Source organism: Symphalangus syndactylus, chromosome 12 (genome assembly GCF_028878055.3).
Source record: "Symphalangus syndactylus isolate Jambi chromosome 12, NHGRI_mSymSyn1-v2.1_pri, whole genome shotgun sequence".
In the NCBI taxonomy this organism is placed as follows: domain Eukaryota; kingdom Metazoa; phylum Chordata; class Mammalia; order Primates; family Hylobatidae; genus Symphalangus; species Symphalangus syndactylus.
In genome coordinates this window covers 145,893,096-145,964,411 of record NC_072441.2, presented here as the reverse complement: position 1 = coordinate 145,964,411, position 71,316 = coordinate 145,893,096, and the positions used below count along the sequence as shown (strand labels likewise).

At 46.4% G+C, this 71,316-nt stretch overlaps 1 protein-coding gene across 5 annotated transcripts; it reads left to right on the top strand.

Moving 5' to 3' along the window:
• Window positions 1–22,616: 22,616 nt before the first annotated feature.
• Window positions 22,617–70,855, top strand: TINAGL1 (tubulointerstitial nephritis antigen like 1). 5 transcript variants are annotated; one of them, XM_055255492.2, is made up of 12 exons: window positions 60,363–60,442; window positions 60,980–61,304; window positions 62,482–62,545; window positions 66,337–66,429; window positions 66,649–66,763; window positions 67,836–67,959; window positions 68,044–68,194; window positions 68,309–68,498; window positions 68,598–68,643; window positions 68,911–69,034; window positions 69,876–69,921; window positions 70,005–70,855. In XM_055255492.2, the coding sequence occupies exons 2-12, from the start codon at window positions 60,995–60,997 to the stop codon at window positions 70,143–70,145; spliced, it is 1,404 nt and encodes a 467-aa protein (XP_055111467.1). In that variant the 5' UTR covers window positions 60,363–60,442; window positions 60,980–60,994; the 3' UTR covers window positions 70,146–70,855. The 5 variants fall into 5 exon arrangements, 4 of the variants coding, with proteins under 4 accessions (XP_055111470.1, XP_055111467.1, XP_055111468.1 ...); XR_010117735.1 differs by having other exon boundaries at window positions 60,379–60,442; window positions 69,708–69,921; window positions 70,005–70,112; XM_055255495.2 differs by lacking the exons at window positions 60,363–60,442; window positions 60,980–61,304 and adding an exon at window positions 22,617–22,640.
• The last annotated feature ends 461 nt before the right edge of the window (window positions 70,856–71,316 follow it).

Below are 71,316 nucleotides of genomic sequence, written 5' to 3'. Positions count from 1 at the left end.
ATTGTTTCACTTTTTAACTGTTATGAAAAATGCTGCTGTACACATGCATGCACAGGTTTTTATTTGAACATCTGTTTTCATATCTCTTGGGTACACACCTAGGAGTGGTATCTAAAATTGTGTTTGTGAATGTGTGGATGTCTCACATGGAAATCAGGCCACACCATGCCACTGGCTGCTCAGAGAGGTGCAAGGGGGGACACTGTGACCTCCTTCACCCTGACTGTCCCCTGAGCAGAAAACCAGAATGTCCACTAGGCAGGTCTCTTCCTGAATTGGACCACAACAACAAAATCTTAACTTGGCTTGTGCCTGGGACAGATCAGCCTGAGCCACGCCCTCATCTTACTATATTTGCAAGGCTTTTCTGTTCAGATCACCTAGGAACATCTGAATAAGATGTCTCCCCCACTGAGAGTCTTTAGAACTTTCAGTTACCAAGGCAGGACAACTCATCTACTCCCTAGCAGGATCTGAACCCTGAAGTGCATTAGTAACCACAGGTGAGTAGTGGAACTTTGGACAAATTTCTCAGACAAAGGAGACTCAGTTTCCTGACCTGTAAAATGGCAATGATAGTGCCTTTTTCATTCCTTCATTCCTTCCTTCATTCCTTCATCTACTAGCTGTGTGTCACACACTTATTCTATAGCAGGCCTTGTTTACACAAGGATCAGCAGCAGATGTCACGCTTGCCATTAGGGGGCTGAGATCTGGTGGAGGAGATGGACGTAAACCCAGTAGCCACACAAACGTGTACGTTGTAAACGTGTCAAGGGCCATGATAGAAAGACAGCCAATGTCACACACTTCCGTAAGGGGTGAGCTGAGGTCCAAAGCAGGGATATAGAAGTATCTTGTGATTTTAATTTGCATCTCCTTCATGACCACTGATGTTGGACGCTGTTTCATATGCTTATTGGAATACTGAATATCCTTTTTTGCTGTGTGTAAAGTGCCTATTTAACTCTTTAGCCCATTTTTAAATTGAGAGGTTTTTTTCCCTGCTGATTTGTAGTGGATATGTGGGAAGTGAGTCCTTGGTGGATATGTATTTTGCAAATATCTTCTCATAGTCTCTGCCTTATCTTTTCACTCTCTTAATGTTGTCTTCTGATGAACAGTGATTCTTAATTTCAATGAAGTCTAATTTTTAAATATTTTCTTTAGTTTTTAAAATTATTCATTATTATTATTATTTTTTGAGACGGAGTTTCACTCTTGTTGCCCAGGCTGGAGTGCAATGGCGCGATCTCGGCTCACTGAAACCTCCGCCTCCCAGGTTCAAGCAGTTCTCTTGCCTCAGCCTCCCAAGTAGCTGAGATTATAGGCACGTGCCACCACGTCCAGCTACATTTTATATTTTTACTAGAGACAGGGTTTCGCCACGTTGGCCAGGCGGATCTTGAACTCCTGACGGCAGGTGATCTACTCACCTCGGCCTCCTAAAGCGCTGGGATTACAGGCGTGAGCCACCGCACCTGGCCTAAATCTTTTCTTTTATGATGCTTATTTTGCCCTTATTAAGAAAATTTTGCCTCCCTCCAAGGTCGGATATTATTTTACTTTTTCTTCTGGAATCTTTATTGTTTTGCTTTTTACATTTAGGGATATGATTATGACCTATCTCATTACTTCTTGTTATAGTGTGAAGTAGAAATCAAAGTTCACATTTTTCCATATCGACCCAGGATGGTGGCCTGGATGAGGGTAGTGGTGGTGGAGGAAGAGGATGGAGGTGAAGTCAACAGGGCTTGGTGATGGATTGGAAATGAATGCAGGTAAGCTGGTGAAAGGGAGTGTCAACAGTTTATCCAAGGGTGTGGCTTTGGAAGGTTAAACGGTGGTGTCATACAATACGATCCTCATTAGCTGGTTTAAGTAGAAAGGAGTTATTAGGGTGCTAAATGATTAAACATGTATTTTGGCTCATGGCTTTGTGTATCATTTAGGATGCTTTGAAGTATAGCCAACAGAAAGCCCAATTCAAACTGGTTTAAAAAGTAAAGACTTCACCAAAGGCTGAAGAAACAGACTTTGAGTTGAAGTTTCAGGAACAACTCCCAGGACTAGGCCATCAAGGTAACTGCTGTAATCAGAGAACCACCGGCTCCAGAATGCGTCACAGCTGCCACCAGGGAGCCACCATTATCAGGAGGCTGCTACTGATGCACCACACAGTCACACCACGCCTGCCACAGTCCTTGGCAGCAGAATAAATGGGCGTTCATGTCTTATTCTTGATGTCCACTAAGCTGGGAAAACCACATCTTTACCAACTGTTTGAATCTATTCTCCCATGGATAACAGTTAATAAAAACAAAGATTGGATAAACTATATCTATTGCAATCAACAACAATTTATTAATTACACTAAAGATGCTGTCAAAGGAATAGTGGAACAGTTAGGGTCCACTAGCCAAATGGCCTGGAAAACAGAATGGCTTTGGATATGATATTAGTTGAAAAAGGTGGTATTTGTGTTATGATTAAAATCCAGTGTTGTACCTTCATCCCAAACAACACTGCTCCCAGCGGAAGCATAACAACGACCCTACAAGGCCTTATTGCTTTACCTGAAGAACTAGCTAAAAATCCTGGAATTAATAATCCTGTTTCAAAATGGCTAGAAGGGTGGTTCGGCCAATGGAAAGAGACCGTAGCCTCAATTCTTACTTCTTTACCAACTGTAATAAGTATACTCCTTCTTTTTGGGTGTTGTGTTAAACCATGCATCCGAGAGTTGGTGCAAAGGTTAATAAAAATGGCTCTTACTAAACCTCCCTTAACTCTACCCCACCTTATTCAGAGAAGCGTTTTTTTTTTAGAGACTCAGGCAGAACAACTAAGCCAAGACATATTAAGAAAGTTTGAAGAGGAAAAACTATAAAATCAAGAGGGGGAAATTGTGGAAAGTAAGAAGTTCCTCTTCAAAGTTTCCCTTCTTGTTAAATAATAAATAATAAATGTTAGAAATAATAGATTCTTTTAAAGACTGACTTCCTTCAAAGCCTTCTTACTTTTTGCTAATAAGCTTTGTTAAGCCCTATCCTATGTGGATGTTAGATATAAGGCAATAAGTACATTCTATGTCCTTGTGCTTTAACCAAGATATTTATTCTGGACATGTTCAGGCATGTCCCAGCTTGCAGCCTATGCCCCTTTCTTATTTGGAAATGTTATTACTTCTCTAAGTCCTTTGCAAGCAACTTCCTCTCTCTCTCTCTCTCTCTCTCTGTCTCTCTCTCTCTTTTTTTTTTTTTTTTTTTTTGTTCTCCATTGCCTTTACCTATTTAGGGAAGTTTTAAGTTGTTAGCCAATCAGGTTTAGCTTGGACTGTGAGGTCCAGCTCCAACCAATGGAGATAAGACACAGCAGTAAGGACCCAATAAGGGATAAATATTCCTGCCTTTCTTTGTTCGGTGTGCTTTCGTGGCAAGATTGCAGATGAGTAGCACCCTTTCTGCAGAAAGTAAAACTGCCTTGCTGAGAAATTTTTTTTTTGTCTGAATGCTGGTTTTTCTTTGTGGCACTGAGAAATAAGCATTTACTTCTAACAGCAAACTTTATTTTTGTGGAAAATCTTGTAAGTTTGGGATTTTAATTAAAGAAAGACTTTTCTGGTGTCCAGGGACATGGACAATAGCTATTTCTTTTGACAACTTAAGGTTATTTAATACTTGGGTGATTAATTCCTTGTGGACCAGGTCTTCGCTTTTGCTATTAATAAGACCTCATTCAGTCCAGCTGTTTTTAAATGTATGAGTCACTCCAAAGGCATACTTAGAATCAGTATAGATGGTCCTTCCTGATTCCGTAAGTACTTTAAGGCTTGGCTGAGTGCAAACAGCTCACACATTTGAGCTGACCAATTATTAGGCAATTTTCCTAACTCTATTTCTACAAGAGTTTCTCTGTTAATTACTGAATACCCATTGTGTCTTTTTCCCTCAATTACCCGGGAGGAACCATCTATAAATAAGTGTCGTCCCTTCCTGAAGGGAGTTTCTCCTAGGTCTGGTCAGACCTTTGCATGGTAATTAATTAAGATTTAGATCCCCTGTTAGGAAACCTGCTGGGTTAAGGGAATTATCAGTGGTTAATGTGAAATCATCTTTTTCTAACAGAATAGCCTCATACTTTAACATTCTTGAGTCAGTAAGCTACATTTTTGCTTTTTCACTTAGGATAGCTCTGACCTGGTGAGGTGTACTCACAATGAGGTTTCCTCTAAAAGTTAGTTTTCTACTTTATTCTGTTAGCAAAGCAGTTGCCGCTACAGACTGAATGCATTTGGGCCATCGACAGGTTACTGGGTTAAGGATTTTTCATAGAAAGGGTACAGGTTGTCAGTGGCCTCTGTGCTTTTGGGTATTTCTAAGGCTATGCCCTTGTTTACACTGACAAAAGATGGAATGGTTGCCTAAGGAGGGTAAAGCTAGGATGGGGCAGTTACTAATAAATGTTTTTGTTTTGTTTGGTTTTTGAGACAGAGTCTTGCTCTGTCGCACAGGCTGGAGTGCAGTAGTGTGATCTTGGCTCACTGCAAGCTTTGCCTCCCAGGTTCACACCATTCTCCTGCCTCAGCCTCCCGAGTAGCTGGGACTACAGGCACCCGCCACCATGCACAGCTAGTTTTTTGTATTTCTAGTAGAGACGGGGTTTCATCGTGTTAGACAGGATGATCTCAATCTCCTGACCTCATGATCCGCCCACCTCGGCCTCCCAAAGTGCTGGGATTACAGGCATGAGCCACCGTGCCCGGCCACTAATAGATGTTTTAAAGTTTCCACCTGTTGGATTTCTGGTAATTGCCAAATGAGGGGGTTTGGCCATCTTGCATGAGCTTTTTGTATAAGGGTTTTGTTTATAGGGCATAAGAGTCTATCCATAGATGACAGTACCCAACTAATCCTAAAATGTTTTAAGTTCTTGTTTAGTCTCCAGCAGAGGGAAGGATATTATGCCTTCAATCCGTTCAAGCTCGATTTTCTGTTTACCTTTGCTAATTAAGTGACTTGTTCTAATATTTGACTAAATAAATTTGGAGACTCTGTAAACCCTTGGGGTAAGACTATCAGTATTGCATTTTCAACCAGAGTGAGGGTCTTCTTATTCAAAGGCAAACAGGTCCCAGCTGTCTCTGCTAACGGGCAAGCCCAGGAGGCATCTATTACTGTAAACCACTGGTGACTGTAATGGTATAAGGATTGGGAACAACAGGGTGGGTAGTTTGGATTATTTGATTAATAGCTCCAAGGTCTTGAACTAACTGGTATGACACGTCTGGCTTCTTTTTTTTTTTTTGAGATGGAGTCTCGCTCTGTCACCCAGGCTGGAGTGCAGTGGCGCAATCTTAGCTCACTGCAAGCTCCACCTCCCAGGTTCACGCCATTCTCCTGCCTCAGCCTCCCGAGTAGTCGGGATCACAGGCACCTGCCACCATGCCCAGCTCATTTTTTGTATTTTTAGTAGAGACGGGGTTTCACCGTGTTAGCCAGGATGGTCTCAATCTCCTGACCTCGTGATCCACGTGCCTTGGCCTCCAAAAGTGCTGGGATTACAGATGTGAGCCACTGTGCCCAGCCCCCATCTGGCTTCTTTACAGGCAATATTGGAGTGTTATAGGGAGACACACAGGGTTTAAGAAGCCCATCACCAAGACGACCTTCAATTATCAATTATAGGTTTTAAATTTTACCCTAGTTTTCAAAGAAATAGGGTACATTGCTTTCTCTTTACTACTTCCCCAGGTGTTTTTAATAGTTTTTTTTTTAATTTAACATGAATTGGAGGAATCTGTGACTTTCCTCGGTTCCCATCTTTTGCTGCGGTGGTAAGTTTAGGGAAAGGAGGAATTTTCTGTGATTGAATTCGAGGCCTAAGCCTAATTTTAGCATTAAATGTCTTCCTTATAGATTTGTCCCTGCTTCCAGAATTAACAGAAAGTTAATATTAGCTGATTTGCTTTTACATATGACTTTTATTCTTTTTCCCACTTGGGACATTCTCTTTTAAAGTGACCTATTTTTAATTTGAAACATTTGTCCTCTTTCTCTCCCTTTTCCTCTCCCTCTCTCTCTCTCTCTGACTTCCTCTGTCCCCTCTGTCAGTCTTTCTCTCGCCTCTAAGATTTTTTTCTCTACCTTTGAGTCTCCTGGCTTTACTCTTTTGTACCCTTTATGTTGCCTGGAGAGTAGGGGTCTAGGTTCTTTATAGGTTCTTGCCCCCTGGGTACTTTGTTGTGTGGTGGACAGCAGAATGTTTGCCCTCTGCTTTTGTTTTTCTTCATCTCTTCCTACGTATACTTTTTGGGCTTCTCTTAGAAGCTCTTCTATAGGTTTATCTTTCTAGTTCCCTATCTTTTGTAATTTCTTGTTAATATCTGGTCAACTGTTAGTGACAAAATGAAGTTTTAACATTCCCTGTCCACGGGGATCCTCAAGACCTAGACCAGTGTATTTTCTCATTTGTTCCTTTAACCTCTCTAAAAATTCTATAGTCCCTTCATCTTTCCCTTGCTGTATATCAAATGTTTGGGTAAGATTCTGGGTTCGGGGTACTGATTCTTTGATCCCTTTATTATCAGTTCCCTAAGGTCTTGCATGTTTTCTTGGCGGGCTGCATCGTTATCGTCCCACCAGGGGTCTTGGGTGGGAGATTTTTGATCCGCTGTAGGAACGTTTTGGCCGGGAGCGAGGGGCGGGGTGTTCACGGTTCCTGGGCTCCCATCACAGCTCTATGGATCATGCCTCTTTCTTCCCCTGAGAAGAGGGAGAGGGGAAAGGGAAGTTCTGAATATCCTTTTTACATTGCTCTATCTCGTGTTGAAGTCCTTTTAGGGAAGGGTACTCAGGGTGGTCGTGAGTGGGCTCTTGGGAAGATTCCCAAGAGGCAGAGTTATAAGGAGAGCGACAACAGGGATAGGAGAAGGGTCTGGGACAGCAGCTGCTTTTTCTTGTTTTTGGTCCTTTCATTATCCCTCTAATATTTTATCATTAGGCTGAAGGGATTATTAGGGGGAATATTATCATTGCTAGTTTATCCTTTTTATCCCTTACCTTACTTGGGGTATTTCCCATTTTTGGTATGAGGCTCAATTTCCCTTACTAGAAATGTCTTGCCTCTTTTTAACCCCCAAGATACCCCAACCAGGGAATACTTCACCGCCCCACCTCCCCCATGGCTTTTCTTACCTTGGTCTGTCCCGATCAAGGATTACCACCACCCCCACAGCTGTTCTTACCTTGGTCTGTCCTGACCACCAAGGAAGTACTTTGCTGGCTCCTGAGTATTTCCTTCCTTGGTCTGTGCACAGAGTTGCCTGGTCACCGTGGTATGTGAAGATCCTTTCCCCTAGGCCGCCAGCTGGTTTCTTTTGACATTGCTGAGTCCAGGTTTATTTGTCACAGCAGGTGAGTCTAGATTCCTTACTCTTGAGGCCACCGCAACAAGGCAGCGGGGCATGCCTCCTCACGAGAGAGGAATGGAGACCACCCCTAGAGGAGAATGGCTCCCCGTATGGGCCACGAGATTGTCAGAAACAAATGCTTGTTCCTCGGTGCTGCAGAGAAATAGCACTTGAACATAAATTTAATTTTCTCAGCAAGGCAATTTTTACTTCTATAGAAGGGTGTGACTCATGGATGGAGTAATGGCGAAAGCACACCTGAACAAGGGAAGGGAAGCGGTTCTTATTCCTGATGCGGGTAGCCCCTGCTGTTGTGTCATTCCTGTATTGGCTAGGATTGGACCGCGCAGTCTAAGCTAATTCTGATGGGTTATTTTAAAGAGAGCAGGGGTACAAGCTGGAGTGATGGGGTGAGAAGTTTGGCAAGAAGGGCGGTTACAGAACAGGTGACTCAGGATGGTTCATATCAGAGCAGGTGACAGGGGTGACTCAGGTCAAAGTAAGTGACCAGGGAACGGATGTGTGCTACTGATTAGAACTGGCAGGAAAGTTGTTTACTGAAACTAGAGGCAAGTGGGGCAATAGAACCAGGAAGTTAGACTTTAAAATGGAGAATAAAGAATAAGAGAGCTGAACATACTAACATACTGATTCTTTGAAAAGAAACTTGGAGTTCACTATCTTTAACAAGGGTATCTAGTTCTTCCTGATTTAAGCTAGGAGGGTTATGTCTTTCCAGGAATTTATCCATCTCTGCTAGGTTTTCTAGTTTATGTGTGTAAACTTGAACAAGGTTTTGTATTTCTGTGGTGTCAGTTGTAATACCCCATTTTGTTTCTAATTGAGCTTATTTGGATTTTTCTCTTCTTTTCTTGGTTAATCTTGCTAATGGTCTATCAATTTTATTTATCTTTTCAAAGAACCAGCTTTTTGTTTTATTTATCTTTTGTATTTTGTTGTTGTTGTTATTTAAATTTCATTTAGTTCTGCTCTGATCTTGGTTATTTCCTTTCTTCTGCTCGATTTGGATTTGGTTTGTTCTTGTTTCTCTAGTTCCTTGAGGTATGACCCTAGATTGTCTATTTGTGCTCTTTCAGGCTTTTTGATGTAGGCATTTAGGGTTATGAACTTTTCTCTTAGCACTGTTGTATTAGTTTGTTTTCATGCTGCTGATAAAGACACACCTGAAACTGGGAATAAAAAGAGGTTTAATTGGACTTACACAGTTCCACATGGCTGGGGAGGCCTCAGAATCACAGGGGGTGGAAAAAGGCACTTCTTACATGGTGATGGCAAGAGAAAAAATGAGGAAGAAGCAAAAGTGGAAACCCCTGATAAACCCATCAGATCTCCTGAGACTTATTCACTTTCATGAGAATAGCACAGGAAAGACCAGCCCCCGTGATTTGATTACCTCCCCTGGGGTCCCTCCCAAAACGTGAGAATTCTGGGATATGCAATTCAAGTTTAGATTTAGGTAGGGTCACAGCCAAACCATATCATTCTGCTTCTGGCCCCTCCAAATCTCATGTCCTCACATTTCAAAACCAATCATGCCTTCCCAACAGTCCCCCAAAGCCTTAGCTCATTTCAGCATTAACCCAAAAGTCCATGGTCCAAAGTCTCATCTGAGACAAGGCAAGTCCCTTCTGCCTATGAGCCTTTAAAATCAAAAACAAGCTAGTCACTTCCTAGATACAATGTGGGTATAGGTATTGGGTAAATACAACTGCTCCAAATGGGAGAAATTGGCCAAAACAAATGGGTTACAGGGCCCATGCAAGTCTGAAATCCAGTGGGCCAGTCAAATTTTAAAGCTCCAGAATGATCTCCTTTGACTTCAGGTCTCACATCCAGGTCATAGTGATGCAACAGATGGGTTCCCATCATCTTGGGCAGCTCCACCCCTGTGGCTTTGTAGGTTACAACCTCCCTCCCAGCTGCTTTCATGGGCTAGATTGAGTGTCTGCAGCTTTTCTGGGCACATACTGTAAGCTGTTGGTGGATGTACCATTCTGGGGTCTGGAGGACAGTGGCCCTCTTCTCACAGCTCCACTAGGCAGCATCCCAGTAGGAACTCTGTGTGGGGGCTCTGACCCCACATTTCCCTTTGGCACTACCCTAGTAGAGGTTCTCCATGAGGGCCCACCCCTGCTGCAAACTTTTGCCTGGGCATCCAGGCATTTCCATACATCTTCTGAAATCTAGGCAGAGGTTCCCAAACCTCAGTTCCTGACTTCTGTGTACCCACAGGCTCAACACCACATGGAAGCTGCCAGGACTTGGGGGGCTTCCACCCTCTGAAGCCACAGCTTGAGCTCTACATTAGCCCCTTTCAGCCGTGGCTGGAACAGGTAGGACACAAGGCACCAAGTCCCTATGCTTCACACAGCATGGGGACCCTGGGCCTGGCCCATGAAACCACTTTTCCTTCCTGGGCCTCTGGGCCTGTGATGGGAGGGGCCATCCCTGACGTGGCCTGGAGACGTTTTCCCCATGGTCTTAGGGATTAACATTAGGCTCCTTGTTACTTATGCAAATTTCTGCAGCCGGCTTGAATTTCTCCCCAGAAAATGGATTTTTCTTTTCTATTGCATAGTCAGGCTGCAAATTTTCCAAACTTCTATGCTCTGCTTCCCTTTTAAAACTGAATGCCTTTAACAGTACCCAAGTCACCTCTTGAATTCTTTGCTGCTTATAAGTTTCTTCTGCCAGATACCCTAAATCATCTTTCTCAAGTTCAAAGTTCCACAGATCTCTAAGGGAGGGGCAAAATACCACCAGACTTTTTGCTAAAACTTAGTAATGTCACATTTACTCCAGTTCCCAACAAGTTTTTCATCTGAGACCATCTCAGCCTGGATTTTATTGTCCATATCACTGTCAGCATTTTGGGCAAAGTCATTCAACAAGTCTCTAGGAAGTTCCAAACTTTCCCACATTTTCCTGTCTTCTGAGCTCTCAAAACTGTTCCAACATCTGCCTGTTACCCAGTTCCTAAGTTGCTTCCACATTTTCAGGTATCTTTTCAACAATGCCCACTCTACTGGTACCAATTTACTGTATAAGTTCGTTTTCATGCTGCTGATAAAGACACACCTGAGCCAGGTGCAGTGGCTTATGCCTGTAATCCCAGCACTTTGGGAGGCTGGCAGGTGGATCACAAGGTCAGGAGTTCGAGACCATCCTGGCCAGTATGATGAAACCCTGTCTCTACTAAAAATACAAAAAATTAGCTAGGCTTAATTAGCTAAACTTAAGTTTATGGGAGTCCTTATGCGTTAGGGGAGTCTCTTGAAGGCAGCAGATAGTTGGTTAGTGAGTTCTTACCCATTCTGCAATTCTTTATCTTTAAGTGGAGCATTTAGGACATTTACATTCAATGTTAGTATTGTGAGGTGAGGCACTATTCCATTCATCGTGCTATTTGTTGCCTGTACACTTTTTTTAATTGTATTTTTGTTTTATAGGTCCCGTGAGATTTATGCTGTGTAAGGGTTCTGTTTGGATGTGTTTCCAGGATTTGTTTCAAGAATTAGAGCTCCTTTCAGCAGTTCTTGTAGTGCTGGCTTGGTCGTGGTGAATTCTGTCAGCATTTGTTTGTCTGAAAAAGACTATCTTTCCTTTATGTATGAAGCTTAGTTTTGCTAGATACAAAATCCTTGACCAATAATTATTTTGTTTAAGAGGCTGAATATAGGCCCCCAATCCCTTATAGGGATTGTAGGGTTTCTGCTGAGAAATCTGCTGTTAATTTGATAAGTTTTCCTTTATAGGTTACCTGGTGCTTTTGCCTCACAGCCCTTAAGATTCTTTTCTTTGTCTTGACTTTAGATAACCTGATGATAGCATGCCTAGGCGATTATCTTTTTGTGATTAATTTCCCAGGTGTTCTTTGAGCTTCTCGTTTTTGGATGTCTAGGTCTCTAGCAAGACTGGGGGTTTTCCTCGATTATTCCCCCAAATATGTTTTTCAAACTTCTAGATTTCTCTTCGTCCTCAGGAATGCTAATTATTCTTAGGTTTGGTTGTTTAACACAATCCCAAACTCTTGGAGGCTTTGTTTATTTTTTCTTATTCTTTTTTCTTTGTCTCTGTTGGATTGGGTTAATTTGAAGACCTTGTCTTTGAGCTCTGAAGCTCTTTCTTCTGCTTGTTTGATTCTATCCCTGAGACTTTCCAGAACATTTTGCATTCTCTAACTGCATTTATTATTTCCTGAAGTTTTGATTTTTATTTATGCTGTCTATTTCACTGAAGATTTCTCGCCTTGTTTCTTGTATCATGTTTTTGGTTTCCTTAAATTGGACTTCACCTTTCTCTGGTGCCTCCTTGGTTAGCTTAGTACCTGACCTTCTGAATTCTTTTTCAGGTAGATCAGGGATTTCTTCTTGGTTTGGATCCATTGCTGGTGAGCAAGTGTGATTTTTTGGGGGGTATTAAAGAACTTTGCTTTGTCATGTTACCAGAGTTGTTTTTCTGGTTCCTTCTCATTTGAGTGGGCTATGTCAGAGGGAAGATCTGGGGCTCAAGGCTGCTGTTCAGATTCTTTTGTCCCATGGGGTGTTCCCTTAATGTCGTACTCCCCCTTTTCCTAGGGATGTGGCTTCCTGAGAGCTGAGATGTAGTGATTGTTATCTCTCTTTTGGATCTAGACACCCAGCAGGTCTACCAGGCTCCAGGCTGGTACTGGGGGTTGTCTGCACAGAGTCCTGTGATGTGAACCATGTGCAGTTCTCTCAGCTGTGGATACCAGCACCTTCTCCAGTGGAGGTGCCAGGGGGTGAAATGGACTCTGTGAGGTGCCTTAGTTTTGGTTGTTTAATGCACTATTTTTGTGCTGTTTGGTCTCCTGCCAGGAGGTGGTACTTTCAAGAGAGCATCAGATGTGGTAGTATAGGGAGGATCAGGTGGTGGGCAGGGCCCTAGAACTCCCAAGAGTATATGCCCTTTGTCTTTAACAGCCAGGGTGGGTATGGAAGGACCATCAGATAGGGGCAGGGCTAGGCATGTCCGGACTCAGACTCTCCTTGGATGGGTCTTGCTGTGGCTGCTGTGGGGGATGGGAGTGTGGTTCCCAGGTCAATGGAGTTATGTTCCCAGGAGGATTATGGCTGGCTCTGCTGTGTCTTGCAGGTTGTCAGGGAAGTGGGGCAAAGCCAGCAGTCACAGGCCTTACTCAGCTCCCACACAACCCAAAAGGCCAGTCTCACTCACACCATGTTCCACCCCCAGTGGTACTGAGTCTGTTTCCAGGCAGTGGGCGAGCAGGACTGAGAATTTGCCCCAGGCTACCAGCTTCCCAGCTGCGAAAGCGAACAGGGCTTTCGGGCCTCTCTGACCTGTGCAGTCTGCCCACCAGATTCATGTCCTCCCCCAGGTTCTGGCCAGGAGACTTTGCATTTGGTTGGAATTGCTACAAAGTTCACCTGAAGGTTTCCTTCTTCCTGTGGTCTTTTCCTAGTACCTCTGGCAGCCCTCCCCAAGGACCCCTGTGAGATAATGCAGAAATGGCTTCCCGGGAGACCCAGAGAGCCCACAGGGCTTTTCCACTGCTTCCTTTACCCCTGTATTTTGCTGGGCTTTCCAAATTGACTTAGCCCCAGATAAGGTCAGAATCTTCTCCCGTGATCTAGACCTTCAGGTTCCCCAGTGAGGGTGTGTGTTCGGGCCAGATGATCCAGTATAATTTAAATCAAATATTGTCTGGTTGCAAACTTATTTGCTGCTGCCTATCTCACCCTAACTTGGAACACCCAACATATTCGGATTCACAACCTGTACCTAAATTGCATTTCTGCTATAATTGTTCAATGGCAACAACATGTTTGGTGGATAAAACAGCACTGGCCAACTATGGTGAAAATGAGAGTGGTTACAATCTCATTTTTTTCCTTTCCCAACAAAACCATTCTTTTCCCATATACCATATATTATTTTGTTTTGTTTTTGAGACAGGGTCTTGCTCTGTTGCCCAGGCTGGAGTGCAGTGGTGTGTTCATGGCTTACTGCAGCCTCGACCTCCCGGTCTCAAGTGATCCTACCACCTCAGCTTCCCGAGTAGCTGAGACTACAGGCATGGGCCACCACCCCCAGCTCCTTTTTTTTTTTTTTTTTTTTTTAGAGACGAGGTCTTATTATGTCACCTGGGCTCCATATATTATTTTGAACAGGGGTAGAAATTAGAGGTCATGTTTCCATGATTTCAGGATTCCAAATCTAACAGGGACAGTACTAGTCTCCTTGAATGTGTTTACAATCTAGAACTGAAATTGGATTCCAAGTATTATTATTTAATATGGTCCATCAACTGCCCATTGGGAGAATGTAGGTATTGTTAAAATAATCCCTATTCCTACTAACTACTATGTAATATGTCTGGTGACTACATATATGGGGTGCTGTATTAGTCTGTTCTCATGTTGCTAATAAAGACATACCCAAGATTGGGTAATTTATAAAGAAAAAGTGGTTTAATGGACTCACAGTTCCACATGGCTGGGGAGACCTCATAATCATGGTGGAAGACAAAGGAAGAGCAAAGTGACGTCTTACGTGGTGGCAGGCAAGAGGGCTTGTGCAGGGGAACTCCCATTTATAAAACCATCAGATCTCATGAGACTTATTCACTATCACAAGAACAGTATGGGGGAAACCTACCCCCGTGATTCAATTACCTCTCACCAGCTCCATCTCAGGACCTGTGAGGATTATGGGAATTACAATTCAGGATGAGATTTGGGAGGGGACACAGCCAAACCATATCTGGTGCTAAAGCTGTAGAGTGCAGCAAATTTGGCTACACACCCTGGTAGTAATTTTCCAGGAAGAAGAGGATTTGTTTTTTCCATAAATGCACACCTCATGCTTCCGTATCCAAAATGGTTGGCCATATTTTAGAGGCTTTTGCTTCCATTTGGATTAGCATGGTCAATAAACCTTGCTGAGTTTGGATGCATGCTCTTTCTCATCGCTAAGTTTTGGTGTGGTGCCTCATTAGTTGAGCAGTTTGACTTATTCACTTAGCAACAGTGTCATTATCTTTCCATGAAGCTTCCTGATCCTTACTTTCCTCATGAAAGAGTATTTCTTCTAATCTATTTTGATTGGTAAGTATCAACTTTTCTTTTGAATGTCTTTTTTCATAAAATACATTTTTAACTTGTCCTAATATCACAAGTCATTCCCCTGTTGCACCTAAATTTCTTTTTACCTTAGTTGGCCAGTGCCATTTTATCCACCAAATACGTTGTTGCCATTGAACAATTACAGCAGAAGTGCAATTTAGGTACAGATTGTGAAACCAAATATGTTTAGTGTTTCAAGTTAGGGTGAGATATGTAGCAGTTACCTCTAGATATAGTTTAGTTTGGGTATACCATAAGGCTTTTCACATTCTCCCTGGTTGAATCCCCAAATTATCCTCCGGCGGTATTCTTATCCACCAACTGGACGAGGATACCACTGGAGAATACCATTTCCACACTGCTATAAAGAATACCTGAGACTGGGTAACTTATAAAGAAAAGAGGTTTAATTGACTCATGGTTCCACATGACTGCAGAGGCCTCAGGAAACTTACAATCATGACAGAAGCCAAAGGGGAAGCAAGGCACATCTTACATGGTGGTAGGAGAGACAGAGAGAAAGAGTGAGAAAGTGCCATACTTAAACCCATTAGCAAACTTGAGAACTCCCTCACTATCATGAGAACAGCATGGGGAAACCACCCCCATGATCCAATCACCTCCCATCAGGTCCCTCCCTCCACAGGTGGGGATTACAGTTCAAGATGAGATTTGGGTGGGGACACAGGCCAAACCATACCACCGAGTAATTCCCATTGTATGATTCCCAGTTTAATTAGAATGTTTCATAGACCTACAGCCACAAAACAAAGCCTCTGACCTCTAGGGCAACAGACACCATGGCAAGGCACAAAAGCTGCAGCTGTTTTCAATTATCTCAAGGACTTCGGGTAGTAATTGATCATCTAGATTCACAGTCATACAGTGAGCTATTAGTAAAGTATTAAAAACTGTCCAACCAGGCATCGAATTGAGAAGAATTTTCTGGATGTATTTCTTTAAATAGGGTTCCTAATAATATATTATGCCTGAAAAGAAGGTGCCATAGGCTATAGGAACATCGAACTGATTCCAAGAAGTCAACATCAGAGTTCCAATATCCTCCTGATATTGAAAAAGAAAGGTTTGTTCTACTTCCATATAAGTTAGATGAGTGATTTCCCAATAAGAGAAATGGGGATCAAACAAAGGAGAGGATGTTACTAGATACTCATCATCATGACAGGAAAATGCAAAAACAAAAGGTATATGCAGAAGAAAATCATCGTGAATACACACCTGGTCTGGTATCTTGGGAAATACTGTCTACTCAGATGTCTCCTTCCCACCTTCAGAGGAGTCGGAAATCTTAGAGATCTTTAATTGGAGGTCTCTGGTGGACTTGGAAGTCCATTTAAGTGTTGGAGTTTTTCTTTTTTTTTTTTTGAGACGGAGTCTTGCTCTGTCACCCAGGCTGGAGTGCAGTGGCGCGATCTCGGCTCACTGCAAGCTCCGCCTCCCGGGTTCACGCCATTCTCCTGCCTCAGCCTCTCCGAGTAGCTGGGACTACAGGCGCCCGCCACCACGCCCGGCTAGTTTTTTGTATTTTTAGTAGAGACGGGGTTTCACCGTGGTCTCGATCGCCTGACCTTGTGATCCGCCTGCCTCGGCCTCCCAAAGTGCTGGGATTACAAGCGTGAGCCACCGCGCCCGGCCTAAGTGTTGGAGTTTTTCTTAACTGAGAAATGTGAATCCAGGAGTCAACTCCTTCAAGTTTAGCTTCACAGTGATTAGTCAACGATACCTGATAAGCTCCTTTCCAATGAGGATGAAGCGAGACTTTTAGTTGATGTCTTTTTCAATAAACAGAGTCACCTGGCTGGAGATTGTGGTATTTGAGATCTTCATCTTCTGGGAGCACACTGTTAAAATAAGTTTTATTGATTTTTTTTTAAAAAGACATTTAGTTAAGCCTTGACAATAATGGAGTATATCTCCTTTCAGTAAAGTTAGTTTATATAAACCACCATCCAATTTCATAGGTCACCCTGTAATTATCTTATAATTGATGGTTTCTGAAAGGAGTTGCTCTTAGGTTGAGTGAAACCAGTGGAAGAGCCTTGGGTCACATAATATGAAAAGCTTTCATTAATTTTGCCAGCTGGATTATTATTATTTCGTTTCTCCATTCCACCAATTCAGAAGACTGTGGATGGTATGCAAAATGAAAATGTTGGAAAATGAGCCAGATTTTACAAATGGAGTGGACTATCTCTCCAGTAAAATGAGTCCCCTATTGCGATGTAATTTGGAAGGAATTCCCCAAGAGGGAATTACCCACTGCAACCCATATTTTTCTACTGCTTGTGCCATGACTTTTCTGCAAGCAAATGCTTCAATCTGATGAGTGAACATACAAATCATAACCAGCACATATTTATAACCCTGGGCTGGAGGCAATTGGATAAAATTCATTTGCCATGTATTGGAAGGTCCAGTGGGCAAAGGGAAATGCCCTTGAAATCTGTGAAGACACTTTCTTGGATTAGGTTTAGGACAACTTGGACATTTAGCATAAAGTCTATGAGCTATTGTAGGTGAGAATTCCCAATAATAATTGTTTTCCCCAGGCAATCATTTTTTCAGGCCCCCAGTGAGTGAGCTCATAGATATGTTTTGACATAGAAAATTGAAATCCCAAAGGCAAAACTGGTCTGTCGTTGGGTCTATAACATAATTTGCAAGTGGAGAAAAAGCACCCCCATTTTTGTTAGCCATATCTGCTTTTCCCTCTCTGAAGCCTTTTCTTGAGCCCCTTGGAGTTCCTTTTCAATGGAGTGCATTTTAAATATAGCCACCTCTCTAGTTTTATTTGATATCAGTGTTAATGCAGACTTTTTTGCTGTTGAATCAGCAAAATAATTTCCTTTACTCTTTGGAGAATGAAGCTGGAAATGTCCAGGGCTGTTATAGATGGGCTTGATAATAGTCCATTATTTTTGTTGTTGTTAATTGGATGGCTTCTAAATGATCAGAAACTTAAGAGCCATGATAATAGGGCGTCTGGAGGAGGTTGCTATTTCCATAACATTCCAAAATCATGAGCTACACCCAAAGCAGAATAGCTGTCAATGTAAACATTAGCCATTTGATTTTTGGCCAGTTGACAAGCTCTGGTGAGCCCTATTAACTCAGCTAACTGTGCTGATCCTACTTTAGGCAAGGGATTGCTCTTTGTAATGTCCATAAGAGACACAATGGCCTAGCCTGCTCATTATTTTCCAAATTCATCCTTTAGATAAGATCCATCTGTGAACAAGATAACATCAGCATTTTACAGCAGTGTCTCCTGTAAATCCTGTCTGGGCATCAAAAGCTATTCTGTTAGTAAAATACAGTCATGAGGCATCTCATCAGTTGTTTCAGGAAGTAATGTGGGATTAAGAATATTACAGTAAGGGAGGCTAGTATGTGCAGCAGAGAGTGAAAGTACTTTATACGAAGCTAACCTGTTAACAGAAAAGTGTTGCATATATTTGTGAATTTAAAAGAGTTTCTACAGAATGAGGTACATATACAGTCAAAGGAGCATGCATTACAATTGCCTGAGTGGCCTTAAAGAGCTTGCGGCTACGGAAATAGACCTCAGACGAGGGGGCAGCACATGCGCTATGGTGTGTCACTGCTGACTATAATGGTCAATAGGTCTATCTTGTCAGATAGACAAGATAGAATATCTTGTGTTTTTGGGTCAGAATACCCAGGGTGCTATCATATTTTTTATTAAAAAAAAGGAAAAATGACAGCTGATAATTTAGATGGCCCAAAGCAGGGGCCCTTGTAAAATTTTCCTTTATTTCTTGAATTGCTATGTGTCCTTCTGATGTCCACTGTATAGAATCAAGTTGGTCTTCTTTTAATAATGTATATAAAGGCTGTGCCATGAGAGAAAAATTGGGGATCCACCTACAGCAGTAGCCAGTTAAGCTTAAGAATCCCGGAGCTACCTTTTAGTTTTTGGAGTGAGGTATGCAAGAATTCCAGTAACTCAATCCAGATTTATATGTTGTCCCTCTTTAGAAATTAAATGTCCCAAATGTTTTACTTCCATTAAGCAAAATTAGAGTTTTTCTGTACACACCTTGTGTTCTCTGTTTGCTAATTGTTCTAGCAAGTAAAGGGAGTTGTTTTTACAATCATGCAGACTAAAGGAGCATAACAAGAGATTATCCACATACTGAAGTAGAGTGGAATGTCCTTAAACATTTAGCTCAACCAGGCCAGCCCTTAACATTTGTGGAAAATAAGTTGGGCTTTCAGTATCACCTTGAGGCATTACAGTCAAGCTGGACTGGTGTCCCAGGTAAAGGCAAACAAGTATTGACTGTCAGGATCAACGGATATTTTAAAAAGCACTGCATAAATCAATTGCAGTGAAATATTTACTGCTCATGTGTATATTAGATAAAAGAGTGTAGGGGTTTGGAACTACTGGGTGACAAGGAATGACAATATTTTTAATGGCTCTCAAATCTTGTATGAATCTCCATCCTTTCCCATTAGGTTTTGGTACTAGAAGGATGGGAGTATTATAAGGACTGGTGCAAGGAATAATCATTTTTTTAATCAATGAAATCTTTGATTATTTGTTTTATTCCTATCATTGCTTCCTGTTTTAATGAATATGATTTAATATTGGGAAGTGGCTTATTTGAATCCACCTGTATCCATATTGGAGTGGCTGTTAAATTTTTCCCATGTCAGTAGACAACTGGGACCATAAACAACCAGGGATTTGGCATAATAAAGCATCAAGTTCTTTTTTGTCTTACTACTTTATTGAATTTTGATGATCATTTGATCTAAACTTCCTAATTTATCATTTTCAGTCAATGCCCTTTCAGCCATTTTCTTTTTTTTTTTTTTTTGAGATGGAGTCTCGCTGTCACCCAGGCTGGAGTGCGGTGGCGTGATCTCGGCTCACTTCTCCTCTTTTTGAGAAGGAAATATGAACATTATAAAGCTCCAGAAAATCTCTTCCTATAAGATGTACTGGTGCAAAGGGCACCAAAAGAAAAGAATGTCCATCTAAATGACCTAATTGGAAAGGGAAAAGTTTTTATTTGTATATAGTCATTGGTTGATTATCTAATCAACCCTATCATTTGAACAATTTGATTACTCCGAGGAAGAGGGCTCTTTAAAAAGGTAGGGTTGAGAACAGAAAGGATAGATCCTGTGTCAACTAATGCCTTCGTTTTTTCTCCATTTACATATAGTTCCACTTCCCCCAGAGTGTTGCTTAAAAGACAGGGGAAGGCCCTCTTTATCTCCTTAGAGTCCCCCATTCCTCTTCTCCTTTCTCTTTTTCTTTCTGTTTCTGTACCCATTTCAACTTTCTGCAATTTTTCTTTAGATGTATTATTTTCTTGCAATAATAATAGACATCTTTAGATGTTTATTGGACTCCCTTTTGAAAGGGAGACTTCTGTTTAGCTCAGATAAATTGACCAGTACATTGTTGATGCTGTAAATTCATGATTTTAGTGGCTTTTTAATCTTTCTTCTGCTGTATAACTCTGGCCAAGTTTATCAGCAAGATTCACTAGTTCTGAAGTGTGCACAGAATGCCAATTTATTTGGTGCAATTTGACCACTTTGGCCAATTGCTCATTGAGTCCATGAAAGAAGATTGAATTTAATAAAGAATCATTCCGATAATCTCTTAGACTTTATTCCCAAATATTATTTAAAATCCCTCTCAGATATTTCAAAATAGTCCAGCACAGTCTCATTTGCTCTTTGTTTACATCGCTGGTCTTTAGATGAGGCATGGTCTTAGGAAATATCTGGGAAATTACTTGTGCTAAACGATTTGCTAGTTCCCGAGTTCTCTCTTGGTCTTTGGCTTTTTCTTTATGAAAATTGCTTAATGAATCTTTCCAGTCAGCCTTTGATAATGATTCCCTCACTTTTTTTTTTTTCAGATACTAACATGTGAACCAGCTGATACACATCTGAATAGCCAGGTTCATAAGTTCTTACAATTTAGACTAAACCATTTAGTGAAACCTATAGGATCCTGGGTAGGATCTGGAAATGTCTTAGTAAGAGCTGTAAGTTCTGCCTTGGTCCAGGAGTATAAGCTACTAAAGATTCTCCCACTGGGTTAGGCTTTTTATTTTAAAAAGACGCTGTCAAAACTTCTGTGGGTGGGCTGGACGTGGTGGCTCACGCCTGTAATTGCAGCAGTTTGGGAGGCCGAGGCGGGCGGATCACAAGGTCAGGAGATTGAGACCATCCTGGCTAACACGGCGAAACCCCGTCTCTACTAAAAATACAAAAAATTAGCCGGGTGTGGTGGCGGGCGCCTGTATTCCCGGCTACTCGGGAGGCTGAGGCAGGAGAATAGTGTGAAACCAGGAGGCAGAGCTTGCAGTGAGCCAAGATCGCGCCACTGCACTTCAGCCTGGGAGACAGCGAGACTCTGTCTCAAAAAAAAAAACACAAAAAAACTTCTGTGCGTGGTGGAGAAAGGAGTAAAGGAAGATCTGGGCAAAGCAGTTCTGAAAGCAAAGGGTACAAGGGTTCTGAGACAGTAGAAGGAGTGGTAGGTGGAGGACGTGAGACGGTAGACTTCAGACAATGTTTCCAGTCAAGAAACAGTTTCCAAGATCTTGTGGTTCACCTCCTGAGAGGAAGCAATTTTATCTTTCCCTCTTTTAGAAGCATCTAAATACCATTTGAAATAACTATCTCATGCTTTCTGTTTAATTTTTGAGCTGACTCCTTCCAACTGTGCATATAAATAAACCAATTTCAGAATCTTGAATGAGCCCCATTTCGGCCAAGTTAAGCTAATTTCATTTTCAGTGATGTTGGTCTAATGAGTCAGAAATTTACAAAATAAGGCACCATAACTTTTAATTATAAATCTAACTGGTGTCTTGGAAGGTGGTGACCCTGTCAACTTTAGATGTCTTGTTTTCCTTGTTTCTCCCCACTTCTCCCTTGTCTGCAGCAAACTAAGGTTGTATTCAGGGTCAAAAGTGTGCTGCGGGCTGGGGTGCAGTGGTTCATGCCTGTAATCCCAGCACATCGTGAGGCTGAGTCGGTAGAAGTGCTTGAGCCCAGGAGTTCAAGGCCAATCTGAAAGAAGACCTACAAATAGTGAGACTCTATCTCTACAAAAAAGAAAAAAGAAATGAGCCGGGCATGGTGGTGTGTGCCTGTAGTTCCAGCTACTCAGGAGGCTGAGGTGGGAGGATCACTTGGGCCCAGGTGGTTGAGGCTGCAGTGAGCCATGATCACACCACTGCACTCCAGCCTGAGTGACAGAGTGAGACCCTGTCTCAAAAATAAAAGGGTGTTGCATATGAGCTTCACTCCTCGGGCTTTTACCCCCGAGGTGGTCTGCTCTCTTGCATGTCTCAGGAGAAGCTCTGCCGCTGAAGCAGCTGCTATTCCGAGCACTAGGTGACTAACCTTTCTGAGAGGTTCCTAGAGGAACTGTTGCAATATGAGTGTTGATGGTGACACCCTTTGGGACTGCTGCGAGCCATGAGGAATCTCCTCCAACACCTCCACAAGGTTCTTAGTCACCTAAGAATACCTGAGGTTTGGGCTGGAGGGAGCAATTCTATCTCAATTGCCCTCATATAGAAGGTAAAGGGTTGCTGCAGACAAAAAAGCTTTTTTGTCGCCCAGGCTGGAGTGCAGTGGCGCGATCTCAGCTCACTGCAAGCTCCGCCTCCCGGGTTCACGCCATTCTCCTGCCTCAGCCTCCCTCGCCAGGCTAATTTTTTGTATTTTTAGTAGAGATGGGGTTTCACCGTGTTAGCCAGGATGGTCTGGATCTCCTGACCTCGTGATCCGCCCGCCTCAGCCTCCAAAGTGCTAGGATTACAGGCGTGAGCCACCGCGCAGAAAAAAAGCTTTTAAAAAGAGAAACACTCAGCTGATGGAAGAAACCACCGCTCTAACCATGGCAATGCTTGGATGACCGTTTCCTTCCTCTCTAGCAGTTAAGAACAACAAGCAATAACAACCATACGAAGAATCTAGCAAACTCAGACTTTACTTCTCCTTTTGGTGGCCCTGGAAACAGCTCAGAATAAAGTGGATCTGGACCTCTACAGAAGAGAGGGAGCTCCGGATTCCAGGTAACTCACGCCGGCCACTCAGTGGCTCCTCCAGAGTCCATTTGAACACAATGAGTTCGTGCTGATACCAAGCACCAAGTGCCAAGAATGAGTTCTGGGTGTCTGCGGATCCTGCTGGAATTCCGCCGAGTATGCTATCTGTTGACCCAAAAAGTGAAAGAATAGGCACTATAAACTTAAATCAAAGTTAACTTTATTCTGAGACAAGTTTCAGGACTATAGCCCGGGAACACAGACTCAGTACAAACCCAGAATGCGTCCTGTGGTGGGTTCCGTGAGGCACAGTATATATATGTTTTCTACATAGAAAATGGGAGAAGCACGGCCAGGCGCGGTGGCTCACGCCTGCAATCCCAGCACTTTGGGAGGCCGAGGCGGGCGGATCATGAGGTCAGGAGATCGAGACCATCCTGGCTAACATGGTGAAACCCCGTCTCTGCTAAAAATACACACACACAAAAAAAATTAGCCGGGCATGGTGGCGGACACCTGTAGTCCCAGCTACTCGGGAGGCTGAGGCAGGAGAATGGCGTGAACCCGGGAGGTGGAGGTTGCAGTGAGCCAAGATCATGTCACTGCACTCCAGCCTGGGCGACAGAGCGAGACTCCATCTCAAAAAAAAAAAAAAAAAAAGAAAAGAAAAAAAAAACAGAAAACAGGAGAAGGGGCAGTGGAGCAAAGGTGGTGTTCTTACAATTTTGATTGGTGTTTGGTGACATTATACATAAGATAAAGCAAAGGTGCAGTTAATGTATATAGGGTAAAAAGTTAATGATTACATAGGTGTCTTAAGGTCTGGGGAGGGATATTTGATTCTATCCTGCTTTTGTGCTTCATGTGATAGTCACAGTTACACTCAGTAATGCCAGTGAAATATTTTGACAAATGCCAGCCGTGCAGGTGAGACTTCAGCTTTAGTTCATAGGCTTACTTTCTATTACTTAATGTCCAGGCTGCAACCATCTTGGGCGGCTTTTTAAACTTTTTCCTTCAGATTTTTCTTTTTCTGACAAATTTTGCATGATCTTATATGTGGAATCTAAACAAAGTTGAACTCATGGAAGCAAGAGTAGAATGGTGGGGAGTAGGGGAAACGGGGAGATATTGGTCAAAGGGCACAAGCTTTCAGCTGCGCAGAATAAGCCATAAAGAGCTAATGTACATCACAGCAACTACGGTTAATAATATCATATTGTACACTTGAAATTTGTTAAGAGAGTAGAGCTGAAATGTTCTTTTTTTTTTTTTTTTTTTTTCTTGTTGCCCAGGCTAGAGTGCAATGGCATGATCTTGGCTCACTGCAACCTCCGCCTCCCGGGTTCAAGGGATTCTCCTGCCCCAGCCTCCCAAGTAGCTGGGATTACAGGCATGCACCACCATGCCTAGCTAATTTTGTATTTTTAGTAGAGACAGGGTTTCTCCATGTTGGTCAGGTTGGTCTCAAACTTCCGACCTCAGGTGATCCACCTGCCTCAGCCTCCCAAAGTGCTGGGATTACAGGCATGAGCCACCACACCCGGTATCTCCTCATTTCTTTAGGTGTTTAAGAAATCATATCAGCCAGGCGTGGTGGCTCACGCCTGTAATCCCAGCACTTTGGGAGGCCGAGTCGGGTAGATCACAAGGTCAGGAGATAGAGACCATCCTGGACAACATGGTGAAACTCCATCTCTACCAAAAATATAAAAATTAGTTGGATGTGATGGTGTGTGCCTGTAATCCCAGCTACTCAGGAGGCTGAGGCAGGAGAATCGCTTGAACCAGGGAGTCAGAGGTTGCAGCGAGCTGAGATTGAGCCATTGTACTCCTGCCTGGGGGCAGAGTGAGACACCATCCCCAATAAATAAATAAATAAGAAACTGTATCTAAGAAACCCCTGCCTAACCCAAAGTCATAATGACGTACTCTTATGGTGTCTTCTAAGAGTTTTATACTTTCAGCTCTTACATTTAGGTCTTGGTTCCTTTTGAGTTACCTTTTGCATATGGTGTGAGGTAGGAGTCCAGATTCATTCTTTCACATGTGGAAACCCAGTTGTCCCAGCAATAAATAGTTATTCCTGAAGTATTTATTCAACATTCACTCAGATGGTGGTATGTAGAGGGAGAGTAGATGACTGGGCCTGTGCTAACAGCACTGGACCTGTCTTTTCTGTCCTCAGCAAGGTTTCTCTGCCCAGACATGCAGGATTTCTTCAGCAAAGCAAAAGCCCTGCAGATTACCGGATCCATCCTCTCCTAAAGCCAGGGGGACCATGAGAAATTAGTACCTGAGCATCACCTCTCTCCAAGTGACTTATGAAAGCGTTATTTCCAATCACATACTGAGTTTTGATAAAACAGTTTTATTCTTTGGTTTTCTTCTTCTCCTTTTATTTCCTGTGTGTTTTGAGGCCTCAGCAGTTGAGCTGGTTCACCTTGGAACCTGACTCTGACAAACAAAAGGAAGCAGAGTTTGAGCATCTTTCCAGGTGGTACAAGAGTGTTCCTATAAAGTGAGCCTCCGAAGCTTTGGAGGGGAAGTGTATTAGTCTGTTTTGCATTGCTACAAAGGAATACCTGAGACTGGGTGATTTATAAAGAGGTTTATTTGGCTTATGGTTCTGCAAGCTGTACAAGAAGCATGGTGCCAACATCTGCTTCTGGTGAGGACTCAGGAAGCTTCCACTCATGGCTGAAGGCAAAGGGGAAGCTGGCATCACATGGCAAGAGAGGGAGCAAGACAGAGGAGGGGACACCAGGCTCCTCTAAACAACCAGATCTCGTATGGACTCACAGAGTGAGAACTCACTCATTACTTCAAGGACAGCACCACGACATTTATGAGGGGTGCACCCGCATGACACAAACACCTCCCACTAGGCCTCACCTCCAACGTTGGAGGTCACATTTCAACATGAGATTTGGAGGTGGCAAAACATCCAAACCATATCAGGGAGGGAGGGGCAGGGTGGTGGATACAGATGCACAGACTAGGAAATGGGCCAGAAGCAGCTTTCCGGGTTGTGCAGGTGCTAGGAAACAGAGGCTGGTAAGACACAGAAAGCCTTTCGGTCTCCAAGCATCCAGCTTGGTCTAGATCAGATCCGCGATTAAGGTCATCTTATCAGAAGGGTTCTTTGGGTTCTGGAAGCCATACTCTGCCCCTCCACTTTCACATCTGGAATATCAGGACAACATTTGACATGTAGCATACGTCAGTTTTGGAGCCTAGGAAATTCCCACCTACCTTCTTCCATCCACTACACTCCTTTCTGTTCCTCCTGATGCTAGGCTTTTTCCCGCCTCCGAGGCTTCACACTGCTAGCCGTTACCTATGCCTGGAATGCTCTCCCCTGGTGTCTAACCTGCCTGATGCCTCCTCATCCTTCAGAGCTGAGTTAAATGTCCCCACCTCAGAGAAGCCTTTGCTGACTGCCTTTGCTCCTCCTGGGTCTGGTTGCCCCTAGACCCACTCTCTGCCCCCAACACTTAGTTCTATCCTGCAGGAGCACTGGCTTCCAGCAGAGAGCAGCTGCTGGGGACCACTGACAGGAGACTGGAAAGACAAGGAAAAAGCCAGGGTTTGTCTCCCTCTCCTCTCTGTCCCACGTGGCTTCTTAGGTAGTGGCTATGTCTTCGTGGTTCCAGCTTCTGCAGAGTGGCATCCGAACTTGGCTTGGGAAATACCACTTTTCCTTTTGCCCCTCCAGCCCAGGCATGATTGCAGCAATTCAGTCACTTGTCTGGGTTCCACTCCTAATTCTAGTTCTTTTGCTATTTTCAAAACATCTGCAGTGACTTCCCCTACTGAAGTCTTTAACACTTCAAAGGCATCCTTGAGGGTTAAAATCAACTTCTTTTAAACTCCTGTTAATCTTGATATTTTGACCTCTTCCCAGGAATCACAAATGTTCTTAATGGCACAAGAATGGTGACTCCTTTCTAGAATGTTTCCAATTGGCTTTGCCCAGATCCGTCGGAGGATCTCTCTGTAGCAGCTAGCCTTACAAATTGTATTTCTTAAATAATAAGACTTGAAAGTTGAAATGACTCCTTAATCCATGGGCTGCAGAAAGGATGTTGTGTTAGCAGGCATGAAAACAACTTAATCTCTTTGTACATCTCCATCAGGGCTCTTGAGTAACCAGGTGCATTGTCAATGAGCTGTAATATTTTTAAGGGAATCTTTTTTTTTCTGAGTAGTAGGTCTCAACAGTGGACATAAGATATTCAGTCAACCATGCTGTAAACAGATGTGCTGTCATCAGGCTTTGTTGTTGCATTTATACAGCACAGGCAGAGTGGATTTAGCATAATTCTTAAGGGCCTAGGATTTTTGGAACAATAAAATACCATTGGCTTCCACTTAAAGTCACCAACTACATTAGCCCCTAACAAGAGGGCCATTTAGTTCTTTGAAGCTTTGAAGCCAGGCGTTGACTTCTCTCTAATGGTGAAAGTTCTAGATAGCAACCTCTTCTAATAGAAGGCTGTTTTGCCTACACGGAAAATCTATTGTTTAGTGTAGCAACCTTCATCAATGATCTTAGCTAGATCTTCTGGATGACGTGCTGCAACTTTTATACCAGCATTTACTGCTTCACTTGCACTTTTAAGTTATGCAGACGCCTTCTTTCATTAAACCTCATGAACCAACCCCTGCTAGCTTCCAACTTTTCTTCTGAAGTTTCCTCACCTCTCTCAGCCTTCATAGAATTGACGAGAGTTAGGGCGTTGCTCTGGATTAAGCTTTGGCTTAAGGGAATGCTGTGGTTAATTTGATCTTCTATCCAGACCACTCAAACTTTCTCCATATCAGCAATAAGCCTGTTTTGCCTTCTTACCACTTACATGTTCACTGGAGCGGCACTTTCAATTTCCCTCAAGGACTTTTCCTTTGCATTCTCAACTTGGCTAACTGGTGCGAGGGAGCTAGCTTTCGGCCTGCCTCGGCTTTCGATAGGTCTTCCTTGCTAAGCTTAATCAATTCTAGCTTTTGATTTAAAATGAGAGACATGCAATTCCTCCTTTCATTTGAACACATCGAGGCCATTGTAGGGTTATTTATTGACCTAATTTCAATATCGCTGTATCTTTGGGAACAGGGAGGCCTCAGGATGAGAGTGATGGGGGAATAGCTGGTCAGTGGAGCAGTCAGAACACACGCAGTATTTATTAAGTTTGCCATCTTGTATGGGTGTGGTTTATGGCACCCCCAAACTTTTACAGTAGTAACATCCAAGATCTCTGATTATAGATCACCAACGCAGACATAATAACAATGGAAAAAAAGTTGTTGTTTTTTTTTCTGAAATGGAGTCTCTCTCTGTCGCCCAGGCTGGAGTGCAGTGGTGTGATCTTGGCTGACTGCAACCTCTGCCTCCTGGGTTCAAGAGATTCTTGTGCCTCAGCCTCCCGAGTAGCTGGGATTACAGGCACCCACCACCACACTCGGCTAATTTTTGTATTTTTAGTAGAGAAATGGTCTCGAACTCCTGACCTCAAGTCATCCGCCTGCCTCGGCCTCCCAAAGTGTTGGGATTACAGGTGTGAGCCACCGCGCCTGGCCAATAATAAAAATGTTTGAAGTATTGTGATCTCACTGCTGTTTCCCCACTTGTGCCCAGGCAGGGGGTTCTGCAGGAGTTCTGCTCTGTGCCACCCCTCTTGCCTTGCACCCTCTATGGCCCCATGTGCAACACCTTTGACAGGCTCTTCTTGAAGGAAGTACAGCCGCCCAAGCTGAACATAGGCGGTTGTCTGGTCTTCCCCTCCATGGGCGCCTACACGTCCTCATTTCATTCAGTTAGTGGCCCCTGCGTTGTTCTAGAAAAGGGTTTGGATGAACTATAGATGCCTGCCCTAGTGGGGAGAGCTCTGGCTTTTGGAATAAATCCAGGCTCTGCCACATACTAGCAGTGTGGTCAGAGCCTCAGTTTCCCCCCCATGAAGTAAGGATGATATGAGTATCCCTCTTGCAGGGTTGTTGAGAGGATTAATACAGATAATGCAAATCCTTGCTGAACGTCAGTCCATGTCCAGGGCCCTGCCTCTGGCTGGCCCTGATCCTGGCCTGACCCTCAGAGGCCGCCCCTGCCCCACGGTCTGGCTGTCCTCAGAGAGCACACACAGCATCTGACCATAGCCAATGGGCCAGGCACAGGGTGTGCCTCAGAACTCACCTTGGCCTTGAGAAGCCCCCAGGTTGAAAGGTGTGATGAATGAGGTGTGGATCCAGCCAACTCTAAAATAGAGCAGATGCTACGGCATGTCTCCCAGGCACTTTAAAACTTCAAAACCACTATTTGGGGAGTTCTGAGCTCAGAAAGAGAATGTGCCCTACAAGGATGGACATTGTCAGAGATGGGGGTAGGTGCACATTAGGATGACCAGCCACATCCCTGCAGTGCGGGGAGGGCAGTGGGACCTAGAGGCCAAGACCACCTCCATCCTGTCCCCTTTATAAACTTCACCTGCTGAGGGAGTTATCTGAATGACAGCCTCTGCAAACAATCCTCCCCATCTGCCAGAATCAGCCCCACCAATCTTGCTGCTACCTCCTCAGCTCAGTCAAGGCCAGAAGGAATCATCCAGCACCCTTGGGCTGAAGAGATTTCTCCCTCAGACATCTTAGGAGCAGGGGTGAACTGCAGATGCCACCCATAGAAGCCAGAGGGGCCTTCAAGTCAATGTGTTACTCATCTGTATCCTCCCAAAGCCTGCAAATTAGAAGTAAAAACATCCACCCTTACCCCTCAGAAGTGTTTGGAAGTACAGATATGGGTGGACCTTAGGGAAAACATAACATTTTATTCAGATGCAAGAGATTCTGGTGTTTTGTTTGCCCTATGGGTACTGTCTTATGAGATTGTGGGTATCCATCCATCCATCTATCCATGCATGCATCCACCCATCCATCCATGCATCCATTAATCCATCCATCCGTGCATCCATTTATCCATCCATCCATTCATCTGTGCATGCATGCATGCATCCATCCATTCATGCATCCATCAATCCATGTATCCATCCATCCACCCATGCATCCATCCACCCATCCATCCATCCATGCATCCATTTATCCATCCATGCATCCATCCATTAATCTATGCATGCATGCATGCATCCATCCATCCATGCATCCATCAATCCATCCATCCATACATCAGTCCATGCATCCATCCATCCACCCATGCATCCATCCACCCATCCATCCATCCATGCATCCATTTATCCATCCATGCATCCATCCATCCACCCATGCATCCATCCATCCACCCATGCATCCATCCACCCATCCATCCATCCATGCATGCATCCATCCATCCATGCATCCATCCATCCATCCATCCATCCATCCATCCATTTACTCATCCATACATACATCCATTCATCCGTCCGTGGATCCATGCATCATCAATTCATCTTTGCATGCATGCATGCATGCATGCATGCATCCATCCATTCATCCATTCATCCATCCATCCATGCATCCACCCATCTATCCATCCATGCATCCATTTATCCATCCATGAATCCATTTATCCATCCAAGCATCCATCCATCCATGCATACATACATCCATGCATCCATCAGTCCATCCATGCATGCATCCATCCATCCATCTATCCATCCATCCATGCATCCATTCATTCATCCATGTATCCATGCATCCATCCATCCATCTATGCATGCATGCATGCATCCATCCATCCATCCATCCATGTATCCATGCATCCACCCATCCATCCATTCATCTATGCATGCATGCATGCATGCATCCATCCATCCTTCCACCCATGCATGCATCCACCCATCCATCCATCCATCTATGCATGCATGCATGCATCCATCCATGTATCCATGCATCCACCCATCCATCCATTCATCTATGCATGCATGCATACATGCCTCCATCCATCCTTCCACCCATGCATGCATGCATCCATCCATCCATCCATGTATCCATGCATCCACCCATCCATCCATTCATCTATGCATGCATGCATGCATGCATGCATGCATCCATCCATCCTTCCACCCATGCATGCATCTATTCATCCATCCATCCATCTACTCAATAAAAGTGTGAGGTCCTAGTCTTCCTGGCACTGTTGCAGACACAGGTAACACATGGTGAACAAGATGGGTGAGAACCCACACGTGTGCAACTTACCTTCCAGTTGGGAGAAGACGGCATAAAAAACATATAAAGAAATGACGAAATGGAAGCATTGGTGCTGTGAAGAGAAATTAAACAGGATGAGGGGATAGTGAATGGTAGAGGGTGGGGCTACTTTAGGTGGAGGGGTCAGGGAAGCTTCTCTGAAGAGAAGAGACTTAAAGGGAAGTGGGAGGGGCTGTGCGGTTGGCTGGGTCGCAGCTATAGGCATTGAAACAGCAAGTTCCATGGCTGGAATGGAGACTGTACCAAAAAAGAGGGGGCGGGTCAAGGAGTCCTGAGTGGGTGAGCAGAGTGAGTCAGAGGGAAGTGTAAGGAGATGAGGCAGGAGAAGGGTCCCCACTATTCCCGTCAAGCCTTGTTGTGTCGGGACTTGAACTTTATTCTAAGCAGGTGAATGCGGTGCATGCAACAGAGACAGAGAGAATGTGGCAGGACCAGGGAGGAGGCTATGCCACATATGTCACTCCTGGCAAAAATAAGGGGGCATGGAGTAGGCTGTTTGTGGTGCAGATGGTGAGAGCAGTCAGGTTCAGCACAGATTTTAAAGGTTGGACCCAGAGAATTTGCTGCAGAATCAGATATGGGGTGTCAAGGGCAACTTCAGGATTTGGGGCCAGAACTGCCATTACACAGACAGGGACACTGGGGGAGAAGCAGTTTAGGTGGGATTAAAATCAAGAGTTCAAGTTAAGTTTGAGTAGCCTATCAGACCTCCAACTGGGGCCAGATGGAAGAATCTGGTTTCCAGGGAGAGGTCAGGATGAGAGATACACACGTGGGAATGATTGGCATTGGGTGGACTTTATATTCCCTGGGCCAATGAGACAGCTGGGAAGTGACCACGGATAGAGAAGAGACAAAGTCACAGAAACTAAGAGAAGAAATGTTGTAAGGAGGGAACACGCTCAACTGTCAGATGCTGCCGAGAGGTGGGCTGAGGGCTGAGAATGGAATTGGGAAGAACCGAGGTCACTGGTGATCTTAACCTGAGGGTTTCAGTGGCAAGGGCAGGTGGACTGCAGTGGGGCCCAGTGGGAATGGGTGGAGCATGGGCCCCTCTCCCAGACAGTTGTGCTGTAAAAGAGGGCAGACACACGGGAGTGCAGCTAGAGGGAGGGAACGTAGGGTCAAGGGAGAGTTTATTCTGAATGAGAGAATTGTTTTTAGGCTGATGGGTATGACCCATAGAGGGAAAAGTAATTAAGACGCAGAAGAGAGGCCGGGTGTGGTGGCTCATGCCTGTAATCTCAGCACTTTGGGAGGCCGAGGTGGGTGGATCATTTGAGGACAGGAATTCAAGACCAGCCTGGCCAACATGGTGAAACCCCGCCTCTACTAAAAAATTAAAAAAAAAATTAGCCGGATTTGGTGGCGGGCACTGGTAGTCCCAGCTACTCGGGAGGCTGAGGTGACAGAATCGCTTGAACCCGGGAGGTGGAGGTTGCAGTGAGCTGAGATTGTGCCACTGCACTCCAGCCTGGGCAACAAATTGAGACTTCATCTCAAAAAAAAAAAAAAAAATGCCAAAGAGAAAGGTGAGAATTGCCAGGGCAAAACCCAGGGTGGTGAGAGGGCTTGGCACCCTGTGCATGAGGAAGGATGTGCCCTCAGTGGATGCCTCTATGGTACCTGGGTGGTGCTGGTTGGTGGAAGATTTGGCATCCTGAGAATGCGGCATTTTCGTCTGATTCTCTTTTCTCAGTGAGATAAGAACCAAGGTCACAGCCAATAGCCAGGGGGCAGGAGGGGGTCTTGGTGATGACTCGAGGAGAAGAGGGATGGGGGCGGGAGAGTTAATGGGCTGGTGAAGCCTGGTTGGGTTGCCGGAAGCACAGGGGCCCATACCAGGTTTGTGGGGTCACCTTGGAGTGAGGCCAGTCATCTGATGTACCTTGTCCTCAGCCACATGCAGCTGCGTGGGTGCAGGAGCAGAATGGGTGGAGGGCTTTGGGGAAGAGCCAATGGGGGTATGGGGCGTGGCTTGGAGTATGAGGTGGCCGTGGGCTCCCCGCAGGCCCAGGCTCCATCTACGGCCAGCTGCCTGCAGTCCTCGGATCCTCGCCCTGCCCCGGCATGCTGTCCTTCCATATCCGTCACCCACTGCGCGCTCATAATGCTCCCACTTTACAGAGGCCGTTTACCCTGGCCACCTAGCAGTTGGTGGCAGAGTTGGGATTTGAATCCAAATGGAGGTTCATTGTTCTGCATTCAGGATAGCAGGGGCACGCGTGCTGTGTTTAAGAAAGACTTGCATGCCTAGTGGTGGAAATAAACTTCGGTGGATTAAACTTTAGGTATTTCGCGCCCTGATTGGGCCAGGCTTTGTCCCAGTTCGACCACAGTGACTTACTGCCACCCACTGGCCATTCTCAGTGTTGCACCCACGTGGGATTTGCTCACGGTCTGGTCTAACCATGCCTGGTTCAAAGGCGAGGATGGGAGCTCTTATCTCTTTGACAAATCAGACAAACCAGGAAATAGAGGTCCAGAGAGGCGACTTTAAGCTTTCACCTGCACTTGCCTACCCCATCTATTCAGTTGTTTATTCATTCAATAAATATTTCTTGGAAACCTACTATGTGCTAGGTTCTGGGGCTCTGCAGGGAATGAGACAGCAGAGTCTCTGTATAGCTGACATGCCCTGTGGGGGAGCGGGAGGGAGGGACACACCATCAACAAGTACATCAGTGAGAGGACGAAAGATGGCGATGGGTGCCGGGAAGGAACAAGGAGACAGCGACTGGAGACGGTGGTCAGGAGTTGCCAGTGGAGGGAAGACCTGAGGGTGAGAGGGACAGGGAAAGACGCCCTAGGAAGAGGAAACAGCGTCACAAAGGCCCTGAGAGGCTGAAAGGTTTGGGCGGGTTCCAGGAACACAGGCGGCCAGGGAGGTGGAGCCCACACCTCAACACACAACTACCCGTGAAGAATGTGGAGCGATCCGTGTAGATCCGTGTAGAACGTTCTCTCAGAGGGCCAGGCCACTGGCCTGTCAGTCAGCCCACAGCCTCCTCCCAGTCCCCAGACAGCTGACCACTCCCTCCTTGAAATTCTCTCCTCTCTCAGCTTGTGCAACACCAACCTCCGGTGGCAGGAAAAACTATTATTATTCTCTTGTGAAAATTAAAACTTAACCATCAACATAGAGCTGTTACTGGTTTGAAGGAAGCCACTGACGCTGTGTGAAAGGCTAGAGCAGAAAACAGTGGCATGCAGTGTCAAAGGTCAAAGTCAACACTTCTCGGACCTGGGACAGGGAAGGTGGGTCAGGACAGAGTCAGTCTTGCTTGCAGCTGTCCCCATGTTATGAGCCTGTTGATGGCCCTGTCTGCTGCTAGTGGTGAGTCATTCTTGCAAATAAAGTGACTATTTATAAGTTTATAGATATGAGTATGCTTTGTTCAAACCCTACGAGTAGTGTTCAAGAAATAAGGTGTGGAAGTAAAATAAGTCTATGATTCAGTAAGTCCATTAGCAATTCCCATGGTACTCAAATGCTTCCAATTAGCTGGTATTTTCCAGTGTGTGAATATTTGCTATAGGCTATGGTTCTTTGTAATGCAAAATATTTTCATCCTTAAAAAGGAGAAAGTTAAGCCTGGACAACATAGTGAGACCCCATTTGTACAAAAAATAAGAAAAAATTAGCGCAGCATAGTCGCGCATGCCTGTAATCCCAGCTACTCAGGAGGCTGAGGCAGGAACATCGTGATCCTGAGAGTTCAGAGGTTGGGGGGAGCCATGATTGCTCTACTGCACTCCAGCCTGGGTAACAGCATGACCCTGTCTCAAAAAAAAAAAAAAAAAAAAAAAGAGAAAGAGAGACAGAAAGTTATATGAAGCAACATGTACCCTCATACCCAACCTGAAGATGTGATTAGACACAATCTTATGAATTCAACTAACATCAATGCAAAATGAAATAAAATTTCCTATGTTTGAATTATTTGTCATAAGAACAAAGATCAAGACTATTGGATAGGGCAGTTAATACTTTGAGTGTTTTAAATTTTCATTGTAAGAATAACACTTTTTTTCTGATAGATGTTCAAAAAAGAGTGACTTAAATAGTTACATTTGGCCAGGTGCAGTGGCTCATGTCTGTAATCCCAGCACTTTGGGAGGCCAGGGCGGGTGGATCACCTGAGGTCAGGAGTTCAAGACCAGCATAGCTAACATGGTGAAACCCCATCCCTACTAAAAATACAATAATTAGCCGGGTGTGGTGGCAGGTGCCTGCAATCCCAGCTACTTGGGAGGCTGAGGCAGGAGAATCGCTTGAACCCAGGAGGCAGAGGTTGCAGTGAGCCAAGATCGTGCCATTCCACTCCAGCCTGGGCGACGACAGCGAGACTCCGTCTCAAAAAAAAAAAAAGTAAACATTTGTGATACTATTGTTCCATTTTTAAAATAACTTTTATTTGGTGTTTACTTTGAGTTAATGTCTCCTTCTTTTAATGTTTTCTATTATTAAATGTCTGCATCATTTTTACATGTTCTTGAAATACATCACTGAGTCATGGTATATTAAAACAAAATAATAAAATAAATTAAAACCATGCACTTTACTGCATAATAAAAACCGTGCACTAAACAGAAAACCTCTGACATTTTTAGTGTATCCCTGTCACAGAAAAATGTTCACTATTTGTTTTTATGGTCAGTCATTATCTTCTCAAAACACGTAAGCTGTTAGGAAAAATACAGAATAGTGTGTAATTTTTAGGAATTCTTGGAATTCCCTGGAATTCTGATTTCTCATACTCAAATCCCAAAGATTGGTGTCTTTTAGGCTTTTCTTTTTTTTTTCTTTTTAGATAGGGTTTCACTCTGTTGTCTAGGCTGGAGTGCACTGGCTCAATCACAGGTCACAGCAGCCTCGACCTCCTAGGGTTCAGGTGATCCTCCCATCTCAGCCTCCCGAGTAGCTGGGGCTACAGGTACATGCCACCCCGCCTGGCTGATTTTTGTGTGTTTTGTAGAGATGGGATTTCACCAGGCTGATCTGAAACTCCTGGGCTCAAGCGGTCCTCCTGCCTCAGCCTCCCAAAGTGCTGGGATTACAGGCATGAGCTACCGCGCTTGGCTGTATTTTTTTTGGTATGGTTTTTGTTTACATATGGCTTTGCTTTGCCTGTTTTTTGTTTGTCTTGATGTGTCTTTAAATATTGTTTTATCTTTGATTCTCTTTCCATCTTTTTTACTCTTATAATTCATTCGTTAGTGAAACCAGGTAAAAAAGCCAGCCCAGATTTCTTAGGGAAATACCTAGGAGTAGAATTGCTAGTTCCTAAGGCAGATAAAGGTTTAACTTACTAAGAATCTGTTAAACAGTTTTCTGAGTGGTGTACTTACGTATACTTCCACCAGCAATGCAGAAAAGTTACAATTGCTCCAAGTCTTCACCAGTATTTAGAATTGTTAATCTTTTTTTAAGAAAAATTTTAGCCATTCTAGTGGCATGAAGTGCTATTTCATTGTGGTTTTAATTTGAATTTAATTTGACGTTTCCTAATAATTAATGATGTTGAACACCTTTTAATGTGCTTATTGGCTGTTTGCGTATCTTCTTTTGTGAAATGTTTTCCACATCTTATTTAAATTATTACTGTGTAACACACCACCACGACAATTAGTGACGTAAGACAAAACCATTTATTTGCTCCTTCTTCTACGATCTGACTTGGCCATATCTGGGCAGGTCTTTTGCTCCACATGATATTGACTGTGATCATGTGGAGGGTCCGTGTCTCCAGTGACTTAGCATCCAAGGTGGCCTAACACACACGTCTGGTGCCTCTGCTGGGATGGCTGAAGCAGCTGGAGGCTGGCCGGGTATCTCTCTCCTCGTGGTCCCCCATCAAGGTAGCCTGGTCACTTTACACGGTGGTGCAGGGTTCCAAAATAGAGCATTCAAAGAGGACAATACACAACGTGCAAGGGTTTATCTTCTTGCATCATGCTGGCTAATGCTCCACAGGCCAAGATAAATCACACGTCCGAGCCCAAAGGCAAGGTGGGAAGGGACCATACAGAAGCATGAGTACTGGGAGGCATAGCTCATTGCGGACCACCCACGTAAGCCTACCACAATCTTTTGTCCATTTTTTTTGAGAAAAAGTTTCCATCTTGTCGCCTAGGCAAGAGTGCAATGGTGCAATCTCAACTCACTGCAACCTCTGCCTCTGGGGTTCAAGCAATTCTCTTGTCTTGGCCTCCCGAGTAGCTGGGATTACAGAAGCCTGCCTCCACAGATGACTAATTTTTGTATTTTTTAGTAGAGACAGGGTTTCACCGCATTGGCCAGGATGGTCTTGAACTCCTGACCTCAGGTGATCCGCCCACCTCAGCCTCCCAAAGTGTTGGGATTACAGGCATGAGCTACCGCCCCCGGCCTTCCTTAGCTCTTTATACTCTGAATACAAGCCCTTTGTTAGACACAAGTGTTGTGGAAATATTTTTTCCAAATCCACGTCTTGCCTATTTGTTTTCTTAAACGTGTCTCTTGAGAGAAGAAATGTTCAATTTTGATGAAGTCCAACATGTGTATTTTCCTCTTTGACCGATAGTGCTTTTTGTGTTCTAAGGAACTTTTGCCAACCCCAAGGTTAAAAAGATATTCTGTCATAAAGATATTCTATCTATTTTCTCCCAGACTTCATGGTTCTAGTTTTCTTCATTTGGGTTTATCATCCATGGCAAATTAATTTTTACCTACGGAAAAGGACAGGGATGGAGATTCATTTTTTTCCATATGGATACCCAGTTGTTTCAGCACCATATATTAAAAGGCTTTTCTTCTTCCATTGAATTAACTTTGCATCTTCGTTTAAAAAAAAATTGACTCTATATTTACTATTGTAAATAGTATTTTTATTTCATTTTCCAATTGATTGTGACTAATATACCAAAAATGGATTTTCACCTATTAATTTTATAGCCTGTGACCTTGATAACTTCAGTTTTAATTTTAGTAGGATTTTGGAGAGGGGCGGTGAGGTGGAGAGGGTAGATCCCATAGGGTTCACCACGTACGCAATCATGTGGTATGGAACAATGACAGTTTTACTCTCTCCACACCCCTCCCACTCTTTATGCCTTTTCTTGCTTTTTTTTGCTTTATGGAACTGGCTGGAACTTTCTAGTACAATGTTGAATAGAAGTGGTAAGAACAAAATATTTGCCGTAGGGAATCTTAACAAAAACCTATTCAATGTTTCTCCATTAAGTATGATGTGAGCTGTAGATTCTTTTATAAATGCCTTTCATCAAGAGTTATCTTCTATTCCTAGATGACTAAGGTTGTGTGTGTGTGTGTGTGTGTGTGTGTGTCTGTGTTGTTTGGTTTTTGTTTTGAAATAAAGAATGGGTGTTAATTTTTGTAAAATTTTTTTCTGGATTTGCTTGAGGTTATTTTGTGATTTTTATAGTTCTCTTTTTTAACATAGTGAATCACAATAATTGATTTGTGAATGTTAAATCAATCTTATATTTCTGGGATAAACCTCACTTTGTCATTAGGTTTTATCTTTTTTATATGTTGCTAAATCAATTTGCTAATATTTTGTTAAGAATTTCTGTGACTATGTTAATTGGTCTGTAGTTTTTTGGTAATGTCTTTATCTGATTTCGGTATTAAGTTTATGCTCGCCTTACAAAATATGTTGGGAAGTCTTTCTTCTTTCATTTCCTGAAATAGTTTGTGTAAGACTGTTGTTATTCTTTCCTTAAATGTTAGCTAGTGTTTACCAGTAAAGCCATTTGAGTTGAACTGGAGTAATCTTTGTTAGAACTTTATTTTTTACTTCAAGTTCAGGATTTTTTGTTGTTGTTGATACAGGGCTATTTAGATTTCCTATTTCTTTCTGCATTAGTTTTACTAAATTGTTTATTTCAAGGAATTTGGTCATTTTATCTAGGTTGTTGAATCTGTTGACGTAAAGTAGTTCATAATATTTCTTCTCTTTCCTTTCTTTCTTTTTTTTTTTTTTAGACAGAGTCTCACTCTGTTGCCCAAGCTGGAGTGCAGTAGCATGATCTCAACTCACTGCAACCTCCACCTTCTGGGTTCAAGCGAGTCTCCTGCCTCAGCCTCCCAAGTAGCCGGGATTACAGGCATGCGCTACCATACCCGGCTAATTTTTGCATTTTTAGTAGCGACAGGGTTTCACCATGTTGGCCAGGCTGGTCTCAAACTCCTGGCCTCAAGTGATCCACCCACCTCAGCCTCCCAAAGTGATGGGATTACAGGCATGAGCCACCGTGCCCAGCCCATAATATTTATTATCCTTTTTATGTGCAGGATCTGAAGTGATGTTCTCTTGTACATCCCGATATTGGTGATATTTGTTTTTCTCTCTCTTCATTCTTGTTAGAGGTGTATTTATTTTATTAATCTTTTTAAAGAACCACCTTTAGACTTTTTATTATTCTCTACTGTTTGTTTTCTATTTTTATTACTTCCTTTTTACTGCCTACTCTGGGTTTAATTTGTTCTTTGTTTTAGCCTTTTCATTAATTTTTAAAATATTCTTTCCTAATATAATGTAAACCTAAACAATTCCTACAAGCTCTGTTTTAGCTGTATTCATACATTTTAATATATTTTGTCTTATTCAATTCAATACATTTTCTAATTTCTGTTCTGACTTCATTGACTTGTGGATTATTTAGCAGTATGTTCCTTAATTTCCAAGCATTTAGTGATTTTTTAGCATCTCTCTTTTATTGTTTTCTGGTTTAATTGTGATCAGTAACATAGTCTGTATGATTTCAATCCTTTGGAATTTGTTGAAACTTGCTTTATGGCCCAGCATAGGGTCAATTTTTGTAAATCATTCATATGAACTTGAAAATTATGTGTATTCTCCGTATATATTCTATATATGTCAATTGAGTTAAGTTGGCTAACCACTTTATTCAAATAACCCATTTCCTCACTGATTTTTTGTTTTGAGTTTCTTTAAAAAAGTGTGTTAAACCAGCCTGGCCAACATGGTGAAACTCTGTCTCTACTAAAAATACAACAATTAGCTGGGCGTGGTGGCGGGCACCTGTAATCCCAGCTACTCGGGAGGCTGAGGCAGGAGAATCATTTGAACCCAGGAAACGGAGGTTGCAGTATGCTGAGACTGCACCACTGCCACTGCACTCCAGCCTGGGCGACAGGGCAAGACTCCGTCTCAAAAAAAAAAAGTGTGTTAAAATCTCCAGCGGTGGCTGCACATTTGTCTATTTTTCCTTTCAGTCTCAATAATTCTTACTTTCTATATTTTTAAGCTGTGTTATTTGGTGCACAGAAGTTTAGAATTGTTATATTTTCCTGTTGGAAAGATCTGTTATCATTATTTAATGTCCATCTCACCTCTAGTTATACTGTTTGTCTTAAGCCTATTTTATCTGATATTAATATAGTAATACCAACTTATTAAAAATTAGTATTTGAATGGTATATACTTTTTCATCTTTTTGTTTCACCTTTCTGTGTTTTTACATTAAAATTGTGTTGCTTAAAAATAAAACGTAATTGGGGTTTTAAAAAAAATCCGTTCTAACAATATGTGTCTTTCTGTTTGTTTACATCATGTACATTTAATGTAATTACGGATATAGTTGGATTTAGAGCTACCATCTTGCTATTTGTTTTTCTGTCTCATTTGTTCTTTGTTCATTTATTCCTTCATTATTTTCTTCTTTTGGATAATCAAGTTGTTTCACTATTTCAGTTTTTCCTCTATTAGGTTCTATTCATACATTTTTACAAAAAGTTTTAACTCTAGATATTTAAATATGCATCTTTGACCTATTACAGATATATTGTCATATTAAATTAATGTTTCCCATGGTTTTAACAATGCAAGAACTGGCCGGGTGTGGTGCCTCACACCTGTAATCCCAGCAATTTGGACTTTGGGAGGCTGAGGCAGGCATATCACTTGAGGTCAGGAGTTTGAGACCAGCCTGGCCCACAGGGTGAAACCCCGTCTCTACTAAAAATATGAAAATTAGCCGGATGTGCTCACTTTAACCCAGGAGGAGGCAGTTGCAGTGAGCTGAGATTGTGCCACTGCACTCCAGCCTGGCTGACAATAAGACTGTGTCTCAAAAAAAAGAAAGAAAGAAAGAAAGGAGAAAGAAAACAATGCAAGAACTTTACAACTGTTCCACTCCATTTACCTGCCTTCCACCCTATGTGTTATTATTGTGTATTTTACTACCTGGTGTAAGCCCTACAAGGCATTCCTATTATTGTTTTGTTAGTTAATTATTTCCTTTTTGTCCATATATTTGTCCTTTTTGGTGCCCTGTATTACTTCCAGAAGATTTGTGCTTAAAAAAAAAAATTACTCCCCACTTTTCTGACAATTTTTTTTTTTTAAGCGACCAAGCTCTTGCTATGTTGCTTAGACTGGTCTTGAGTTCCTGGCCTCAAGCGATCCTCCAGCCTCAGCCCTACAAGTAGCTGGGATCACAGGCGTGCGCCACCACGCCAGGCTTTGTAAAGTTTGTGCTTTCATCTGAGATCATTTTACTTCAGCATGAAGATTTCCTTTAATATTTCTTGTAACATTATTAAGGTTTGTTAGCAATGCACTTTCTCAGCCTTTTCTTTGTATAAAAATGTCTTTGTTTTACCTTAATCCTTTTTTTTTTTTTTTTTTTTGAGACAGCGTCTTGCCCTGTTGCCCAGGCTGGAGTGCAGTGGCTGATCTCAGCTCACTGCAAGCTCCACCTCCAGGGTTCACGCCATTCTCCTGCCTCAGCCTCCCGAGTAGCTGGGACTGCAGGTGCATGCCACCACGCCTGGCTATTTTTTTTTTTTTTTTTTTTTTTTTGTATTTTTAGTACAGATGGGGTTTCACTGTGTTAGCCAGGATGGTCTCGATCTCCTGACCTCGTGATCCGCCCGCCTCGGCCTCCCAAAGTGCTGGGATTACAGGCGTGAGCCACTGTGCCTGGCCTGTTTTACCTTAATTCTTACGTTTGTTTTTTGTTTTTTTTTCAGTATAGAATTCTAGGTTAGCAGGGTTTTTGTTTTTTTCTTTTTTCTGAAATTAAAAAATTACCTTTTGGATTCTATAGTGTCTGTTGAAATGCAGGCATCACGTAGCTTATCTAGCTGCTTTTAAGGTTTTCTCTTTGTCTTAGTTTCCAGCTGTTAACAATGATATGTTTTTGTGCTTTTCTTTGTTTTTATCCTGTCTAGATTTACTAAGCTTCTTAAATTTAAGGGTTGATATATTTCAACAGTTTTGGGAAATTATCAGCCATATTACTTCAAATATTGCTTCTTCCTCAGTTTTTTCTTGCCTTCTGGAAGTACAGTTACACAAATGTTAGATCTTCTAACTGTGTCCCACATATCTTATGCTCTGTTCCTTCTTCTATTTTTTTTTTTTTCTGTGTTTCTGGCTTGGATATTTTTTGTTGACCTGTCTTCGTTTGCTAACCCTGTCCTTTGTCCTTCTGCTAAACACATTCAATAAATTCTTAATTTCAGATGTTGCATTTCTCAGTTCTAGAACATTTTATTTTTGAAAGATATCCCACTTCCTCTGCTGACAGTCTCTATTTTTATCTACTTTGCCAATCTTTTCATCTATTTTATTTAACATATTAATTGGTTATCTTACATTTTTTGTCTGCTAACTCCAGTATGTGGGTCACTGTGGTTCTGATACTACTATCTATTTTTTCTCTTAACAGTCACATTTTTCTGTAGGTCTAGAAACTTCCAACACATGATATGGTTAAAACTGTAAACTATCCCAATATGGTGAGTATGTAGTGACATCTTATTGTGGTCTTAATTTGCACTCTGATTACTAGTGATGTTGAGGATGTTTTCATATGTTTATTCATAATTTGGTTTTCCTTTTTGTTAAATGCCTGTTCAAGTATTTTGTTCAACATTTGATTTGGTTATCTTTTTTCTCATTGATTTTCAGGTGTATATAAGTTGATATGTCTTCCTGATGACTTGATCCATTTATTATTATTACTATTATTATAGTTTTTGGAAACAGGGTCTCACTCTGTTGTCCTGGCTGGAGTGTAGTAATACGATCCATGGCTCACGGCAGCTTCCATCTCCTGGGCTCCAGTGATCCTCCCACTTCAGCCTCCCGAGTAGCTGGGGCTACAGACATGCACCACCATGCCCAGTTAATTTTTGTATTTTTTGTAGAGATGCGATTTAGCCATGTTGCCCAGGCTGGTCTCGAACTCTTGGGCTCAAGGGATCTGCTCACTTTTGCCTCCCAAAGTGCTAGGATTCCAGGCATGAGCCACTGTGCTCAGCCTCATTTACTATTATACAGTGATCGTCTCTATTCCTAATAGTACTTTTCGCCTTAAAGTCCATTCTGTCTGATATTAATTTTTGTTGTTTCTGTTGTTTTTAGTAGATCTCACCCAAAATAAATTTCTGCTTTTCTTCGACTAATTTGGAAATTACACTGTCTGTTTTGCTCATTATCCAGTAACCTAGAAGTTATAATCTGAACATGTAACTTGTTCGAGTCTAGAGTTAATGAATACATTTACTCCAAGACAATGTAAGGAACTTACAACAGTTTAATTCCGTTTTAACCACTATTATTAACATTTTATACATTCGGGGTTCATTTAGATTTGCCATGTATTTGCCACTTGAATTCTCTTCATTCTTTCTAGCATTTTTGACCTTCTATTTGAGCTTTTTTTCTTTATACTAGAAGTCCATTGGTGACATACACTTACAGCTTTTGTTTGTCTGAAAATGACTTTATTTCTTATTCATTCTTAAAGGATGTTTTCACTGGGGATAGAATTCTTGGCCTGCAATTATTTTCTTTTAGCACATGGAAGATGATCCTTCTGCTATCCTCTGTCTTTTAATGTTGCTCTTGAGAAGTTAGCTCTCAGCTTACCTTGCTCCGTTGAAGATAATCTGACATTTTTTCCCGGCAGTTTTGAAGATATTCTGTTTGTCTTTGGTATTCTGCTATTTCACCACATATGTCTAGGTGCAAATTCTTTTTGAATTAATAGACTTCATTTTTTTAGAGCAGTTTTAGGTTCACAACAAAATCAAGTAGAGAGGAGAGTTGGCCAGATGCAGTGGTCCATGCCTGTAATCCCAGCCAAGGCAGGAGGATCGCTTAATCCCAGAATCCGAGACCAGCCTGGGCAACATGGCAAACCCCATCTCTACCAAAAAATACAAAAATTAGTAGCCAGACGTGGTGGTGCATGTCTGTAGTCCCAGCTACTAGGAAGGCTATGAGAAGGATTGTTTGAGCCTAGGAGGTCGAGGCTGCAGTGAGCTGTGATTGCAGCATTGCACTCCATCCTGGGCGACGGAGTGAGACCCCGTCTCAAAATTTAAAAAAAGAAAAAAGAGAAAAAAAACCAAAGTCCAAAGAGTTTCCAGATGCCCCTCCCTCGTTTTCCACACACAGCCCCCCTCAACATCAACATCCTCCATGGGTGTTGTACATTTGTTACAATCAATAAACCAACATTATCGTTATCGACCAAAGTCCATAGTTTACATTAGGATTCACTCTTTGTACTGTAAATTCTATGGGTTTTGACAAACTTATAATGAAATGTGTATATTATTACAGCATCATACAAAACAGTCTTACTGCTAAAAAGGTCCTGTTCTCACGTCTTCACCCTCTCTCACCCCAAACCCCCGGCAGCCACTGATCTTTTCACTGTCTCCATGGCCTTGTCTTTTCCAGAATGTTACATAGTTGGAATCATACACTATGTAAGCTTTTCTAGGTGTAAATTAAATTTTTCTTTTTTTTTTTTTAGACGGAGTCTCACCCTGTCGCCAGGCTGGGCAGTAGTGCAATCTCGGCTCACTGCAATCTCCGCCTCCCAGGTTCAAGCAATTCTCCTGCCTCAGCCTCCTAAGTACCTGGGTCTACAGGCATGCACCACTACACCTGGCTAATTTTTGTATTTTTACTAGAGACGAGTTTCACCATGTTGGCCAGGCTGGTCTTGATCTTCTGACCTTGTGATCCGCCTGCCTCGGCCTCCCAAAGTGCTGGGATTACAGGCGTGAGCCACCGCACCCAGCAAATTAAAAAAATTTTTATCTGGCCAGGCACAGTGGCTCATGCCTATAATCCCAGCACTTTGGGAGGCCAAGGCGGGCGGATTACCTGTGGTCAGGAGTTCAAGACCAGCCCGTCCAACATGGTGAAACCCCTTCTCTACAAAAATACAAAAATTAGCCAGGCATGATGGCGGGTGCCTATAATCCCAGCTACTCAGGAGGCTGAAGTGGGAGAATTGCTTGAACCCAGGAGACGGAGGTTGTAGTGAGTCAAGATCACGCCACTGCACTCCAGCCTGGGCAACACAGCAAAGCTCCGTCTCAAAAAAAAAATTTTTTTTTATCCCACTTGGGATTTGTTGGGCTTTTTGAATCTGTAGATTAATGGCTTTGATCAGTTCTGGGAAATTTTCAGCCACTGACTTTTCCAATATCACGTCTTCATTACTCTCTCTCTTCTCTCCTGAAGTTCCAGTTACGAGTGTTAGATCCATTTCTCATTTATTCTTCTTGTCTTTTACTATTTCTTGCTATTATTTTTAATCTTTATGTCTGTCCATGCTCATTTTGGATTATTTCTTCTGACCTTTCTTCCAATCCACCAATTATCTTTTTTGCTATGTCCAAAATGCTTTAAATTTGCTATTGATTTTTAAATTTTAGTTAATTGTATTATTCATTTCTAGAAGTTCAGTTTGTCCTTTTTCAAACCTACTGTCACTTTTCATCCTGTTCCAGGCAAATATTTTCAAGCTACTCTATTGTTTATTTAAATATGGTTGTTTTATATTCCATGTAAAATAATTCCAGTGTTTAAATTCTTTATAGGTATGTTTCTATTGTCTCTTGTTTCTTCTGGTTCTTGCTGTGTGGTCTCATTTCCTTATGTGCCTGATTATCTTTTTTTCTTTTTCTTTTTTTTTTTTTTGAGATGGAGTCTCACTCTGTCACCAAGCTGTAGTGCAGTGGCACGATCTCGGCTCACTGCAACCTCCGCCTCCTGGGTTCAAGCAATTCTTCTGCCTCAGCCTCCTGAGTAGCTGGAACTACAGGTGCCTGCCACCACGCCTGCCTAATTTTTAGTAGAGACAGGATTTCATCATGTTAGCCAGGCTGGTCTCAAACTCCTGACCTCAAGTGATCCACCTGCCTCAGCCTCCCAAAGTGCTGGGATTACAGGTGTGAGCCACCACGCCCGGCCCTGATTATCTTTTACTGTGTGCTGGCCATCGTTCTTAAATATTTCTTTGTGTGACTCATTTGGAGCCTTGACTGAAGGACCTCCCTCCAGAGAAGATTTTCATTTGCTTCTTCCAGAAACCTTTGGCACAAATAGTCTGGGATCACCTCAATCTAAGTTCAAGGCTTGAGGTTACCGACCACCCAGGAGATACAAATTAGAGCTGCAAGTCTGTTACTGGAAAGGAGTCCCAATCCAGACCCCAAGAGAGGGTTTTTAGATCTCGTTCAAGAAAGAATTTGGGGTGAGTCCATAGGGTAAAGAGAAAGCAAGTTTATTAGGAAAGTAAAGGAATGAAAGAATGCATACTCCACAGGTAGAGCAGCAGCACGGGCCTCTGGTTGTCCATTTTTATGGTTATTTCTTGATTATACACTAAACAAGGGGTAGATTATTTATGAATTTCCAGGGAAAGGTGTGGACAATCCCTGGAGCTGAGGGTTCCTCTCCTTTTGGACCCTATAGGGTAACTTCCAGATGTTGCCATGGCATTTGTCAGCTGTCATGGTCCTGGTGGGAGTGTCTTTTAGCTTCCTCCTCACCTTACAGCCAGTAAGAAATAGAACCAGGCTAATGTATTATAATTTTCCTATAGTGAGCAGTGAGGATGACCAGAGGTCATTCTCATTGCTATGTTGGTTTTGGTGGGTTTTGGCCGGCTTTTGTTTTACCAGCGAGGGCTTTATGACCAGTGTGTTGTGCTGACCTCCTATCTCATCCTGTGACCAAGAATGCCTAACCTCCTAGGAATGCAGCCCAGTAGGTCTCAGCCTTATCTTACCCAGCCCGTATTCAAGATGCAGCTGCTCTTCCTCTGATTCAAACGCCTCTGACAAGTCCACACTGGGGCTGGTTTACTTCTGAGAGTATGGCTCTTTGGGATCCCAACTAATTTGGGGGAGGGTCTTCTATCTGATCTTCCACCATGTGCTCTGGACTTTTATTTGTGTACCTTGCCTAGAGGAGTTATCAAAACAACAGTTCAAACTGGCCCAAATCAGGAAGTGCCCTCAGAGTAAATGTGAGTTTCCTGCATGGTTTATCTGTCTAAGTTTCTGTTTTCCCTTTAGCTTTGTTCTGGTGATGCCTTACCCTATGGTTGTACCAATATGTCAGTGTTTTTAGTTGTTTTCTTTTTTTCTTTCTTTTTTTTTTTTTTTTGAGACAAGTCTTGCTCTGGCGCCCAGGCTGGAGTGCAATGGCCTGATCTCTGTTCACTGCAACCTCCGCCTCCCAAGTTCAAGCGATTCTTGTGCCTTGGCCTCCCGAGTAGCTGGGATTACAGGCATGCACCACCATGCCCAGCTAATTTTTATATTTTTAGTAGAGATGGGGTTTCCCCATGTTGGACAGGCTGGTCTTGAACTCCTGACCTCAAGTGATCTGCCCACCTTGGTCTCCCAAAGTGCTGGGATTACAGGCGTGAGCCACCGTGCCCAGCCTTTAGTTGTTTTCAGTAGGAGAATTGATCTGAGGAACTTGGCGTGGAATTCCCAGAAAAGAGAAGCCGGCCAGATGGCAGACTCCATTTGAAAGAAATGAAAACTATGGCTTAGAGAGGCGAGGCCACTTGCCTAGGGCCTTACAGCCAGTAAGAAATAGAGCCAGGCTGCAAGCTGAGGGCCGTTTTATACCAAATTCAGTGTTCTTGTCCCCACTCCCTGGCAGCACCCTCTTGATTTCTTTATATGTAATGAGGAAGTCAGACAGTCTCTGAGGGCCCTTTGGACTCAGATGTTCTCCAGCCAGGATTTCACGGCTGTTCAAATCTCTAAGACTCCGTGAGCCTCCTCCTCACCTTCAGTCTGGGATTTAGAGAGAATTCCTAGATCAGCCATAAGGGGGCAATGGTGTACAGAGAGTGCCCAGATTCTAAAATGATGGCACAGCCAAGGGCTTCTTTCTTTGTGGAGGTCTTTGCGTCTCACTGTCGGAGTAAAAAGAAAATGATGCAGCCTAGTATTCTAAGTCCCCTGTCCCTTCTGCTTCATTTGTCCACCTCTGGTCGATGCCGCCTCTGGCACAGAGGATGGGACACAGAGATAAGTCATGTCGTGTCTCTACCATGAGGACCCATGGTCCACTAAACCCTCTCCAGGCTAGGTTTCTGGCTGATTTTCCACCTCCTTGTCTTTGCTCCTGCTGTTCTCTACACTGAAGTGCCTCCCCTTTCTCATCGCTGCCATTACATTCCCCCTCATTCTTAAGGCTCAGCTCAGACGCCACCTCCTCTCTGGAGCCTCCTGTCCACCCCCATGAGCACCCCCCTCCCTCCCCTGCACTCCCAGCCCAGGCTCTGAATCTCTGCCATGGCTTGAATTCAGGTCTGGCCATGTGCTTGTATCACCCTCCAGACTGGAAGCTCCTCAGGCAGCTAGGATCCCCATCAACCCTGGACCCCTGTGCCAGCCCAGAAGATCCAAAGTCCTGGAGAAAGGGAAGCTGGAAGAAGATCTGCTGGCTGGGATTCCTGGCAGGGCGGAAGGAGGTCAGAGCCTGCACTGAACAGATTCCACCGTGGCAGCTCCTTTCTGTACTCTGGACTCCAATCCTTTTGGGATCCTGCTTTGCACTCACTGATGAGAAAATGACAAGGGACGCCTCCAGCTCCAAGAAACTATGGATTTTAAAAAGTGAAAGGATAAAAGCCCCAGAAGAAAACATAAAAGAATGGCCAGCCGCAGTGGCTCATGCCTATAATCCCAGCACTTTGGGGGGCTGAGGTGGATGGATCACTTGAGATCAGGAGTTTGAGACCAGCCTGGCCAACATGGTGAAGCCCTGTTTCCTCTAAAAATACAAAAATTAGCTGGGGTTGGTGCCATGCACCTGTAATCCTAGCTACTCTGGAGGCTGAGGCAGGAGAATCGCTTGAACCCGGGAGGCAGAGGTTGCAATGAGCTGAGAAATGCAAATCAAAACCACAATGAGATACCATCTCATGCCAGTTAGAATGGCAATCATTAAAAAGTCTGGAAATAACAGATGCTGGTGAGGATGTGGAGAAATAGGAACACGTTTACACTGTTGGTGGGAGTGTAAATTAGCTCAACCATTGTGGAAGACAGTGTGGTGACTCCTCAAGGATCTAGAACTAGAAATGCCATTTGATCCAGCCATCCCATTACTGGGTATATACCCAAAGGATTATAAATCATTCTACTATAAAGAGACATGCATATGTATGTTTATTGCAGCACTATATACAATAGCAAAGACTTGGAACCAACCCAAATGCCCATCAATGATAGACTGGATAAAGAAAATGTGGCACATACACACCATGGAATACTATGCAGCCATAAAAAAGAATGAGTTCATGTCCTTTGCAGGGACCTGGATGAAGCTGAAAACCATCATCCTCAGCAAACTAACACAGGAACAGAAAACCAAACACTGCATGTTCTCACTCATAAGTGAGAGCTAAACAATGAGAACACATGGACACAGGGAGGGGGACATCACACACCTGGGCCTGTTGGGGGTGTGGGGAAAGAGGAGGGAGAGCATTAGGACAAATATCTAATGCATGTGGAGCTTAAAACCTAGATGATGGGTTGATAGGTGCAGCAAACCACCATGGCACATGTATACTTATGTAACAAACCTGCACGTTCAGCACATGTATCCCAGGACTTAAAGTAAAATTTTTAAAAAAAAGAAAAAAGAAAACATAGAGTTTCTGATTAACTTTAGAGCTAGAAAGACCTTTCTATGCCTCAAAACCAGAAGCCATAAAGAAAAAAATACATAAATGGCTCTTATGCTTTCGAGGAAATGCTGTCTTATTCATAAGACGATAATTACAATTTTAAAATACAATCAAGATTCCATTTTTCACCTATCAGACTGGCAGAAATCCAAAGGTTTGATAACATTCTCTAAGCAGCACCATGGAAAAGCAGGCACGTGTACTATTGCTGGAGGAGGAGAGTTCCCTCTGCTCAATCCCTGCTGGGGACAACATGGCAACATTGACCCAAGTTTCAAAACACCTGTGTTAGGCAAAATTCTAAGGAGACCCTCACTGGCCTTCCCTCTTGTGTGGTCCCCTGCCCTTTTATGAGTGAAGGGTCTGTGAATAAGATGAGCACGTGAATGAAATGATTGTATTCCATTATATGGCGAAAGGGATTTTGCAGATTAACTCAGGTTCCAAGTCAGTTAACCTAATGATAGGGAGATCACCCTTGTTGGATGGATCTGATTGGGTGAGCCCTTGGAAAGCAGCACGCTTTCTCTGGCAAGAGAAATTCGTCAGAGATTTGAAGCATGAGTAAGATCTGTTGGGCCATTCCTGGCTTGATGTTGGAGGGAGCTGCATGGTGAGGACTGTGGGTGTCCTCGGGGAGCCCAGGGAGGCCCCTCCTGGAAGCCTGCAAGAAACCAGAGACTCAGTTCTACAACCACAAGGAACCAAATTCTGCCAACCACAAGAATGGCCTTGGAAGTAGATTTTCCCCTCAGAGCTTCCAAAAAAGAACCGAGCCTGGCCACCACCTTGGTTTCACCCTGAACTGAGCACCCAGTTCAGGTGAGACTGTGAGCTGATCAGTGGGTGTTGTTTTAAGCTGCTGAGTTTATGATAATCTAGTATGCAGCAATAGATAACTCATCCAGTACTTTCAAGCTGCCAGGCACAGTGGCGCACGCCTGTGATCCCAGCATTTTGGGATGCTGAGGTGGGAGGATTGCATGAGCCCGGGAGTTCAAGCCTGGCCTGGGCAATGTGATGAAACTCTGTTATGTTGAAAATATTAACCAGCCGTGGTGGCACATGCCTGTAGTCCCAGCTACTGGGAGGCTGAGGTGGGAAGATTGCTTGAGCCCAGGAGGCTGAGGCTGCAGTGCATCATGATCATGCCACTGCACTCTAGCCTGGGCAACAGAGCAAGACCCTGTCTCAAAAAAAAAAAAAAAGATACTCTTAAATCAGCAATTCATTTTTGGGAATTTATCCTGCAGGTATACCTGCACACATATGAAACAGTGCATATGCACAACTACTTATTGCAGCATTGTTTGTGATAAGAAAAAAATAGAAAAAACAAACAAACCAGAAACAAATGTCCACCAATAGGGAACCAGTAAATTGAATTATTCTAATCTATATAATAGAACATTATGCAGTGATATAAAAGATCCAGGAAGCTCTCTAATTACCAATAAAGATCTCTAAGATGTGTGATTAGTTAAAAAAAAAAAAAAAAAAAAAAAAAAAACAAGGGCCAGGCTCGGTGGGTCACACCTATAATCCCAGCATATTGGGAGGCCAAGGTGGATGGATCACTTGAGGTCAGGAGTTTGAGACCAGCCTGGCCAACATGGTGAAACCCCATCTCTACTAAAAACACAAAAATTAGCCGGGCACGGTTGCAGGCGCCTGTAATTCCAGCTACTCGGGAGGCTGAGGCAGGATAATCGCTTGAACCCGGGAGGCAGAGGTTGCAGTGCGCTGAGATTGTGCCACTGCACTCTAGCCTGGCTGACAGAGCAAGACTCTGTCAAAAAAAAAAAAAAAACAAAAACCAACCAACCAAACAAAAAAACAAACAAGGTACAGCATGGTGTGGGTAGATTATTACCTTTTATGTGAAAATGGGCATTAAGAATACATCACCACTTGGCGAAAGGGATTTCGCCAGGCATGGTGGCTCATACCTGTAATCCTAGCACTTTGGGAGACCGAGGTGGGTGGATCACTTGAGACCAGAAGTTGGAGACCAGCCTGGCCAACATAGCAAAACCCTGACTCTACTAAAAATACAAAAATTAGCCAAGCATCATGGTGCACGCCTGTAATTCCAGCTACTCAGGAGGCGGAGGCAAAGAATCGCTTGAACCCGGGAGGTGGAGGTTGCAGTGAGACGAGATTGCACCATTGTACTACAGCCTGGGCAACAGAGCGAGACCCTGTCTCAAAGAAGAAAAAGAAAGAAAGAAAAAAAAATCATTATTTTTGTACCTGCAGAAAGAAACTGTGAAAGAATACATGAGATACTAATAAAAAGTGGTGACTAATGAACTAAAAATCAAATAAAACTGGATATTTTTGAATAAGTCAACAGGACACTGCTCTCCCTGCTTCTTCCCGGGCCTGAGCCAGTTCCCTTGCCCTCTCTCCACAGGTTAATTCTAGGGTACATTCCCCATGGAATCCCTGACCACTGGCTTCCCCCCACCTTGATTCCTCTGCTGCCCTAGGGGAACTGGAAACGAGCGTTCAGATAGCTGTGTCTGAGTGAGTCTTCTCCCTGGGATTCAGTTTTGCCACTTGTGAAATGGGGATGATAATACCTCATAGGGTTGTTAGGGGGTTAAATGAGATAACCCATGTCAAGTGCCAGCCCAGAGAAGGTGCCCAGCCCGTAGTAGGTGCTCCCAGCATTTGTGCTGCTGGATGTGGGAAAGCCCATTCCACCAAGACGGGGTTTATCAAGCACAAGTAGCTGGATAATCAGTGGTAGTGATAGCTCCCTTTGCCTCCCACTCACCACTGTGGCCGATTCCTCCCCCTCGGTGTCTCCACTCCTTCAGTTGCAGAGAGTTGGACCAAATGAGCTCTCTCTCACTACATGATTTAAAATCTGCAGTGACAAGGGAGGATACCTTCTCATTCCGTATATGGGTTAGCGAAGCCCAGACAGGGTGGCGACTTGCTCAAGGTCACGTGGCGTGTCAGAGGCAGAGCCAGGACTGGCACTGAGGGCCCCTGACTCCCTGCCAGGCCCTTGACCTGCATGCCTCTCTCTGCCCACGTGCATTTGTGTCAAAGTAGCCATGTGGTGACACAGGGGAGACTCTGTCCCTCCCCTGGGACTCTACTTATCTTCCTAGGTTCCGATTGTTATTATGGAGGGGCTGCTCCCCTCCCAGCCAGGTGTCTTCTGGCCCCTCTGCAGGTCTGCTCCTGCCAGGAAGCAGAGAGTGACACAAATGCATTACTGGTGTTCTGTGAAGCGGGCACCCCAGGGGACGGGGTGGAGCCAGGGAACAGCCTAGGACTTCTAAGTGCCCACAAGCTGGGGCTCTTGTGTCCACTGGTGCAAGCTGCCCCACAACAGCCTCTGACTTCCAGCTGGTCACCTGCAGCTCCCACCTCCCTACCAGCCTCCTGCTCACTGAGTTCCTGACTTTGAGGGAGTTAATTCCCCTCCCTGGGCCAGAGAGAGGGGCCTTGAGCTCTGATAGCCTTCCAGACACTCCCTGGCTCCAGCTGCACTTCCTACCCATGAGTTTCACGAGTGCCTCAGGATCCTGAACCACAGATCCCATCTCTTGTTTAGTTAGTGTCAGTGAAATTGGTTTCTGATATTTGAGCCTTGACCTGCCGTAAAGAATTTGAGCGCGTTTCCGACAGGGAAATGTCTGCATGTCTTAGGTGGGGACGTTGGCGGCCCCTGCTTGTCCATTATGTTCGTTCTGGTGGGGACATCGGCGGTCCCCTGCTTGTCCATTATGTTCGTTCTGGTGGGGACATCGGCGGTCCCCTCCTCTGTCCATTATGTTCGTTCTGGTGGGGACATTGGCGGTCCCCTGCTTGTCCATTATGTTCGTTCTGGTGGGGACATCGGCGGCCCCTGCTTGTCCATTATGCTCGTTCTTGGGAGATGTGGGACTGTTTGTTACTATTCAATCTGATGTACAGAGGGGGAAGAGAGAGACCCCTTAAATGTGCAGGCGTGCGTGTAGAGATTCCAGACTGACTATTCTAATCCTGTTTTGACTGATTTAATCTTGTTTTAGTACAGCTTGGCCCAAAAGGCTTGAGCCGGTTCACACTGGTCTTAGCTAGTTTTAATTGGTGGGCTCCATTTGAACATATTTGAGTCTACTTGACTGTTCTGAATTCATCTGTGTCTGTTTTGATTTGGGTTAGCTTAATAATGGCAGACACTTATTTTGTACTTGTGGTATGTCAGTATTGTCAATTCCAAGTGCCTTATATATATGAATTCATATCATCTTCACAACCACCTTGCAGGTAGGGACTGTTATTAGCTCCCTCATTTTACACATGGAGAACCTGAGACACGGAGCATTTAAGAAGCTTACCCCTGTTTCCCCAATTGCTGAGTGGTGGAGCCAGGCCTGGAACCTACTTTACCTGGCTACTGAGTGGTAAACCTCCTTGAACCTGGCTGTTAGCCACAATCAGTACCACTCACTGTCGTGCGTGAACCACTTCAAGATGATATTGCCTGAACCGGTTTGGTCTGCTTTTGCCAGCATGAGCTGCTTGTGCTGCCCTTACCTGCACACAGCTTGGTTTTGGTGATTCCAATGAACAGATGCAGCTCAGGCCTCGTGGATCCTCCTTGAACTGGAAGCCCATTGTATTTCTTTCCCAGGGCTGCTATGATGAACTGCTACAAACTTGGCTGCTTAACACAACAGAAGTTAATTTTCTCAGTTCTGGGGGCCAGAAGTCCAAAATCACGGTGTCAGCCAGGCTGTTCTCCCTCTGTATCCAGAGGACCAGGGAGAATCTGTTCCTTGCCTCCTCCAGCTTCTGGTGGCTCCAGGTGTTCCTTGAATTGTGGCCACAGAGCTCTGATCTCAGCCTCTGGGGCCACACTGCCTCTTCCTCTTCTGTCTGTGTCCTCTGGGGTCTCTCATAAGGACATTGTCAACAGATTTAGGGTCCACCCAGATAACCCAGGACAATCTCCTTATCTCAAAATCCTTAACTTAATTACATCCGAAAGGACACTTTTTCCAAATAAGGTCACATTCACAAGTTCTGGGGATTAGAATATGGATATATCCTTTTTGAGACCTCCATTCAACTCATTGCAACCAAAAGGCCACACCACAGTATTTGACCCCGAGAACCCAGCTCTTAAAAGTGATTCTTCCTGTTGGATGAGTATTCGCCCAGCTATTGGGGTTTCATCACTGTCTGCTTGGGGATCAAAAAAAGAAGAGTGTCAAATGTGCTTGGAGCCATGGAAGAGCCTCTTGCACTTTTCAAGACCTGTATATTAATATTCCTGGCTGGAAGGATCAAGATTTGCTGGGAATGTCAAGTGAGATGTAAAAATGTTTCCGTAAACAGGCACTCAAGGATAGCATTAGTTTTCTAAGATGTTTGCGGGTGGTAACACCAAGCTCTTCTCCTGGGAGAGCATTCTTTAAAGAATGTGCAGCTGAAGTGAAGGAGGGCAGATAATTAAGAGATGAGGGGAAGCTGTTAACCCCCAAATATCACAAGGAAACAGCACTCAGGGGCCCTTGGTGCTCAACTGGCTCCAAACACCAATGATACAGAAATATGACAGAAAAGGGGAAGCTGTGTTTCTGTTTTCTACGTTTCTCCACTTCCATCCACAGTGAATGACCACAGACACTACCAGGTGTGAGAGTCAACTTAGTCTTTGGACAGTTGTGGCCACTGCAGGGGCAGAGTGTGTTGGGGCCCTCAGGGCTTGGGCACCAGGACACTGCTCTGCTCCTAACAGCTGTGTGACCTCGGACAAGCCAGAGTCTTTCTGCATCTTGACTTGCTCATCTGTGAAATGGAGATAATAATTTGGTAGCTATCTACCACACACGGCACACACCCAGCCTCCATCTGACCTCGCTAAATCCACTTTTACCCTGCAATCATCTGTTCTCTCTAGAGCAGCCAGAGTGGACCTTTGCACATGGAAATCAGATGATTTCGCCTTCATGTTTATATCCCCTCAGTGGTCAGAAGACAATTCAAGCCCCTTCCTCCAGCCTGTCCTGCATGATCCGGCCCCAGCCTTCTCCCAGCCCCTTCCTGCCCCTCTGTGCACCTCACTTGCTGCACTCTGGCTGCTCAGGGCTCTCTCCTGCTTCTCAAGCAGAAGAACTTGTGCCAGGCCTCAGGGCTTTTGCTCATGCTGATCTGGCTTCCTAGGATGCCTCCCCTGGGCCCTGGGAATGGCTGCCTTCCTCTCATCCTTCAGGTGACAGCTCAGACGTCATCTCCTCTCTGAGAACGTCTTGACCACCACATTACGCCAGTTCTTACGCTATGTGCATATCTTCAGAATGCTTCACACTTTGGAATGACTTCTTGATCGGTGGGTGGGGGGTGGTTTGCTTATGTATTTGTCTATCTTCCCATTCTTATTATCATTATCATCATCATTTAGATGGAGTCTCACTTTGTCACCTAGGCTGGAGTGCCGTGGCACAATCTCAGCTCACTGCCACCTCTGCCTCCTGTGCTCAAGCAATCCTCCCACCTCAGCCTCCCGAGTAGCTGGGGCCACAGGCGCATGCCACCATGCCCAGCTAATTTTTTGAACTTTCGGTAGAGACAGGGTTACACGACGTTTCCCAGGCTGACCTCAAACCCCTGAGCTGAAGCAATCTACCTGCCTCAGCCTCCCAAACTGCTGGGATTACAGGCATGAGCCACCACGCCCGGCCTCTCTTCCCATTAGATTGCAAACTCCACAATAGCAGGAACTGCATCTGTTTGGTTCAACAATGTACACTCAGCACCTAGCACAGAACCTGGCACATCGTAAATGCTTAACGAATATTTGTTGAATGAATGAGAAAATCAAACAGTAAAGCATGCCATTGCATGGCGCAACACACTTCCACATGGCGTGGAATTTTATCTGCTGCAAGCTCCAGCGTGCTGTGACAGCACCACACTCTGACTGTCATGCAGCCCTCGATGCGGGGCTTTCTATGAAACAGTCCAGGAGCCCTGGAAAGCCCCAACACATCGCAACATGGCCCAACGGGCTACAGGGTTAGGCCTGGACTGGGTCTCAGATGCAGTCCCAGGGAGCACTGACCTGAGCTCTGGACATGTCCCACTGACCACAGAGGACCACAGGGAGCCCCAGCCTTGGCTGGGGTGCAGTTTGGGACCTAAGCATCTGAACTCCCAGGCCTCAAGTATCGGGTCCTCGGCTAGGGACCTGGGGTGAGCAGACAACAGGTCTTTGTCTTCTCAGAAGGCCCTGCTCAGCTTGCAGAGCAAAATGGCTGATTCTGAGCATTTAGCGCAGTTGTGAAGGTTGTGGGGTGTGGGGAGCTCTGGGACTCCATGGAGAGGAGAGGCCTCTTCTCTGCTGTATGTTCTTAGGCATGTCACTGTCCCTTTCTGGCTTCACCTCCCTCTGTAAAAGTAAGAGAGCACAAGAGGGCCTCCAGGGAGCATCTGGGTACAGGTTGGTACCAACGCCCAGAGAGGGGCTGCGCTGCAGGGGTCCGGAGTAAGAGAGGACAGAAACACCACAGGGACCCAGGCTACCTGCTTCTTGAAAAGCTGGAAGGGCTCGGAGGGGAAGTCTCGCTGGTGTCTCCTCCTCTGTTGCTGTCCCAGGCCCTTGGATAAGGCCCACTTTGCTCAAGAATAAGTCATTGAGTTGGCCAGGCGCGGTGGCTCACACCTGTAATCCCAGCACTTTGGGAGGCTGAGGCGGGCAGATCACAAGTTCAGGAGATTGAGACCATCCTGGCTAACATGGTGAAACCTCATCTCTACTAAAAAATACAAAAAATTAGCTGGGCGTGGTGGTGGGTGCCTGTAGTCCCAGCTACTCAGGAGGCTGAGGCAGGAAAATGGCTTGAACCCAGGAGGCAGAGCTTGCAATGAGCTGAGATTGCGCCACTGCACTCCAGCCTGGGTGATGGAGCGAGACTCTGTCAAAAAAAAAAAAAAAAAAAAGAATAAGTCAATGAGTCACTAGGAGTCACTAGGAGGCAAAGAGTCAAAGGGTCATGGAAAAGGAAAGTGGGGGTGTCCGGCACCCCGGCCCTGCCCTTTTCCTCCTCGGCCAAGGAACCCAGTGAGTCACAAAATTCCACTGGGGTGAGCTCTGTGCCAAGCTGAGTGATGGTGGGAGGCTCTGGCTCTGCTCCCATCCCCTGCTCTGAGTCCTGCCTCTTATGCACAGACAGACAGGCAGACAAGGACAGGCAGATGGCCACAACTCCCACACAGATACACAAACACCTCTTAGACAGGGAGGCATAGGCAGGACACACACACAGACATACAAGCCAACAAGTGCACAAATGCAGGCAAGCAACACACGCTGGCAGTGATCCAAAATGGACACAGAGGCAACATCCAGACAGATGCACACACACAGATGCACACACACAGATGCACACACACAGATGCACACACACAGATGCACAAGTATGTAGCGGACGGACAGGTAAATGGAGAGACAAGCAGATAATCAGTCAGACAAGGACAGGCAGATAGCCAAAATATGCAGACTCACGGATACACAGGCACATAGCAGATAGACAGGTAAACACACTTCGGAAGGCCAAGGCAGGCGGATCGCTTGAGCTCAGGAGTTGGAGACCAGCCTGGGCAACATGGTGAAACCCCGTCTCTACTACAAATACAGAAAAAATTTAGGCAGCCATGGCAGTGTGCACCTGTAGTCCCAGTTACTCAGGAAGCTGAGGTGGGAGGATTGCTTGAGCCCAGGTCAAGGCTGCAGTGACTCGAGATCGCGCCACTGTACTCCAGCCTGGGTGACAAAGTGAGACCTTGTCTCAAAAAACAAAACAACAAAACAAAACAAAAACCCAGATGATCAGATGTGGACTGACAGACTCAAGCAGAAGCAGAAACACCCCACAAACACTGCAACTCAGATATACACGTGCATACATGCACACAGAGATAACACACCCAGACTCACGAGGGTAGCCTATGGGGTGTGATTTTGGGCAAAAGATAGGCCAGATGTCCCTGAACCAGCCCCCAGCCCCAGAACCATGAAAAAGTAGGTACCATAAAAGTAGGAACCCTGGACGTGAACTCTTTTGAAAGAAAGCAGCCTTCATCTCTTACCCTGAGGATACGACATTTACTAATACCGAGGGGCCCATCTTGCAGTAAGATGAATGGAGGTTAGATAAGAAGAGAGACTTCCCAGCCAGGAGCACGTTGAGACCTGTAGTGGGTGACTAAGGGTGACTAGGGGTAAAGGAGTGGGCTGGTGGCAGGCAGGGAGCCTGTGTTCTGGCTGCACGACCTCAGGCAAGTGCATTCTTCTGAGCCTCAGTTTCCCACCTACGCTTTGTCCTCCTAGGTCCCTGCAGGGAGCAGATGGGCAGCTCCTGGGTGTGTTAGTGCCAGTGCTGGGGCCCCCGGATATTATCCCTCCACCCCCACCGCCAGGGCAGGACCCCCTTGGTGACTCACCAACCAGTGGTCCATGGCAGGGGTAATCCAGCCACAGGTGCCGGTGATCCTCGGCTCTCTCCCTTCCCCCAGGGGCTGGCCAGCTGAGGATGCCCCTGGGTTTGGCGGAGGTTTGCAGGGAGGTCAGTGGGAGGGCAAAGGGGGTCCCTGATGCCTCCCCAGGGGCCAGCATGTGAGGTTCAGGCCTGGGCCTGGGAGGTTTTGTCCAGGTGTAGTCACTTTTGTCCTCTTTGCTGGTAGAGACCTCTGGCCTGGGCCCAACCTGTTGAAGAGAGGGCGTTGCACAATAGGGAGGTAAAAGGTGACGGCAGACCTGGCGGGACAGAAGCCTCATTGTTTGGGTCCCAGGCCAGCCTGGGCAAAGAAAAGTTTATGCCTGGGGTAGGAAGGAGGGCCTCTGCAGGGGGTGCCAGCTGGTAGGCCCCTTGCCTTTGGACCCTTGGAGGGGGACAGGTGCCAAGCAGGACGCCCTTGGGTTTGCTACAGAGGGCAGGGGCCCGAGCAGGCAAGGGAGGGCAGACTCAACGAGGGGTCAAAGGGTGCAGAGGCCGCCCCCACACCCTGCCCACCTCCCAGGGATGAGCCGCCCAGGGCACCTAAGGATCATACTCCTGGAATTCCAATCATTCCTAGAAACTGGGGCGGCTAGGGGGGTGGCACCCAAGCCTAGGGGGCACAGTGGAGAGGGGTGTGCTTGGCTATTTTTATTACTGAGGGGTCAAGAGAGGCTTAGAGAATTTTGCCTCACATGCCCTCCCTATCATTTCCCAAACTTGTGTCCATAACCCAGAGCTCGGCTGCCTATATCTCCCCTTCTCCACCAGAGCCCCTCAGCTCCACAGAGATGCCCACTGGGAAGTCCTTCCCAGTGTGAGACCACAATCCTTCCTGCTTGGGGTTCCCCTAAGGGAACGGCTTCCACCGCCGGAGACCCAGCCAGGACAATCGCGTGCTTGTCATTTCTCCACCCTGCGAGCCCCTGAGTTGTGGGGTAGTTACTCCAGGTACAAGCCAGGCAGCCCTCCCTTCCGCCACTGCCGGGGCGGTGCAGAGGGCGGGCGGTACAAAAAGCGCCCCGCCCCGCGCTCCTCTCTTGACTTTGAGCGTCCGGGCGGTCGCAGAGCCAGGAGGCGGAGGCGCGGGGCAGCCTGGGCCCCAGCCCACACCCTCACCAGGTAGGGACGCTCCCCTGCTCAGAGGGTGGAAGGTGTAGACTGAGAAGAAACAGGAGGAGGGGGCAGGTAGAGGAACCAAGACAGATGGCAGACAGAGGGACAGTGGAAGGGGACAGAGGGACACAGGAACAGAAGAGAGGGGTACCCAAAAGACGGGGGGAGACAGGAAAGCACAAAGTCAAGGACCCAGGTCAGGGATGGAGGCTGCTGGCGGGCAGAGAGACCCAGGACAGGAGACAAGACCTTGGGTCCACAGGATGAGTGCTGGGTGGGAGCACCAGGAATGCCACCGCCCTCATTTCCTTGTCCTTGAAGGTCCCTGCCTAGGTCAGGGAGGGGCTCCGTTTCTGCCTAGTCCCCATCCCCCTATAGCCAGGGCCACACACTGGGGCTCCTCTGCCCGTGTCCTGCCTGGGGACTCAGGAATCAGGATTTCCCTCCCTGCTGGGCCCTCTTGAACTCACAGCTCCAGGAAACTGGGAGATCCATCCCTGGTGTTCCAGGGAGTCTCTACTGCCCACCATCTCTGCCCCCCAGGGCCCAGGAGCCACCATGTGGCGATGTCCACTGGGGCTACTGCTGTTGCTGTCGCTGCCTGGCCACGTGGCTCTGGGTGCCCAGCAGGGTCGTGGGCGCCGGGAGCTAGCACCGGGTCTGCACCTGCGGGGCATCCGGGACGCGGGAGGCCGGTACTGCCAGGAGCAGGACCTGTGCTGCCGCGGCCGTGCTGACGACTGTGCCCTGCCCTACCTGGGCGCCATCTGTTACTGTGACCTCTTCTGCAACCGCACGGTCTCCGACTGCTGCCCTGACTTCTGGGACTTCTGCCTCGGCGTGCCACCCCCTTTTCCCCCGATCCAAGGTGGGCACTAAGATGGCCAGGAGGGTGGGTCACTTTGTCCACCTCAGACTCAGCAAGGCTCAGGAGCAAAGCTGAGGGATGCACTGACATTTCCAGGGGAAGCTCTGTAGAATCTGGGACTCTTCCCTGCCCCTCTGGGAACTTTACTCTCCAGCAAGACTGAAGAAGCTCCTTGGTTAGAATTCTAATTTGGCCCAGGGAAAGGGCAGCCTCCCACATTTTCTCCCAATCCTGTCTCTTTTCCAGACACGGAAGGTGCTGGCCGCACCTGCTGACTCACTCTTGGGCTGATAAGGCACATATGGGTTGCTGAGGGTCATCTTAGCCATTTTTCTGCCTTTGATGAGGATTCTAGGATCCTGTGCCCTGAGATGGCTGCTCATACCTGGGAGATGGGTCAAATCTGTTCCTGCTTTCAGCCTCACCATCATCCTTTTCCATGCACTTGCCCCTGTCCAATAGGAGAATCACTTGCGTTCCTTCCCACAGTTCCATGGGGCTTGGGCCAGCAGACTGCATAACTGAGCTGTCATCTCAGAGTGCTGTGTTATCTTAGGACGGTCGCTTACCTTCTCTGGGCCTTGGCTTCCCCGTGCTCCTCCCACTCCCCATCTCCAAGCCCTAACTTATTTAAATGGAAAAGGATCCCAGGAATGTTGTGGCTGGCATCCAAGTAAAGTAAGAGGAATCCAGGCTGGAATCATTGAAGAACTTCCCGAACAGCAGTTGGTGTGTGACCCTGCAGGATTTGTCTTCAGTTATAGTTTAATTTCAGTGAGAGCTGGTGTGTGTGTATGTGTGTGCGTGTGTGATATCTTCAGTTATAGTTTGGCTTCAATTTCAGTGAGAGCTGGTGTGTGTGTGTGTGTGATGTCTTCAGTTATAGTTTAATTTCAGTGAGAGCTTGTGTGTGTGTGTGTGTGTGTGTGAGATGTCTTCAGTTATAGTTTAATTTCAGTGAGAGCTTGTGTGTGTGTGTGTGTGTGTGTGTGAGATGTCTTCAGTTATAGTTTAATTTCAGTGAGAACTGGTGTGTGTGTGTGTGTGTGTGTGAGAGAGAGAGAGAGAGAATCTTGGAAAGGTTCAAGCTACCTGATCTCTGAGGACCTGGCCAATCAGTCCATCCTCTCTGGTTCTGGTTCCACCTCTCTTCTCTTCTTCTCTGTCCTTCCAACAGGATGTATGCACGGAGGTCGTATCTATCCAGTCTTGGGAACCTACTGGGACAACTGTAACCGTTGGTGAGTGTTTGGAGCTTAGAGGGGTCTTGCTTTGTGAGCGTGTGGCTGACAGACTTGGTTCAAATCTTATCCCTGACCCCTTTTGCAAGGGAGAAGTCTTTTCCCTTCTCTGAACCTCAGCTTCCTCATCTGCAACAGAGGAATTTTAACACTGACCAAGTCAACTTATCTAACACCATTCCAACAACATTCCTCAAGCATGGCCAGCCATGGGTGCCTGGCCCAGGGGTCACCCTTGAACTGAGAGTCCTTCCCCACCCCTCCTGGCTTAGGCTGGGCTACTCCTCCCAGCTATTCCTGCTGTCACCGCAGAGTCAGAGGGAGAAGGGGGCGCCAGGAAGGAAAGCTCTGACTGCAGCATCCGCTGCCCCGAGCGGATGAGGGTCAGGGATGGCTGAGCGGGCGGCCAGCCAGCCTCTAGCAGGGCCTTCCCTGAAATGTGGCCCCTTTTTCCTTCCCCACCCCTCCCCACCATTCCCAGTAGGAGGAGGAAGGGGTCATGGGTACCCCCTGTTCAGTCTGAGATGGGAAGTGGAGAAGGGCTGGGTAGGAAACCCTGAACGCCTTAATAGAAATAATGGGAGCCCGCGACTTGGAGGAGGAGGCCCTGCACCCACTCCACCCCCACTCCCTCTTGCCTGGGACTAAGAGGCCCCAGAGAGAAGGAAACTTTTTGGAATGCATTGCGCATAAGCTATTTCCATTGCCTCACTAGGGTGAGGGGTGCCCGGGTCACAGCGAGGGAGGGAATGTTTCAGCACGTGTCTGGGTGTGCAGCATGACTGTGTGTGTACTGTGTGTGTGTGTGTGTTCAAAAGGATAAAACACGCCTGCCCGAGTCTGCAGGTTCTGATAGGATGGCTCTGGACGTTGAGGGGTTAATGTTCTCTCTCTCACTGCTGTCCCTGGTCCCTTAGGCCCCCTCTGGAATGCTGAGACCTGCTCCCACCGGCCCTGCCTGGACCTGTGTGGGCAGCCCTGGGGGCAAAGGAGGAGATGGCAGGAAAGGACGGACCAGTCTACTGCCCTCTCCTCACGAAGGCTCTGGGGGCGAGGGTGGGGGAGTGTCCAGGGTGTTGGAGCCCTCAACGGATGCTTCCGGAGTCTAGTCGGGTGCTGCTGCCTAGGTGTGCAGAGGGGGAACAGCCTGGTGTGCAGAGAGGGAAAGGAAGGATGAGGAAAGCCTTCCCGGCCCCGCAGACTCCTCTGGCCCTCCCCAGAAGTGCCCCGCCTCTCCTGGGGCTGGAAAGCCCAGCCCTACTGGATCTTGGCTCCCCTTGAGGATCCTTAAAAGGCAACATTGGAGGTGGGAGCCTCGGGCAGCTTGGAAGGAGGCAGTTCAGCATCTTGTAATAACAGAGTTATGAGCTTGTCAAAGCATTATAGAATTCATAGAATGCAGCCCTTCAGTCGGCACCTATTATTAAGACCTACTGCGTGCCAGGCACTACGCCGAGCTCAGGAGATGGAGCGGGAATGCGACAGACACAGGGCTTGTCCCAATTCTAGTGTAAGGTGAAGGGCATGGAAAGACAACAAATGAGTATACCCTGACAAGCTGCCCAGTGTTCTAGGGAAAAGAGAGGGTAACGGGGGTCCCAGTTTAGAGTAGGGAGTGGGTGGGAAAGCCACTCTGAGGAAGGGACATTGATGCTGAGACCAGGGAGAAGCATAGAAGAGGCCTGGCCTAGGCAGAGGGAGTGGCTCATGGGAAGGCCAGGAGGTGACTGAGCTCATTTTAGCTGGAGCTGGGGTAGGGGAGAGACATCCCAAGGAGGTGCAGGCCACGTTCCGTGGGTCACATCGGCTGTGCCGAGGATTCCGCATTTTGTTTGGAGTCACAGGAAGCCACGTAGAGAGCACGCGGTCTGATTTACGTTCTTCAAAGACCTCTGTGGCTTTGGGGTGGGTAGGGAGGGGATGGCCGGGAATTCTAAAGGGGTAGCGGACTTGGTGAATAAGGCAGTGCCGTGGTCCAGGTGAGAGGTGATGAGGGACAGGAGTAGGGTGGCCACAGTGGAGGGGCAAGAGGTGGGTGGATTCCTCATGTGCCATCTCCAAGCCCTGCTGATGGGGGACATGTGGGCGGACACCACCGACCACACGGGGCTCTGATGTGAACAACTGGGTGCCATTTTCAGAGTTGAAGATGTTAGGGAACAGCAGGCTTGTGGGAGGCAGACAGGCTATTTCGAGTTTGAGATATAGCTTTTGCACATCCAGAGGTGTCAGAAGGTCAGTGGGATATGAGTCTGAAGCTCTAGAGAAGTGGGGTCTGGGGTTCCTGTAACAGAATAGTGATAGTAGATGTTAATTCTGAGCACTTAACCATGGGCCAGGCCCAGTGCTAAATGCTTTACAAGCCTATCATTAAATCCCTGGAAAGTGGTACCACCGTATTATCCTCATTTTATAGACAAGGGCATTGAGAGAGACAGAGCTTGAATGATTCTCCTAAGATCACACAGCTAGTGGGCTGAAACCCAGAATTTGAATTCCAGAACCCATGCTCTTAGTCAATTCAGCATATGGCCTCAGTCACTGACTCAGTTAACAAAGAATATTTATTCACTGTGCTAGGTTTTGTTTTCCTGGGTGCTGAAAATACCAAACAATACCCGCCCTCAAGGAATTTACAGCCTATGAGGAAACAGGTATAAGCAATATAAACAGGCCAGGCCTGTGGCTCGCACCTGTAAATCTCAGCACTTTGGAAGGCCAAGGCGGGTGGATCACTTGAGGCCAGGAATTTGAGACCAGCCTGGGCAACATGGCAAAACCCCATCTCTACAAAAATTGCAAAATTTAGCTGGGTGTGGTGGTGCACACCTGTAGTCCCAGCTATTTAGGAGGCTGAGGTGGGAGGGCCACTTGAGCCTGGGAGGCAGAGACTGCAGTGAGCCAAGATCACACCACTGCATTCCAGCCTGGGCAACAGAGCAAGACCTTGTCTCAAAAAAAAAAAAAAAAAAAAAAAAAAGCAGGGAGGGTGGGGAGCAGGCAGATGGGTGTGAACCATCAGGGGCCAGCCTAGTTGGAGCCTTAGAACCAGAACAAGAAGGAGGAGGGGATCAGGGGACAGGAGGACAGATCGTGCAGGGCCTTGTCATCACCAAACTTTGGCTCTTATTCTGTGATGTGAAGCCAGTGGAGGGTTTTGGGCAGAAGAACGACGTGATATGACTTAGGTTTAGCAGGGTCACTCTGGCAGCTGTGTTAAAAATACCCTGGGAAGCGGGGCAAGGGGCAGATGCATGGAGCACCCACAGTGAGGAGGCCACAGCAGGAATCCAGGTGAGAGGTGATCGGACTTGCGGGGGCTGCAGAAGAGAATGAGAGTGGTTCGGATTCTGGATGCGTTTTTAAGGTAGACCCACAGGATATGCGGATGAACTGGATCAGCATGGGAGAGGAAGTCAGCGGGGATTGCCAGGTTTGGGGCCCAAACTCCAGGAAGGATAGAGTTGCCGTTTTCTGAGAACTGTAGGGGGAATAAGTGTGGGAGATCAGGAATTCGGTTCAGGGAGTGTTTTGGTTCAGGGTAGTGATGTTGAGTAGCCATGAGATCCTTGACTCTGGCGTTCAGGCAGAGATCTGGGCCACAGATACAAACTTGAGAATCATGAACTAGACGTTGACATTTAAAGCCACCAGGCTGGAAGGGATCACCTAGGGATTCTCCCATAGTCACTTGTACAGACTCCCTGGCTCATGTTAACCTCCGAGGCCACATTCCTTCAGAGTATCCCCAGTCCCCCACTTACCCTTTCCTTCCCTCCTTTTCTTGCCAGCACCTGCCAGGAGAACAGGCAGTGGCAGTGTGACCAAGAGCCATGCCTAGTGGATCCAGACATGATCAAAGCCATCAACCAGGGCAACTACGGGTGAGAGGCCCTAGGAGCACCCTCAGCGGGCACACATGCACACTCACGCATGTCTACACACGTGCGGTGCTGTGGGGCACGCCCAGCAGGCCACTCCTACACCCAGCTCTGATTGTGTGTGCACTCAGCCGCTGTGCGTCTCTCCCACCCACATGCACCTACCCCAAGGACCCTGAGCCATGGCAGATCTGTGACTTCCTTCCATCCCCTCTCCTTCAGCTGGCAGGCTGGGAACCACAGCGCCTTCTGGGGCATGACCCTGGATGAGGGCATTCGCTACCGCCTGGGCACCATGCGCCCATCTTCCTCGGTCATGAACATGCATGAAATTTATGTAAGTCCATCCTTTCCCACAATCCTGCCATCTCCCCATGGCTCAGAACCTCAGGGATGCTGGCCCTGTGCCCTGCTCCTCCAAAGGCCTGGACCATCCCCTACTACAAGGCTGTGTGTCCCTGGACAAGTTACTCCCCTTCTCTGGGCCTCTGTTCCCTGCTTCCACAGGATGTGCTGTGCTGGAAGAACTGATGCTCAGATTGAATTTTGTGGTCCTGGCATCAGCTCCCCCCGATCTCTCCAGCCTGGGAAAAATGCTGTTGGTTTCAGTACAGCTGGGTTAGGGCCCAAGGGGACAGGGGGTCACCTTGGTATTTTGGGAAGGGAAGGACACACACTCCTCCAGCTCTGGCCAGAGGGCAGCAGTTCTCGGAAATAAATGCCGATTCAGCGGAATCCCAAGGGAGGAGAGGGCTTCTCCCTTCCCACCAGTGGGACCCTCTGGGAGAGGAATGAGAACCAGGCCCAAAGTGAAAGTGTGAGGAAGGGGAGCTTCAGCAGGCCTGGACTAGGACATGTGCTGGCGCATTTGTCCATCAGTGGCGGGCAGCGGGGAGGCAGGGGCTGGCAGGAGTGGCCCTCCCTGCGGAGACTTCGGCCTTGGGTGACCAGACCCTGGCCCTGCCCTTATTCCCCTGGGCCTCTGGCTATTTTCTGTCTCCTGCTGTTTGTGTTGGCAGCCTGCCTGGTCACGGGACCCTACTGCCTCTTCCCTCCCCTGCCCTTTGGGGCCTGAAGCTAAGGCCGATCAGAAGGTGCAGAGGAAAGAGGCAGGGGTTGAGAATGGAAAGCTGAGGGACCTGGCCTGGCCACTTCCCTGTGCCTGGCCTCAGCTGCCTCATCTGGGAAGCAGGACTAGTCAGCCCCACCTGATACCTGGGAGGCATTAAATGGTACTTGGTTCTTCAACACCAGTCAAAGTTGGAGGCAGCTGGAATCCTGCAGCAGCAGGAAGGCTCACGACTAAACTGCAGAAGGCCCTGGACTTGGTGGCCCTCCAGTGCCAATGGGCAACTGAGGAGCAGGCTAGGGCAGAGCAGGAGGCAGACGGGGCAACCTTTATCTTGCAGACAGTGCTGAACCCAGGGGAGGTGCTTCCCACGGCCTTCGAGGCCTCTGAGAAGTGGCCCAACCTGATTCATGAGCCTCTTGACCAGGGCAACTGTGCAGGCTCCTGGGCCTTCTCCACAGCAGGTAAGCCAAGGGCAAGGGCTGGCGTCTGGGACAGGAGGGCCAAGTCCTGAGCCTCCTGACAGCCCCTCTGTCTCACCCCACCAGCTGTGGCATCCGATCGTGTCTCAATCCATTCTCTGGGACACATGACGCCTGTACTGTCACCCCAGAACCTGCTGTCTTGTGACACCCACCAGCAGCAGGGCTGCCGCGGTGGGCGTCTCGATGGTGCCTGGTGGTTCCTGCGTCGCCGAGGGTATGCAGCAACAGGGGATGTGGGCAGAGAAGAGGGCAAGGAGCTCCATGGGCATGGCCTGGGCCATGATGCACTGAGTCTTTCTGCCTTTGCTCCTTCTTGCTGCCTTTGCAGGGTGGTGTCTGACCACTGCTACCCCTTCTCGGGCCGCGAACGAGACGAGGCTGGCCCTGCGCCCCCCTGTATGATGCACAGCCGAGCCATGGGTCGGGGCAAGCGCCAGGCCACTGCCCACTGCCCCAACAGCCATGTTAATAACAATGACATCTACCAGGTCACTCCTGTCTATCGCCTCGGCTCCAACGTAAGTCAGCACTTGGGCGAGGGCACCGAGGCGGGAGGGTCATGAAAGCCTGGCGTCTCACCGCTGACGGTTGCTCTCTGTCCATCCCCTGCCCTCCAGGACAAGGAGGTCATGAAGGAGCTGATGGAGAATGGCCCTGTCCAAGGTAAACCCCCTCATCCAGCACCCTGGTTCCAGAAGCTTGTGCCTGCTTGAGACCGGGCACAGTGGCACAAGTGGTCTGCACAGCATTCAGCAACATGTCCAGTGGGGCTGGGAGCAGGGGTCCTCCCCTCCCACAGGCAGCGCCTGGAGGGAGCACTTAGAGCTTTGGTATGGAGGGACCCTGGTGCCTGGGCACACCTCAACAGACTCAGGCACCAGTGCCTGTGCCAACGGGCTGAGTGGACCCTACCTTGACATCGGCCCACAGCCCTCATGGAGGTGCACGAGGACTTCTTCCTATACAAGGGAGGCATCTACAGCCACACGCCAGTGAGCCTTGGGAGGCCAGAGAGATACCGCCGGCATGGAACCCACTCGGTCAAGATCACAGGGTGAGGGGCGTGTGGGCAAAGGGGGTTGGGGACAGCAGGGTTCGTGCTAGGGGCTCTGGAGCCTGCCTTGGGTTCTTACAGCCTCTCTAAAGAGCCAGGACTGCTCTCATCATTTCAACAGGGAGAAAACTGAGACTCAGAAAGAGAAAGGACTTGCCCTGGGTGGAATTGAAGGTTGGGAGCCTCTGAAGGCTTTTTGAGGAACTGTTCTTCCTTCCTGACATTGGGATAAAATAACCCCAATGAAATACGAAGACAGCCTCAAGAGTTTCTCAACCTCTCCCCACCTCAGCACCTGTCCCAGCTCTGCCTGACCCACCGAGTGACCTGGGAGGTCGCTCCCCTGGCCTCAGTTTCCCTTTCCGATTTAGGGAATATAGATGTTAGGATCACTGTCTTCAATGAACTCAGTGAAATGTGCTTTACGGTCGGAATTGGGGGTCTCTAAGATACCCACATTCTCAGAGTGTCTTCCTTCTGGCCCTTGGAACCTACCCCTCCCTGGATCCCCAAGTGAGGGAGGACAGGTGGATGTGTGGTCCCACAGAACCGGCCCCCAGGAGGCGGGTCTCTGGAGGACCCAGGTTCCCTCCTCTTCTGCTCACCTCGCCTCCACTTGTCCCCTTGGTGCCCCACCCTCTCCCATGCTGGACCTGGGTGCACCGACTTACAGATGTGAGAGTGAGGGAGATGCAGAGAGGTACAGAGATCTGCCTGAGCCCTAAGGGTGTACCCAACCCTCCAAAGGCAACTGGGGGCTGGATGGGGCAGGTTTCCCGGATTGGAGCTCCTGAGAGCAGGTAGACCCAGCGCCCTTCCCCCTCCCCTGCTCTGCCCACAGATGGGGAGAGGAGACGCTGCCAGATGGAAGGACGCTCAAATACTGGGTGAGGCCGCTGACCCTTTCCCCGCCCCCTCTTCCCCTCGCCCCACTCTCATTCCCCTTCTCACCACCCCTCCTTATTCCCAGACTGCGGCCAACTCCTGGGGCCCAGCCTGGGGCGAGAGGGGCCACTTCCGCATCGTGCGCGGCGTCAATGAGTGTGACATCGAGAGTTTCGTGCTGGGCGTCTGGGGCCGCGTGGGCATGGAGGACATGGGTCATCACTGAGGCTGCGGGCACCACGCGGGGTCCGGCCTGGGATCCAGGCTGAGGGCCGGCGGAAGAGGCCCCCATGGGGCGGTGACCCCAGCCTCGCCCGACAGAGCCCGGGGCGCAGGCAGGCGCCAGGGCGCTAATCCCGGCGCGGGTTCCGCTGACGCAGCGCCCCGCCTGGGAGCCGCGGGCAGGCGAGGCTGGCGGAGCCCCCAGACCTCCCAGTGGGGACGGGGTAGGGCCTGGCCTGGGAAGAGCACAGCTGCAGATCCCAGGCCCCTGGCGCCCCCACTCAAGACTACCAAAGCCAGGACACCTCAAGTCTCCAGCCCCACTACCCCACCCCACTCCTGTATTCTTTTTTTTTTTTTAGACAGGGTCTTGCTCCGTAGCCCAGGCTGGAGTGCAGTGGCCCATCAGGGCTCACTGTAACCTCCGACTCCTGGGCTCAAGTGACCCTCCCGCCTCAGCTTCCCGAGTAGCTGGGACTACAGATGCACCACCACACCTGGCTAATTTTTGTATTTTTTGTAAAGAGCAGGGGTGTCTCACTATGTTGCCCAGGCTGGTCTCGAACTCCTGGGCTCAAGCGGTCCACCTGCCTCCGCCTCCCAAAGTGCTGGGATTGCAGGCATGAGCCACTGCACCCAGCCCTGTATTCTTATTCTTCAGATATTTATTTTTCTTTTCACTGTTTTAAAATAAAACCAAAGTATTGATAACTACAGTGTCTTGGAACCTCTGCGAGTGGAAAGCCAAAGCCAAAGCTGGGGTGGCAGTGGTTAGACAGCAGGAAGGACTGCCTGAGGTGTTGCTGGTTGGCAGGGATGGGGGGACTGGAAATCCTAACTTCCATTCAGCCCTAATTGCCAATGCCCTGGGCACTGACCCACTGGGGGAGGGGCGTGGATGGCATGGCCTTTGGCCCTAGAGAGAAACCTGAACCGTGGGAACCACCTTTCAGACGCTGAGTCAGCTGCCGCCTGAAGGGGGAGCCCTGCACTCCTATCAGCTGAACCGGTGCCAGCGCCCAGCAGGCAAGGGGGGCACAGCCCTCAGAAGCTGGAGCCTCTGTCTCTGTAGATCAGTCTCTCCAAGCCACCCAGGCAAGGAGGGCCTCTCCTCCGCCTGCTCTTGGGCCAAGCTGAGCCTGCTTCCCATCCCACCTCCCCAGGTTCCCAGTGCC

Excerpts from the sequence above, each read along its gene's own strand:
- TINAGL1 (XM_055255492.2), top strand. The coding sequence starts at position 60,995 with ATGTGGCGATGTCCACTGGGGCTACTGCTGTTGCTGTCGCTGCCTGGC. Across the intron at positions 61,305-62,481 it reads CCCTTTTCCCCCGATCCAAG|GATGTATGCACGGAGGTCGT; the intron begins GTGGGCACTAAG and ends TCCTTCCAACAG. Across the intron at positions 69,035-69,875 it reads CACTCGGTCAAGATCACAGG|ATGGGGAGAGGAGACGCTGC; the intron begins GTGAGGGGCGTG and ends CTCTGCCCACAG.